This window comes from Vombatus ursinus, unplaced genomic scaffold (genome assembly GCF_900497805.2).
Source record: "Vombatus ursinus unplaced genomic scaffold, bare-nosed wombat genome assembly UNPS02012156.1, whole genome shotgun sequence".
NCBI classification, from domain to species: Eukaryota; Metazoa; Chordata; class Mammalia; order Diprotodontia; family Vombatidae; genus Vombatus; species Vombatus ursinus.
In genome coordinates this window covers 2,840,548-2,912,636 of record NW_020951934.1, presented here as the reverse complement: position 1 = coordinate 2,912,636, position 72,089 = coordinate 2,840,548, and positions in this window count along the sequence as shown.

The window sequence follows — 72,089 nt, the reverse complement described above, 5'->3', positions numbered from 1 at the left end:
TTTCTATCATGTATTTCCTTGATGACATCATTTACTTCTGTTATTTTTCATTATTTGTTATATGTTGCACCCCACTCATGCCTACAATATCCTCTATTACCCTCTGCGTGATACTCATTTTTAATTCTTTGGAAACTTGGGTTCCATGTACTGTAGCTGTATAATACAAGAAAGATATTGGTTTTAGCTCTAAGGTCAATAAAGAAGCTTTGAAATTCCCTGAAGTCAATCCAGCCTACTCTCCTCCTTCTATTTAGTTCTGTATCCAACTCATAGTCCATTTGTACTGTCTGTCATATACATATAAGTATGCACACATATACACACATTTGAACACATGATAAACTGATGTATAAGCTCTATAGGTTGCCATACAATTTCATGGTCTAATCTGGGCAATAGACATTTTTTATTCAATTGGTTTTTCCTCTATGGCTGACTGAGCCAAAGTCTTCTGAATGATCATGGATGTCTTCCAGGAGACCTGGGGCTTGATGCAACCAGTACAAAGTTATCTGCATACAGAATCCTCTGGAGGATCTCACTTTGAACTTTACTTTCTACTTTATCAAGTATTCTTCTCCTTGTTTGATGCCTTAAATGATGTTTATGATCACATTGTAACTAAACAAAGATATCACTTTTTTTAAGGACTCTTGAATGATTCAGACATATGGATAGGAGATACTATATTGGATGAGAGCCTTGTTCTGCTAAATCAAATATGTATTTTTAAAATAATCAACAAACAGTAAGTGCAGTTGGATGTGGTATTCCTTTCACCTTTCGACTGTATAATGGTAAAGATGTATTCTAATATGGAATGTTGCTTGCTTGCCTACTTCCTACTAACACTGTCATTGAGGATACCTTTGATCTATATGTAGATGATTTTCATAAACATTTTATATAGATGAGAAAATAGGCACATAGGTGATGAGGTATTGTTCTCCTTTTATTCACTTTTCTGGATAATAAGTCCTGAAATTTTTCCCCTCACACTCTTGATATCTTCCCCTCCTTCAGAAACCCCAACACATGACTGTGCTATTTTCAGCAGAGAATTTCTTGTACACTTGGCCTAATTAGGCTACTTTCTCCATCTTGTTATGTTTAGTGTCACTTCTATCTCCTTTATAGGTGTATCTAGTATTATGGTGTTATAGTCTAAGGGCAGTGGCTTACCTGTCCTTAATGGGGAAAACAGTTTGCTATAAAAATCTTTGCAGATCCTTTCCATTTTTTTCTTTTTTGTTGCTCGTCCATTTTCATGACTAAATGATTATTTAGTTGAACCTCTTGACAAGTTTTCTTTAAATCGATTTTATGCGCCACCACTCATAATCTGTCATCATCCTTCTTTGTAAGATTTTATAAACAAGTTCATATTCTATAACAATATTGCCTTTGGCTGCCATCTCTTTCCACTTGGCAAAGAAGTCAAGTGTTTGCTGAATAGGCTCATTTTACTTTAGGTTTTTTTTTTTGGTCTCTTTGTTATGGCAATTTACATTAATTAAACTTCCATATGAAATTATTATAATCAGTGTTAATGCCCTTTCTTAGGTCCATTACACATTTTTCACCATCAATAACTTGTTTCACATCAGGATTGCATTATTTTAATTGCATGCTGTATCTTTTTCCTTCTTCTAGTTTCATACTAATTTTGTTCTTTGTTCTTTTATCTAACAGTACAAAACAACTGATTCAGGAATGCTTGCCACATCAACAACAAATTGTTTTCTGTCAGTTAAAATTAATTTCATTTTTAATGTGATTTGGTATTTGCCATGACCAACACCTAATTCCTTTCCTGTGTATTGTACAAATTTGGCCTTTCTTTCATGTTTTATAATCCATCTCTCACCTATTCCCACCTATGTATTGAAGTTATCAAGTATTGTAGATTATGTTGAGTTAAGTTGGAGGGAGGGAGGTGGAGATCTTATTGATTTCTTCATAGAATTTCCACTAACCCTTCATCTTATGCAACAGATGTTGGTGTGTATGCTGCAATTATTTTCATGATGCTGTTTTTTGCAAATACTGCAACATAAAGTGACAAATGCCCTGTAAGATGATGTTTCTTGTTGCCTTTGGGTGCCTGGTAAAATCAGCTCTTCCAATTACTTTATTTGACTTTCCAAGGAATGCTTATGATCTATCCCTCCACTTAACTGCAACTCTCTTATTTCTAATTGTTTCATTTATTGTGAGAACATTTATCACTGAATCCTCCCTCCCCCCAGTAGAATGTTTGCTAGTTGATCATTGTACAATAATCTTACTTTAGAGTTCTGAGGTCCTCTCAAGTTATCTTAGGAGGACAACTGCTTTACCCCTTTATTTTTGCTGCTTTATATTCATTTCATGGCAATTTTCTGTCTGTTTGTGGAGGAAATGTGGAGAGCCTGGAAATTTCTGACTTACTCTGCCATCTTTCCAGAATGCCCTTCCAGAGTTCCAACTGCCAAATTAAAATATATGGGTGTTCTAAAATTCACATGTTTTACACTCATTGTTTTCTACTACTCTGCCACCATCACTACGGAAACAGAAGAGGATTGCTTAGGACTGAGGGCTGCTTTGTAGTTTTCTCTGTTTCATGGATTGCCATGGCCAAAGACATCATCAGCAAGTGGCCAGCCTACTGGTAATGAATCTCTCTGCTTTTAGCTAGGTAGATCTTCAGCAAACACACTTGGTCTGTTGCTGGGACCCTTCTCTAAGTCTTTCAAGCACTCTAGAAGCTTCTGGAGTTTATATTCCACTTGTATTTGCCTTGAGAACCCGGGATCACCTCTTTACCATGATGAGACATCATAGGAGGATTATGTAAAGTCATCATCGTGATGAGATGATAGATGATCTCTTTAAGGTTCACAAGGTATTCATTATTGGATTATCAAAATAACCCCATTACAATAACATTAACATTAACATCAACATATCAACAAATTTCATTAGCAATTAACATATTAATGTTATTGTTACAGAGATGAGAAACCTGAGAATCGTGGAGGTTAAATGATCAGCCTATGGTTAGGCAGCTAATAAGATAAGAGGTGGAGTTTGAATTCTTATTTTTTTGGAGTCTGTTTTGACTCCCAGTAAGTGCTTTTCCCACTACATTATGACAAGAGCTATTTTATATAGTAGAACATTTCAGGAACATTGGATTCAGAGTTACAAGGCCAGATGATCATCTCAAATCTCTTCATTTTACAGAGAAGAAAACTGAGGCCCAGAGAGGTCACAGGATCACATATATAGACTGAGAAGAGACTTTGAAGGCCATTTAGTCCAGTTCTCTTATTTTACAGATAGGGTAACTGGGGCCTAGAAAAGTAAAGTGACTTGAGGAAGCTGGTTGGTGCAATGTGTAGAGTGTTGGATTTAGACCCCCTTCAAATCACTGAGCTTTTCTTAACCTGTTTCTGCATCTGTCAAATGAGGATAATAATAGCACTTTTGCTGGATTGTTGTGGGAATCAAATGAGATAATATTTGTAAAGTGATTTGTAAATCTAAAAGTGTTATGTAAATGCAAGCCATTGTTGTTGTCATTGTCATTGTTTTCCAAGATTACACATGCATTAAGTGATGGAGTGGAAAGCTGAGCCTGGGGTCTTTGACTCCAGATCTCATGTTCTTTCCACTAAACCTGCTCATTAGCTATGGAATACTTTGGAGTTTACAAAGCATTTCACAGTAGAAGAGGGAGGTAGGTAGTGGAAGGATTACTGTCTCCATTTTTATAGATGGGGAAACTAAAGTTTAGAAAGAAAAATGACCTGATCATAGTCCTATAGCCAAAAAGTCATAGTGCAGGTCATTGGCTCCAAGTCTATTACCTCACACACTTGTTTTGTGAATGGCAGCTTAGGCATGGGCCACAGATGGCCCAAAAAGTAGCACAAACCTGGAACCAATAGCTTTGTATTGAAATAATTGTGGAGCTGAAACGAGAGAAAGACAAAAAGAACTCAGGGAAAGCTGAAGTGTGAAAAAAGAAGAAATGATAGAGACAAAGAAGAGAAGATAAAGGCAGATTAGTCAGTTTAGTGGAGGAGGGGGAAGAAGAGAAGAGGATTAAATTTGTTAATCTAGAAAGGAATTAACAGAGAAGGAGCTAACAGAGAAGAGAACAGCTTGGTGAAGTTGGTTTAAACTGGCAGCCCAGACAAGAGCTAGTACAAGAGAGTTCTGGGCATGGGAAACAATAGAGGACAGAGAAACCAGCTTGGGATGTTGCCTGCTAGGACTTGGCCTGATATGAGCCGGAAGGACCTGATTTTTGTAGGAAAATGCCAATGTAAATGTACTATCCTGCTCAAAAGGTTTCAGTGGTTCCCCATTACCTCATAGAGCCTGTAATTCAAACTTATCAGGCTTATATTTGAGGAAGTAGTGTATTGAGTTGGAAGAGATTGGATTTTGGAGTCAGAGAACCCAGATTTGAATACTTGCTCTGCCCCTTACTACCTGTGACCTTGAAAATATCCCTTAACCTCTCTAGGCCTCACTTTCCTCACCTGTAAAGTCACAAAATTGGACTGGATCACCTTTGAAATCTCTTTTATCTCTTAATCTACAGACTTATTAAGGCCCTCCATGATCTGTCACCAAACTAAGTTTTCAGTCTTTTCTCTCCTTACTCCCAATCCAGTCAAACTTGTCCCTATTCCAGGGTTTTCAGGCCAGGAAGCACAATGGGGCTCTGATGGGAAAGCATACCTGGGGAATGGGTGTGATTGAACTCCAGAAAATGGGCAGTCATTTGGGTTGACTTTTCTGGGTGGTTGGAGGGAGATAGGGTGCCACTTTTTGGGGAGGAAGAAAGTATACTCCTCTGAATATTGGTTCATGGGACAAAGCCCATGCTGCTCCCTGCTCATTTCAATTCTGTTGGTTGGCTCCTTGTAATTTCTGGAGCCTGTGAAGAGAAAATTGGGGGAATGCAGGTGAGAGGTACCTGTCCCAGGTCCTAGGCTCCTACCCATGATGCTGAGAGTTGAGAAAGTAAGTTGATGTCTGCTAAGATACCATAGAGCCTTCTTAATCAAGTCAGCCAGATAGAATGCTTTAGCTTGAGTGGAGATAGTATCAAGGTCAAGAACTGACAGAAGGGAATCAGGTTGCAAGGAAAAGAGAGCTAAGAAGAGGTGGTAAGTAGATGGTAGATGGTATATCACTTGATACTATTTTCAGCTTGTAAGCTCCTCTTCTCATTTCCTGGTTATATGCTCCTGTATAAACAAATTCCTATAGTCTGAGGCAGTAAACACTTTTAAAAGCAAAAACCACAACCAAAAACAAACTTAAGAAGGTTGTTTGCCATTTTCAGGGAGAAGGGAACTGGAGATAAGAAGAACGTTCAAGACTTCTCTTATAACTTTAGCTGAGTTTGGAGCAGAGGAGAGGTGATACTGGAAAACCAGTAAGGGGTGGTAGTGAACAAGTCTTGGGACTTGGATCTCAAAAAGGATGCTGAGGCAGTCTGTTCTGGCCCTCCTGATGCTGTACTTTCCTTTAGAGGCAGGATGTGTGCTGGAAAGTGTGCCATATTTGGCACCAGAAGCCTGGACATTGAATCCCAGATCTGGTAGTGACCAATGAAGGGAGTTTGATTTTTTTCTCTCTCATGCTTCGGTTCTTCCTCCATAAAACAGGTGCCCCCTACTTCAAAGGGTTGTTTTGAGGAAAGCACCTTGTGAACAAACAGGAAGACTATCTACTTGGGAGTTCCTCTTCATTACTATCATTCCACCCCTCCCTCCAGCTAAGAATGAAATCTTGTTCTTTGTTAGAGCATGAGGTCCTGTAGTAAAGTTCCTGTCTCCAAGGGTGATGGGTGTGTTCCTTTGAGGAAGGAGGCAGATGCAGCCATGATACAGCAACAATAAAGAGAGCTCATATTCACACAGCACTTCCCAATTTAAATCCATTATTACCTCTCTGGGTCTGTTTGTTCATCTGTTAAGCAAGGTGGTTTGATGAGAGCACCTCTGAGGTCCCTTTTAGCTTTAGATCAGATATTTTTAAATTTTTCTGCCTGTCGCAGAACCCTTCAGTAGGCTAGGGTAACCTAAGGACCCCTTCTCAGAAGTGTTTTTAAATACATAGGATTGTAAAGGAAATCGATCACATTAAATTACTGTTGTCAGCTTTTTTAAAAAGCAAATTTGTGTCTTGATCTATGATTCTGTGATCTCATTTGATCTGCACCACCATCCTGTGAGGTAGGTAGTAGAAGAATTATTTCCATTTTATAGGTGAGGAAACTGAGTCTCAGAGAAGTGACGTGACTTGGCAAAGGTGACATGGCTAATATGTAGCTGACCTTAAACCCCAGTCTTTTGACTCCATGTCTACTCTTCAGTAAGAAATACAAACTCTAGATCTGATCCTGAGCAAAAGTGCTATTCTTTCTTTGGGTGCTACATACACCTTATGTTTCTTTTTGCTTGTTTGACAAAACAGGCAGTTGCAGATACCCCTTCCAGCTGAGTGTATATTCTTAAGTCAGGTTTTTTTGGGATTGGATCACCAATGCCTTCTGGAAACTCTATGCTTCTCCCTTTCACATCTCACAGTCTCTCTCTCTCTCTCTCTCTCTCTCTCTCAAAACCCATCTGATTCTCATCCCCTCCATGTTTCAATCAGGCAATCAAACAATACTGCTGTGTCTTAAAGTTCTTCCTCCTCCTCCTCCTCCTCCTACCTCCTCTAGAAACCCAACCTCCCCCTCCCCCTCAATACACACACAGTTTTAGCTTCTCTAATAAATACGTCTGTGGTTTGTTTTGTTTCTAGCCCTCTGCCTGAATGCTAATTGATTCCTACTGAAAGGGATGATAGCCAACCCTCCCTTTCTCACTGAGCCATATTGCTCGATTATTACTGCTAAAGCATTTCACTCTACAGCTTGCCTTTTATTGCTCCCCATTCCCTACTATTGTTAAATTATAAAATACTTCATCAGTATGGAAAGAACATTCCTGGATTGACAGTAAAGGGACCTGAGTTCTAGCCTTGGCTGTATTTCTACCTGGATTTTGACTGTGGGCAGGCCACTTGACCGCTCAGGGCCTCAGTTTCCTCATTAGGAAAATGACCGAGTTGTTTATAAAATTTTCGGATGACACAAAACTGGGTTGGACAAATAATATTGGATGACAAGGTCAGGATTAAAAAAAAATCCACAGGCTATCATGATGGATTGAACCTAATAAGATGAAATTTGATAGGGACTAATGCAAAATTCTACAGTTAGGTTAAAAAAATTCAACTTAAGTCAAAGGTGGGGTGAGTATGGCTAAGCAGTATTTCCTGTGAAAAAGATCTGGGATGGTCTGCAAGCTCAATGTGATGCAACAGTGTGATCTGGAAGGCCAGAAAAGAGGCATTGAAAGAGGCAGAGGGCCCAGCACACAGGAGATAATAAGACTGCAATCCTGGTCAGATGGTATCTGGGAGGCTTTGTAGACCCGATTCTGGGTACTGCGTTTTAGAAAGGACATTAACAAACTAAAATGTCCCAATTAAAGTGACCAGAATGATTAGGAACCTCAGGACTATGCCATATGGGGCAGCTAGGTGGCACCGTGAAAAGAGCATGGGCCCTGGAGTCCCAGAGGACCTGAGTTCAAATCCAGCCTCAGACTCTCAGTGGCTGTGTGACCCTGGGCAAGTCACTTAATCCTAATTGCTCCCAAAACAAGAGTTTATGAATAACAGGCTGTCCTGAAAACTTTAGGGGTATGCTAGAACCAGCTCATACAGGCTAATAAGACTTGATTGCTAAATTTTATTTCTTTTTTCTTTTTGCTAGGCAATGGGGTTAAGTGACTTGCCCAGGGCCACACAGCTAGTAAGTATCAAGTATTTGAGGTCGGATTTGAACTCAGATCCTCCTGACTCTAAGGCTGGAACACTATCCACTGCGCCACCTAGCTACCCCTTGATTGCTAAATTTTCATTGTGAACATTTACAACTCGGAAATTGGTAAATGCTACAAATTAGGACTTCATTTATTGTTTTTGTTGATTGTTTAGTCTTAAGAAAGTGATGGAGAAAATTATAATAATTTAGATTAAACTTAAAAGTTTGACCTGCATTTTTGGAGGGCCTGTTGTTGAACATCTATCAGGACACCACTGGATATAACATTGTTTATAGATAATGAAGAGTGAGTTTTAAGTGAATAAATGTGTTTCTGTGGAGTTATGGAAAGGAAAAAAATCCACACAGTGCATTTAAAAATTAAAAAATAATGCTAATGAATAAGCAACCTAATCTCACTTAATTATTCCCTTACAATGGTATGGTAGAAAGAGCACTAGATTTGGAGTTAGAAAACCTGACTTCCTAATCCTTCCACTGCCACTTACTATCTTGTGCAGTCAAGGTAATGGCCTCTATGAGCCCCTCTAGCTTGGTATAAGATCGAGCCTGATGGTCTTGAGACTATCATGACAGTCTCCCCTTAAGGGAGCTTATAGAAAGCTTCTAGAACATTCTCATGGAAGAATACTGACAATAATTTTTTTTCAAGTTAGTACAACTGTGCTCCAAATAATATTTTGTCTACCACCAGCTTGTTTTTTGTCCCTGATAACAATGCCCCCCAACAAATAATATTTTACCCTGACGCCTGATATGTAATTCATCCAGTGCTGGGGGGGACACCCAAAATCAGTGTGTAAGAACCCGTCGTCTCTCAGAATGGCACTTTGGAGCACACCCTCCCCTCCAGCAGCAGCACACCTTCCTGCTGGAGCACACCCCTTCCCGATGAAAGGACCCATATCTCCATGTTCTCCAATGCAGCACTGCCCTAAGTAGTTATACTCTGGATGTTACTATATGTGCCTGTGTTGTAAGTCAGGTCCCCTTCTCCTCTCTCCCCTCACCCCTCTTTCCCATTCCTTTGCAGTGAAGCTTTGCGTGGAACCGACTGCCGTAGTTTTAATTATTCGCAGCACTGAGCTCATCAAGGTATTGTTTTTGCCGATGTCTCTGGCCAGCCACGGACCTTTTCTTAGACATAAACTGTATCTGGAGAAGGACTTTAACCTCTTGACAGCCTCACTACACTGGGGAGGAGAAGACTGTGAGTCCAGCTGTAGAACTAACAAGGGTTCAACAGGGGAAGCCTGTGTCCTCCCAGGAGGGGCCCCCTTGTGCCAGAGGAAGTCACAAAACAACTGGTACAGCGGGCAGGGTCTCAAAACCTATGATTTTATGAACTCATCGTTTTCTGTTCTATCATAACTTACTCATTTAAAATGTTTCTAACCATAGCTAATTTTCCCCCCTTAACTTATTCCTGATTACTTCTTTTTATCCAGCACTGACTTTGTTCATAGCTGGTCAATAAGTATTCTTTTCTTTCCCGCTAACCCCCGGAGGCAACTGGAGTTAGGTGACCTGCCCAGGGTCACACAGCAAGTAAGTGGCTGAGGCTGGATTTGAACTCAGGTCCTCCCGACTCCAGGGCCAGTGCTCTAACCACTGCGCCATCTAGCTACCCCCAACAAGTATTTATGAGTGAATCAGTGAACTACCATGTTAGCTTTGGTTGATGATGAGGACGATGATTGTGATAACAGAACTGACATTTAGACAGCGTTTGATGTTTACAGACAGTGGTTTAATGTTTAATGTGTCTTTCCTTTCAAAAACAGGGAAGATAAAAGAAGTTCGCAGCATCACAGAGTTGTTGTTGTTGTTTGTCCTTTGTTCTTGAAGACCGATGACATAATGAGGGTGATGTCTTGATTTGAATTGGATTTAAGGGAGAGCTGCGCAGTCATCAGCCCCTCTCCCCCCCAGTCATCGGAGTTAGTGCCGACTGGGTGGGACGTTCAAGGCCATCGCATCCAGCCCCCAGCTCTCATCTGACAAGACCTAGAGAACAGGAGGGATGCCCCTAGCTCACACGCTGGGATGTGAACCCCATCTCTCCAACTTCAGGTTCAGCACTTTGTCTGTCCCCTACAACGCACTTGTCCGAGTGAAGTAACAAAACTGATTCTCTAACTGTTCTGTGTTGTTCTGTGGCTGATGTCCGCAGATTGAGGGAGCAGCACGGTTCTGGGTACAGGCAAGATGAGTTTCCGTCTTGATTTGCAGATACCACATTCATCTTCCACTCCAGGGGTGGACCTGCTGTTATCTTGCCTTGGTTCCCATCTTCCAGCAACGTTCAGCCCCCAGGCTCCGAGAGGGTGATCCAGGGACATTTTCCCGGTGCCCCCTGCTGCTAGGCAGGGATAGGTTGACTATAGGCAGAGGGAGCCCTTCTCTGTGACCTGCTCCTCTCTCCCTCCCTCCCTCCCTCCCCCCAAACCTCAGGCTACACTTTGAATATGAAGCATTGAATTGAGTCACTGTAATGAATGAAGCCGTTGGATATCTCATTTACGGTTTGACATCCATGCTGGCACCTCGGCAGATGCCTCTTACCCCTGCCTGGGGAAGCCACTTATGAAGATAGCACATTGCCGATCTACAACCGTCCACCCGCAACCAATCTATTTAGCATTGGGCTTCCATTAGGGATAGGACAGGGGCGGGGGTAGGAGAGGGGGAGGGGAAGAGAGGAGATGAAATAAGTCATGATCAGCCTTTGCATATGTCTCTTTTTAACAGTCCATCCTATTAGATGCCCATATCTCAAAGGAAATTTGGGAAAGCTTTTATAGCCTGGGAATGTGCTGATGGTCTCTTGAAACTCTACAGCAGTGTGTGATGTTCCCAAATGAAATAAAGCTAAATGTATGTATGTTAATTGGGCCTTGCAGGTATCCACAGATGTTTACCAGCCCAGAGACCACCAAATCATCTTCCTGGGCACAAAGATGATATGGGGCTCTAGGCACACAGGCATTATTTGACCCAATAAGCAAAATGAAATGTCTTTTTTACGCAATATTTCTTTGGGAGCAAGGAATGTATATTAATGATAAAAGCTAACATTTGTAAAGTGCTTGAAGATTTGCAAATACTTTACATATGTAGCATCATGTCATCTGAACCTCACAGTAACCATGTGAGGTAAATGGATGTGATTATCCCCATTTTACAGATGAGAAAATAGAGATTTAGAGAGGTTAAATGACTTACCCAGGGTCACACAACTAGGAAGTGTCTAGGGCAGGATTTGAACTTAGGCCTTTCTGACTCTAAGTCAAGTACATCATCCTCTACACAAAGATGAACCTGGTACTCTTCCCTATTTCTTTGGCAAGCACCACCATCTTCCAGGCACCCAAGTTCACCACTTCAGTTCCATCCTTAGCTCCTTACCTCCTCACCCTCATTTATCCCACATATCTAACCAATTGTCAAATTTTGTTTCAATCTCTACCATATCCCTTGAATCTGTCCCTCTCTCTTCTTTTACACAGACTCCATTGTGCCGGTCGCACCGTGCACTCTCCTCCTATAAGGAGCAGGCTGCCGGGGTCATACTACTTACCAGTCTTTGGTGCCCACCCGGATAAACACAGAGACGAGCCGATCAGGAGATGCAAACACTCGAGCTTTATTCAGAGGCCATCACAGCAAGGCCAAGCAGGAAAGCAAGAGCAAGAGAGCAGGAGCAAGAGAGAGCGAGCTCCGATCTCTACTGTTCCTTAAGTACCTACTTAGCCCCTCCTCCTCAGCCCGCCTACTAGTCATTGATTGTAGGATCAGATACTGGAAGGGGATGTCTGGGTTTAGCGCTGCACCAAGGGAGAGGACGTGACGCAGGAGGCTAGGACTGGATACAGGAAGGAGACGTCTGGGGTTAGTGCATAGACAAAGGGAGAGTAAGTGACACAGGAAGTCAGGCCCAGATACCGGGAGGAGGCATCTGGGGTCAGTGCTACACAAAGGGAAAGTACGTGACCCAGGAAGTCAGGAAGGAGATGTCTGGGGTTAACTTTGCACCTAGGGAGAGCACTAGACAAAGGGAACTTGTTCTCTGCCGTCCACTCCCACGTGGCACAGCCCCCTGCCTCAGGAGCACATGCTCCGGCTACTTCCTTGTATCCTGTTCCTTCCACAGCTTATCACAGCTCCACATAGCACTGCCCACTGCCTCAGGAGCGTGAGCTCCGGTTACTTCTCCGTATCCAGCCCATCCCAGTTCACCACAACTCTGCCTAGCACAGCTCCTGCCTCGGGAGCATGAGCTCCGGTTACTTCCTACTATCTTGTTCCTACCCCATCTTGCCACAACTTTCATGTGGCAGTAGTCAACATCAGACAATCCCTCACACTCCATCATCTCTTACTTGTACTATTGCCTGACTCAAGTCATTCCCCACCTCAATCCTTCCTCCCAGAGCTGCCACACTGATTTTCCTGAAGCACAGGTCTGACCATGTTAGTCTGCTGCTCAATAAACTTCAGTGGTTCCCTATCACCTCTAGAATCAAACACAACCTAGCCCCAATTTGCCTTTAGAGCCTTATTGCACATTATTCACCTTCCTATATGTTGCAGTCTAGGTAAACTGACCTTAGTGTTCTTCTTACATGATTTTCCATTTCCTTTCTCCAAGCATTAGCAGCAGCTGTCCTCCATGCTGGAATGCATTTCTTCCTCCCCTCTGTCTCTCAGAATCTTTAGTTTCCTTCTAGGCTCAGCTCAAGTGACACCTTCTACATGAAGCCTTTCATGATCTCCTGTTGGTGTTTTTTTTTCCCCAAATCATCATGTGTCTGTTTTGTACACACCCATTTATGCATTTGTCTCCCCTGGCTAGACTGTGTGCTTCTCAAGAATAGGGATTCACTTTGGTCCTTGTCTCCAGCAATGTACTATACTCGGTCCTTAGCACCTAGTACAATGTGGTACACAGCAGAAGGAATCCGTGTGCCCTCTAAAATTTTGTACCCTGGAGTCAAAGTTCCAGTTGTTCTGTCCTAGTTTCAGCTCTGTTCTGAATTAAATCTTGGAACTCTTCTCAATGTACCCTGCCTCCTGGACTTCAAACTTTCTTTCCTGTGGGTGGCTGCCCCAATGGCCTCTGGGTAAATCTGTTCTTTGCCTGGGAAGAAGGAACTGCAGAGTCTGAGTCCTTGGATTTTATCTAGTGGCACGGCGGCGCAGAGATTTTTCCCTGGACTGTTTGGAGGAGTCTGTTCCATCCTGCCCCCATGTCTTTCTGCTTCACTTTCCCCCAACTATGGGGCTCTGGCAGTTTGGGAGGAGGTCACAGAACAGTGTTGCATCCCTTGGAGGTAAGCTGGCAGAGATGAACAGTAGAGGTTCGACTGCTCCAGGCTGCAATTGTGGCAGCTCCTTTGATCTTCTACTGACCAGTAAATTATTTATTGGGTCAGTCATAAAAAAACCCAAAGACTATAAAGTATATTTATAGTATCACAAAAATCTCTCCTCCCTGCTGTCTTCAGACATCTACTGTGGACCTCCTTGTCTATAAAATAGTCAGTGCACTGTAACATCACTGTGAGCTCTCTCTCTCTCTCTCTCTCTCTTTCTCTCTCCCTCCTTTCTTTTCCCTTCCTTCTTTCCTTCCTCTCTTCCTCCTTTGCTTCTCTTCCCTTCCTTTTTTCCTGTTGTTCCACATTTCTTCTGAGCTTAATTACATTTTGGCACCTTCCCTTCTTCCCCCAGGATCATAGAAGGTACTTTTGAGATCACCTAGTCAAACCTCCTCATTTTATGGCCAAGGAAACTGAGTCTCCTAGGAGTTAAGTGACCTCTCCTAGGTCCTACAAGTCATAGGGAATAAAGGTAAGCCCCCAACCTGGGTCTTATGATTTCAAATCCAGGACTCTTTTGACCAGGACCCCAGAATTGCAGTCTGATCCGAAGTGGGGTTGAGACAGCTGTAGGTGTCAGTGCACCCCAGGTCTCTGGGCCTCTGCAGCCTTCTTATGCAGGAATTCCAGATGGAGCCTTCACTCTTACTTAGAGAAACCTGTTGTTTTCCAGGCCCTGGGCTGGAGTCCCATCAGCAGATTCTTCTGGTGTGATCTGTCTGCCTCAGAGGCACATCTGTCAAACCTCCCCTCCCCCTGAAAATGAACTGCTCAGAATCAATGCCCAGCTTCAGTCTACACTTTGGGTTGTCATTCAGCGAGTTCATTTCAGAAAGCAGTGAATGCGTGTGTGTGTGTGTGTGGGGGGTGTATGTTTGTATGTGTGTGTGTGGCAGTGGGGTGGGGGGTGTATGGTGGGGCGAGGGTGCACATGGACTGGCTCGTGCAAGTTGTCAAGCTCTTCCTCTTATTTTATTTTTCTTTTGGCTTTTAGCTAGCACCTTCCTCAATTAGAGTGGCAGGGCTGAGCAGACAAGGAAATTAGTGGATCTTTCCCCCAACATCAATAAAACAAATTTCTCTCCGGGATACCTATTTGTTATTTGGATATCAGACTGACTGTAATCTGTTTCCATTTTCATTCTACATGTCCCCGGCAGAAGCTTGAGGCTCAGCCGTGGATATCCTGCTGTTTCCATTTGGATGTACGAGACGATAGATTAGATTCCTATTTGCTATGTGACCTCCCCCCACAATATCCATTAGCAATGTCAGGAAGAACCAGGAGAATGTGCCCTCCCCCGTTTATATTGGGTGGGGTAGGATGGGAGTGGGGGCCATTTACAGATGTCACCAACTATCACAGAGCCACCAAAATGGCTCTGTCTCTCTTTCTCTCTCTCTGTCTCTCTGTCTCTCTCTCTCTCTCTCCTTGGTAATAAATCATAGCAAAGGTTATTTCTACCAGGAGAGATATGGTTATCAGGACTACACCCTGCTGTTGCAAGGCAGGTGGTGGAGGGGTGTGAAGGAAGACTCCAGTTGAAAGATGGGGACATGGGCTGTTTGTCTTTGCTCCATAGTTTGTTCAAACAGCTAAAGTATCCCTGGCTCTAGAAGACCAAGGAGGGTGATATCACTCAGGCTGGCCAAGTTCTTTCAGCTATGGGGTTCCTTTGTCCCGTCAACCTTGTAAATAAGGAAAAAAAATACCAGCCCATAGATCTTAACTTCTTTCAGTTCCCTTAACCATGCTATCTGATTTGGCTATCAGGCTTTTAAAGTTTTTCCAGTGTAGGGCATGTGTAGACACAGGTATGTCTTCCTATGTCTAGCTACCCTGAATTCTTTGCTGAGCTAAATAAATTACTACCTTCCTCCCAAGACTTTGTTGTTCTGTTCTGTTGATTTATGTTTTATTTGCCTGCTAGATTGTAAGATCCTTGAAAGCAGTCTTAAGTTACTCTGCACCCTCCCCCCGCTCCATCATACCTAGCACACTACTGGGCACAGATGCCCAATATATACAGGATAAATTGATTGATCTCTTGGAACTAACCTGAGTGGTACTGACCTGAGAGTAAGAAAAGCTGAATTTGAGTCTTAATTCCATTACTTACCAGATACATAACCCTGGGCTAGTCATCTCATCTCTCTGATCAGCCTCACTTGCCTCATCTGTGAGATGGGAATAATAGCATTTATAGTACCTAACTCCCAGGGTTATTGTGAAGATCGGATGAAATAATGTTCTTGAAGATACTTTGTAGCTATAAGGAGGGAGTTCTTAGTCTTTAGAGGTGAAGTGACCTTGGGTCACTTAGCCTGTTTGACTCAGTTTTCTCAACTGTAAAATGGGAATAATAATAGCACCTACCTCCCTGGGTTGTTGTGAGGATTGAATAAGATAATAATTATAAAGTGCTTGGTGCAGTGCCTAACATGTCGTAGGTACTATATAAATGCTAGCTATTATTATTATTATTATTATTGCTTCTGTTACTGCTGCTGCTGCTTCTACTACTACTACTACTACCAGCTACCTTTTCAGTATCATGAACCCTTTCTGCAATCTGATAAAGTCCTTTACAGAATATTTTAATGATATTGAAATATAGTTATGAACATGTTTTAAAAAACAGATCCCCAGTTAAGAACCCCTGACAACATATGAATGTGAGCTACCACGACCACCATCATAACATTGTTCTGTTGACATACATCAATTGTTACTTTCTCTCCCACTTTGTCAGGCTGAATAAAGAGTGATGATGGGATCATTGCAAACCTCTGAGCCATCCTTAAAAGTTGAGTTAGCTTCATTGGGTCCAGGTCCTCTCTTACAAGGATTCCACTTTCCCTTTTCCACTTTACTTGCCCTGTTCCTGTCCTCTCAGCAACAACAAGACCTGCTGTTGAGCATCCCTCTTGGCTATTTCCTCCTTTCCCCTTTCTTTCCTCATGCTTCCTCCTCCTCTGCACCTTCACTGCTGCATTTCATGTTCATAAACTGGACAGGGAGGTGGTTGTTGGGCATGTTTTCAAAGAGAATGCGTCCTCTCCTGTGACATTGGCACTTCACAATTGACAACACCTGTCTGTGCTGTCTTTCGCTCTGATACATGGCTCTAAAGTTGGGGCCTAAGTGACTTGTCAGCTTCTCTTGTCAGGGTTTGCCAGCTTGGGCTTCTCATCCTAGTCACTCCACACCTGGAGCCATAATCCACTCCCTTTCATATCACAATTGTCTCCATGGCATTGAGTATTGCTCATGGCTCTGGACCCTGCCCCAATCCTTACACAGGGAGACAGCCACAAAGGACCTCTTAAATCAAAAGAAAAAAGTCCAAGCTGGACCTCTTCCTCAATCCCATCTCTATCCCCCTCCCTCTCCCGCCCATCTCCAGATATAAATTGGAGAAGGGCAGGGCTGCCTTCCAAAGGGAGGGTGCCATTGTTCTGGGGACTTGAAGCATAATTATTTCTTGTTTAGACAGCACCCAGGGAGAGCCTATCCCCTACGCACATAAAAAAGAGGGGAACAGCGAATTCAACAAAAGCTCAGACTAAGATCCCTGAAGGTGGAGAAGCAACCAGAGGTCGCCAGGAGACATCATTATTACTGTGCCTTAGAAACGCCACTGACATATAGCTTTGGCTCCAGGAGGCAGAGGAGGAAAGAAAGAGATTAAACAGTGCTTGGAGACCCCAGAGATCTGTTATTCAGAATCTAACAGCTTGGCATATGACACAGAAATATCATCCACTTCCATGTGGGTAAATATTGCTAGAATTCCAAGATACTTTATAGACCAAGCCATGCCCCTACCTCTCCCCAGTGCCTAATTGAGGGTCTTGTGTTGAAGGGATACCTAGCAAGTACTTGACAAAATAATCCCTGATGTCTCCAAGTAGAACTGCACTTAAAAGGTTCATTCATTCATTCATTTAATATTTAATCATTCATTAAACACTCCATCCTTCTGTGCTTTCCCACATTGGAATCAGTTGGTCAATAAGCATTTATTATATGCCTACTATGTGCCAGGTACTGTGCTAAGTGACGGGGATACAAAAAGAGGCAAAAGATGGTTCTTGCCCTCAGAGAGCTTGCAATCTAATTGGGGAGACAACAAGCAAACAGCTATGCACAGACAAGCTAAATACAGGATAAATAGGAAATAATTAATAGAGGCAAGGCACTAGAATTGAGTGAGGTTAGGAAAGGCTTCCTGTAGAAGATGGAATTTTAGTTGGGACTTGAAGAAAGCCAGAGAAGCTAAGAGATAGAGATGAGGAAGGGGACCATTTGAGGCATGAGAGACAACCACAGAAAAATGGCTAGGAATGAGAGATGGAGTGTCTTGTTCATGGAACAGCAAGGAGGCCAAGTGTCGTTGTAAGAAAGAGAATGTGATGGGGGAACATGGTGGAGCAAAGGGTGAAGGGTGGGATAAGATGTAAGAAGACTCAAAAAGTTGGAGTGGGGGAGCTAGGTTATACAGGGCTTTGAACAAAACAGGATTTTATGTTTAATCTTGTAGGTAATAGGAAGATGCTGGAGTTTAATTGAATAGAGAGGTGACATGGTTGGACATGTATTTATTAAGCACCATCCAGATACATGGCATTTGCTAGGTGTTAGAGACACAGAACTTGTTCTCAGGAAGCTTACAATCAATGGGGCAGGAAGAGAGGGCTTAATAAATAATGATGATAAGGGAGAGTGAAATTCTTCCATTCTGTGAAGATGATGAGACATCCTCTGATTTTTGTTTTCTAGAGAAAGAGATGCCATGGCTCTTATCCTCAATTGCCTCTGTCTTTGTGACAATACTGAACAGGGAGAAAGCTATCTGAATGCATAGGAATCCCCTTTGATGACCCAAATTCCCTCTCCATTCATCTGTCCATCGATCAACAAGCATTTATTAAGCTCTTACCATGTATCAAGCATTGTACTAAGCACTGGGGATAAAATGAAAGATAAAAACATTCTCTTCCCTCAATGAGCTTATGTTCTACTAGGGTAGATGACATGTACATAAATACAAGATGCATACCTTAAGCCTTACCCTTGTCTTCTCTACCAATATCCTCATATCCAATTGCCTCATTCATTCCAACTTTAACTATTGTCAGGTTTGCCTTGGCTGGAGAAAAAAAAAGTGGTAGGTTTTGCCTCAGTGGTCCAGATCATAATACTATTGCTGGAATATGTCAGGCTTTAAGGGCATTTCCTATTGCTTTAAGGGCAGGAATGTTGGCATGTTATGCCTGGGAGTCCTCTACAGCTAGGTTGTCATTTTGGAGTGTGTGCTACAGGGTCAGTACCAGGAGGATAGAAAAGTCCTTGGTGGTAGTGCATGAGTTTGAGGGGTCACAAAGTAGGAGCAGTGATAATAGTGAAAAAGACCAGTTATCAGGTGAGCAAATTAAGGAAATTCACAATTCAAGAAAAGGGGCAGAGTTAAAAGGAATGTTGGCAGATCAAGTGAGTGCACCCAGAAATAGGAGTCAGTGGGATCTAAGGGAGCAGCTAGAATGGAAAGTCTGAGGCCAAAGTAGATCAGAATCTACTCCAAACCATAGTTCACAAGCCTTCACAATGTGTTTACATTTACTAATCAGCCAAAGAGCACAGTTCAAAGCCTGGGCATTTAGAGAAAGAGCTTAGTAGTAAAAGTAATAACAGAACATTTCCCTCACAAACCTTGAGTTTACTTTTCCACAAATACAAAGTGAGAAGAATAGATATGTGGAAACATCATTCATGGAAATACAAATATGGAAGATGCAAGTGATGATGGCACTGCATGGAGGAGAACACACAAGGGGATCATGTGTGATCAGGGCACACGAGTGAAGGGGGAATGCATGCTTTCTCTGCTACAAAGCTCCTGGAATCTCCCGGAAATGTCATTGGGCTCCTTTCTGTTGGATCTTCTCTCAACCAAATATTATATATCTGCTCCTCCCTACTCTGTATCAAGACCAACTCCAGATAGTCTTCAGCAAACCAACTATCTTCTGCTGCAATAATCCATCTTGCTGTCCACTGGAGATGCTATGGTTAACAAGCCTCTCCTTTTCAAAGGAGGGCTATAGCTTTTTTAGCCTTCTGCTGGTCCTCAGTTACATTCTTCAATGGAGGTACTCTCTATTGTTATTATATTCACTCTCCATTAGGGAGGTTGTGGTTAGTAAGCCTCTTCCTGGTAGAAGAGGGCTACAGATCTCCTCAGTCAACTCTCTCAGCCAATAGCTATGAAGATCTTTCTCTTTGCCATGCTGTTCACAAAGGGCAACATATGCCTAGGCAAATATTATATCTTCTCTATTTTGAACTCCCCTCTGCTCTATTCTGTCCACTGACTCTCAATTCAAGTTGTATCAGCAACCCATTGTAGTTCATAGTTGTTCTTTTTTCTTTTATTCCTCTTGGCTGGGGAAAATATTACCAGCACTCTACTTCTTCAAAAAGAAAAGGAGATGAGTGAAAGCTGGTGAAGAAATGGCTTTTAACCTCCCCTATCTTCTCCATTCTATGCAAATGAAAAAGACTGGGCTTGATGGAGAAAACTCAAAAGGCTGGTACAATTTTTTCTATTTCTTACCAGCCACAAGTCACAGTCTTGTTTCTCTTCTTTTGATTCCCTTGACTTCTTGTCCTTATGCCAATCTTGCCCTGCCAAGCCTCAGCCTTAGACGGCTTCCTCCAGTGGCTGAATGCCTCTTAAGAGAATAAGTAGAGACAGTCAATATTGGGCATTATCCAGGGTTGAGAACTGGCAAAGCATGAATGACAGTAGGACAAGGGAGGAAGGGAAACAAGGATGGAAGACAATGTGCAGTTGAATTGACTACCTATGGAGTTAAGGTTTTTAAGGGATGAAAATGAGTGGCAATAGATTGGCAGAATAGGCATGAAAGACATGACTGGGGGTTGCAGTGAGGATGGGGAATAGGCTTATGAAGTGCTAGGTAGAAGGAGGGATGGAAGGATAAGAAATTATTACTAGAGAGAAGTATTTCAGAGTTCAATATTATAGCAATAGCACAGTTATGGTCAAGAGAGAGAGCTAAGCTTTGACAATCCCTATGATACCAGGCAACAGGATCATATATAGAGAGCTGAAAGGGACCTTATAGGCCATCTGGTCCAACCCCCTCACTTTGCAGATGGGGAAATTGAGATCCAGTATGCTTTGTGACTTGTCTGAATTCATATAAGTAGCAACATTTGAGGCAGGATTTGAACCCAGGCCTTTTGACTCCATAGACAGTGCTTTTTCTTTTTTACCTCACCCCTCAGCCCCCCACCTCCAACCCTGATGTGGAATGAAGCTGTAGTGTTGAGGGGGTTTATGAACTGAGAAACCAGTTTGTTTGAGGGGACATCAGTGTTGTACTGAAGAACCCAAGGATGAAGGTAAGGGTTAGGTTGAAGAGAATATCTCTGAACCAAGTATCAAAGTCCTTGAGAAAGCAGGGAGAATGGCCTGGAGGTTGGTGGATTCCATGCATGAAATCAGACTGAATGCTCCAGATCTGGGGTTCTTAACCTTTTTAATATCATGGGGTACCTTGCTTGGGGCTCCTGCTGTTTGCATAAAATAAAATACACAGGATTACAAAGGAAGCCAATTATATTGAACTACAGTTATCAAAATATCTTAAAAAGCAAGTTCGTGGTTCTTAGGTTAAGGAGACCTGATCTACACATATGAAATGAATCTCAAGAAAGGAGATGTTTTTGAGTGACAGAGGCAGAGGGAGAGTCCAAAAGGATGATTCTTTCTCCTTCCTGGTTTAATGTGAGAAAAGGACCTGCTAGAACTGGAGATGGTGACCTAGGATGCAGCATTTTTAGAATTCTGTGAGTGTGAAAAGATGGAAAAAGTATGTGTGTATATGTGTGCGTGTGTGTGTGTGTAGGGAAAGTGGGGGAAAAGATCAGGATTAAGGGAAATTTGTTAATGATGGAATGAGGGTTCCAGAAGGTTCTCCCCTGGCCTGTGAAGGTCATCTAGATGCTCTGACGCTCACCAATTAGTTAAGTTGGACATTCAACACTCTGGTCAGGAGTAGACATGGAACCTCTCCCTAACCCCTTCAAGCGAAATTAACTTCTCAGTTAACTGGTGACTCAATCCTTAGAAAATAAAAACAAAACAATGCTCCCCCCCAAAAAAAATTTACTTCAAGGCAAATTCCTCTGAAAGAGGAAAAAAGGAAAGGAGCGGGGGACACCTGGCTGACATACTTCTGGGGCCTAACCAGCTCTGGAAAGTGAGTCTTGCTTGAATATTAGTATCATAAAGTTGAAACCCAAGTATTAAATGATAGCTTCGCAAACTGACTTTGAAAAGAGAAGGGATGCAGAGCCAGGCGTGAGATAACAGTAAACAGAAGCATTTGGTGATTCACCACTGAGAAATGGGGCCCTCCAGGGTCTGGTTTCTGGTGAGAAAGCTTTTAAATAAATACACTCAAGGCAGTGTTTCCTGCCCCCCCCCCCCCCCCATGGAGCAATCCCTGGGTACTGCCTCTTGGTTAGGGAGGAGAGCACAGAGGAACAGAAAGCCTGATGTAAGAACGGATAGACAGTCTCTTACATGCCCCCAGGGTGACTTGCCAGCTCCCCTCTGTGGCCAGTGCAGAGCTGGAAGGTCAAATATTTGAGGAGATTTCAATCCCCAGATCAGTGCCCCCTGCATGCAGCCAGGCCATTCCAAAGTTTCTAAGGTTCTTTTTCCCACACCTTGGCCCCTCCTTGATCCAAACAGGTTATCTGAGACAGGGACTCTCAGGGATCAATGGGAAAAGCTCAGTTTGAAGAATCCTCAAGGATATAGTCCTGGGGGTGACTTAACCCTTTCTCCATCATTGCTACATGCCTACCCCAGTTTCCCCAAAGAAATCAGTCTAAAGCCACAAAGACGATTCAAATGCTATGGCAACTCTGTGGTACCAATTACATTATGACTCAGGAGAGTTATGGACACAGGAACTTTCAATTATCTGTTCTGATAGAAGGGAGCAATGGTGCATATGATCACCAAAAATATATTTGAGGGGCTTTGTGATAAATTTTGAAAACTCCATCAGAGTAAAGAAATGTCTCCTGCTCTGGAAATGCGTAAAATTTCAAACCAAATCCTGAAACTCTGCTGCAGGGGCCTGACTTAGGAAAAGATAGATAGTAATCTAATTTCCCCATCCTTACTCAAATCCACCCTGTTCCCTATTCCATGCTGGGGATGGGTAGCAGCATCTCTCAGACAGATGTGAAGCACCAGCTTAAGAAGAGCTATTTCTTCCCATACCTTCTGGAGATCCCCTGTATCTCCCACTCCAAGCTTATACTCAAACCTTCTCTATGGGGGTAGGGGGAGAATAATTAAATATTTTTCTTTAAAGACACTTTTCTCTTAGTTTAACCTGAGAGTAGGGGTATAAACCTTAGACTTCCTTCCCTTTAAACTATATGCAGAATGAAGAGTAAACATATTTATAACGTTGGACTTAAATAAATAGAACATGTTGACTAAAGTATCTTGCTTTAATCAACAAGAAAATGCAAGCGAGGTTTTCCAGTGGTTCATCTACATTGCTGAATGATTATTTGAAATCCTCCTGGAAAGCAGAACCCTCCATGGTGTCTGGGGGAACTTGTGGGAACAGCATCAAGCATAGTAACTTGCACATAGTAGGTGTTCAATAAATGCTTTCTAGGTGATGGTGATGATGATGATGATATCATGTCCATTCGTACTTCCCCTAATGCTTTGTAGTTGGAGAAGAAAGACAGCCTGCTGTGGAGAAGGCAGCTATGAGTCTGGGAACAGGAATATCACTGCATGGTAGCTGCAGATGTCAAATCTCTCCCCCAAGTTTGGTATGTCAGGCAGTAATAACTGTCTTTAGGAGCCCTAGCCAGGAAGCTTTTGCAGGCAGGGATAATGCTATGCAGAGAGGAAGTTTCTTTGTAAACTTTAGCATGAAATTGGTTATACATAGTTGTTTGTAATAATATATTTTTGCACTATGATCTAATTTGGGCAGCAAGGTGGCTTAGTGGATAGAGTGCCAGGCTTGGCGTCAGGAAGACTTGAATTCAGATCTGACCTCAGATCTTACTAGCTGTGTAACCAACCCTGGGCAAGTCACTTATCCCTGTTTGCCTCAGTTTCCTTATCTCTAAAATGAGCTGGAGAAGGAAATAGCAAATCACTCCAGTGTCTTTGCCAAGAAAACCCCAAATGGGGTCACAGAGAGTTGGACATGACTGAATAACAAAAGCAATGATCTAATTGATGTGATGAATGGAAGGGAATAAGCTTCTACATAGCTCTTACTATGTGCCAGGCACTGTACTAAGCGCTTTGTACGAGTATCATCTCATTTGATCTTCATAACAACCCTGAGAAGTAGGTGTTATTATTATCTCCACTTTACAGTTAAGGAAACTGAGGCAAATAGAGGTTAAATGACTTGTCTAAGGTCACACAGCTGCTAAATGTCTGCATCTAGAGTCAAACTCAAGTTTTCCAGATACCAGTCCACAGGGATGTGGTTGAAGCACCATGCCAGAAAGATAACATCATCTTTTATTCAATTCAGTTTTATCAGTTTTAATTCAATAAACATTTATTATGTGCCTACTATGCATAAAGTTTGGAACTTGGTATACAAAGGCATAAAATGAAATAGCTCTTCTCCTCAATGAACTTATACTCTAATGGGGGGGTATATGGTAATACAGAGTAAATTTAAGAGGAAGAGAGTGCTAATAATTAAAGGTGATGGTGCTCAGTAAAGGCTTTAAGTGGAGGTCTGAACTATGCTTTGAAGGGATTCTAAGAGGTGGAAGTAAGTATGGTGTCAAGGACCACTTGTGCAAAGGCAGGAGGTGGAACGGTGTGTACAGGAAACAGCTAGCAGGCTAATTTGACTGGAATGGTGTGTCAAAGAGAGTAATATGAAGACTGGAATAGCAAGTTGAGGAAAAATATGGAAAGATACTATGGAAAGATATAAATGCCAAGCTGAGGGGCATGCATTTTTTCCTAGAGGCAGGGAGGCATTGACGATTTTTGGGTAGAGAGGCAATGCGGTCAGATCCGTGTTGTAGGGAGTATCAGACTGACAACTTTGTGAGGTTTGGACTGAAGAAGGGAGAGACCAATTAGGAGGCTACTGCAATAGAACTGGTGAATAAGGATGAAGACCTGAACTAGGAAGAGGCTGCATGAGTGTAGAGTAGGGAGATAGATGAGGCAGTTATCATGGAGGTAGGGTTGACAAGACTAGATAATTGATTAGATGAAGGATATGAGGAAGAGAAAAGAGAATGATTCTGAGATTGTGAACCTAGTTGACTGAAAAGACAGAGGTGCTTTTGAAAGAAATAGAGATGTCTGGAGGAGAGATGAGTTTTTATTTTTGGAAAATATTAAAAAATCATCTGATTTAGAACAATGGTACCTAGTGTAACCTGGCTAGTGTTCTAATTTAGGTCATCCAGAAGGTAAACAAGAAAAGAGGGGTCTATAGAGTATAAACTGTATATTGATGGTTAATGAATGCCTAGAAAATGGAGTGGTGATGAGAAAAAGCCAGCATGACTTCATCAAGAACAGGTCATTCCAGAGTACCTTATTGTCCTTTTTTTTCATGAGGTTTCTAGATTGAAATATAGAAAGTGGTGTATTATCGATAAAATGCTGATCTTGGATTCAGGAAGACCTGAGTTCAAATTTCACTTCTGATAATTATGAACTGTGTGACCTTGGATTATGTCAACTTAACTTCTATGTGCCTTCAGAGACTCCTGGAGCAGCTATTAAGCTTGAGACCTAAAGATAGTTGTGATCTGATTTGTGAGAGGGAATTCCCATGCTGGGAGCTTTCCATGATGATAATATTACTGATCCTTCCTGGACTCGATTGATAGATCAGGGTGATGCTGTGTGCATAATTTACTTAGACAAATCATTTGATGTAGTTCATTGGAAAAGAATTGGTTCTGGATTCAGAGGACTCAGGTTCAAATCCTGCCTATGATATTTACTACCTGTGTGACCTTGGGAAACACACTTCACCTCCCTGGATCTCAGTTTCCTCATATGTTAAGTTGAGGGGTTGGGGCTAGATGTCATCTGAGTTTCCTTCCAGTCTGGATCTAGGCTTCTAAATTTCTCAAATAATTCACATGGAAAAGATGAAAGAATATGGGTTCAACAATGGTCCAATTAGTTAGATTAAAAGCTTAATGGCCAGATACAAAGAGTAGTCTTTAATGGATTGATGTCAATGAGGAAGATATGTCTAGAGGAGCACACCAAGGGAGGTATTTGCCTTTCACCTTTTGCAGTAAAACATTCTTATCAATGACTTCCATAAAAGCATGCCATGCTTATCATCTTTTGAGACAGCACAAAGATAGGAAGGATGAAGAACACGTTGAATGGCAAAGCCAGGGTCTAGAAAGATCTGGACAGGCTAGAACATTGGGCCAAATTTGTTGAGATGCAATTTGATAAAAATAAATGTAAATGTTTACATTTAGGTCCAAAAAATCAATGCAAGGTAGGGGATGACTAGATAGCAGTTTATCTTAAAAAAGTCTGGGAAATGACCCAGCTCATCTTAAAATGCAATATGGTCAATGTTCCAATGACCTGATCAGTCAGTCAATGGCAGGACATTGACAGGACAAAAGATGATGTGAATTTAGGCTTTATTAAGAAAGGTTCCTGATTGGGGAGGGGAGAGTTCTATCGTACTCTGTCCTGCTTAGACCACATCTGGAATACTGAGTAAGGTTCTCAAGAGCAGCACCTTAGGAAGGAGATTGGAAAACTGGAAAATATCCAGAGGTGAACAATGAGGGTAATCAAAGACCTTGAGACTATGTCATATGAAGAGCTCTTGAAGGAAATGGGCATGTTTAGACTAGAGAAGAGAAGACTCTGGGTGGATATGAAAATTCTCTTCAATTATTTGAAAGATTCCCAAGAGCGAGAAGGAGTACAGAAGGCAGGACTAAGAGCACAAAGACCACTGCATGGAAGGTGCTGAAAAGTAGATTTTGGCTCAATGTAAGGGATAATTTTTTAATAGTTAGAGCCATCTAAATATGGAATTGGCTGTCTTGGAAGGTAGTGAGAGCTTCTTCACCAGAGGTCTTTTTGAGAATGTTACAGAAGAAATTCTCATTCAGGTATGGTCTCTAAAGTCCCTTTCAACTCTGAGATTTTGATTCTATGTCCTGGGAAAAAAGATTTCATTCTGAGGTTGGGACATACCAAAGGAATTACATAGTTGAGTGACTCTTTATTCCAGGATGGTGGCTGTGAGGGCCACACTTCTAACCCAAATACGCTTGGTTGGTGGGCTTCAGGGGACATGGACATGTGTTTGGGAAGGGGAAGCAAGCTAGTTTAGATGAGGAAGTTTAAGAGACTGATAGATAATCAATTCTTCTAAAACCCTCATGACCCTTGGTGGAACGTCCCTAATTCATGGGGATCCATGATCTAGACCCTACATCTAGAGCTTGAAAGGCTATCAGGGACCATCTAACCTACCTTCTCCCTTATCCTACAGGTGAAGAAAACCAAAGCCAAGACAAGGCATGCTACCTGTCCAAGATCACACAGGTAGCAAGGGCTCTTTCCACTGGATCAATTTAATGAACTTTTGTTGAGTGTCTACTGTGGTGCTAGGGACTCCGTGATAAAAAGGAAGTAGGTCCCTTCTTTCTGGGCTCAGATGGTGCTGCTCAAAACACTTGGGAATATTCCATCATGCTTCCTGCCACATAGTGCACAGAAGACTTTGACTCATTTTTGACACCCATCCCATTCAAAAGAAAGTTTTATTGAAAGACCAAGGACAAAGAAAGGTAACCCTTAAATGAAAACCCATTAATCAATCCCAAATCAGTCCCATGTTCTATTGTAAATCCCCACAGTTCCTTACAGTTTCATCCCTCTGTCTGAGGACTTTTGCCAGTCTTGTCTTTCCTTATTACTTCTTTGCTGGTGCAGTTCACTCTCCTCTCTCTCTCTTTCTCTCTCTCTCCCCACATCTGTCTCTCCCCACTTTTCTTCTTTTCTTTTTCTCTCTTTCCCCCTCCTTCCATCTCTCTCCCTCTACTTCTCCCTCTTTACATCTTTCCCTCCCTCTCTCTCTCCCCCTGCAATTTCTCTGTCTCTGTCCTCTCCCTTCCTCTTTTACCCTCCCTCCCTCTCTAATGCTTTCTCACTCACTGTTCTTACTTACTGTTCCCTCGGCATTGCCTTCTTTAGCTTTGCAGCATAGCTAGCTGTTTTTGTCCCCTACATAATTTCTCAGATAAGATGAGCAAAAGATATTTAGAGTTTATACAGTGATAACTTTAAAGTTGGAAGGGACCTTGGAGATCAATCACCTAATCCAGCCCTCTCATTTTACAAATGAGGAAATTCAGAGGAATTTCAGAGAAATTCCCCCCCCCCCACCAGAGAGGGGAAGTGATTTTTTCCAAGGTCATGCAGGCACAACCCTGCAAAGAGCATTGCCTCTGTTATCTCTGCCCCATCCCACTTCTCTCTTCCACCTATCTACCTCTCCTGTTCCCTCAAAGGCTCATGGGACCTACTTCAAGACCAGCCTGGGAACTATGAAGGTTTCAGCCCTTGGTCCTAGACTAAATACATAATCTAGAGTTCTAGACAGTCACTTGTTACATAGATTACGGAATTGTAGCTGTAGAGATGGAAGGGAGCTCACAGGCTACCTAGTTCAATACCCTCATTTTATAGATGAAAAAACTGAGGCCCAGAGAGTTGTGTCTCATTTAAGGTTCCAAAGCCGGTAATTAGCAGAGCTAAAATTCAAAGCCAGGTCCTCTAACCCCAATTTGAAAAAAGGATGAAGTCTCAAGAGCCGTCTCCTTGTCTGGCAGAAATTCTCTGCCCCCCATTTTCAGTGCCTTAGAACTCCTCAATGATGGATTTCTCATCTCCTTATCTCGGTCAGTAACTAGTTCCATTTCAGATTTTCTTTTGTGGTTCCTAAAGCATCTATGTTCTTAGACCATCACCATTCTCCTAAGTCAGTACTATATGTGCATTTGTGAGTATGCCTGTGTTTTGGAGGAGGAGGTCAAGGGAAGTAGGGGAATGGAAATGAGAGGAAGATCCAAACACCAACACATCTACCTAAAATTTCTAGCTACACTTGGGTACCTCTTGGGCTCTGGAATAAGAACACAGAGTATCGGGTGTCCAGAGTTCAGGGAGGATTCTAGCATTGGCCTTTGAGAAGTACATGAAGGAATTAGAGTCCAGTTTGACCTCAGAATTGAACAGGTCAGTTCAAGAGTGAGGGGTAGGTTTCTATAAACGAATGGAGAATAAAGTAAGCAGAACCAGGAGAACAATTTATACAATAGCAACAACATCATAAAAACAAACACTTTTGAAAGACAAGAACTTAGATCAATGCAAAGACCATTCATGATTCCAGAGGACTCACAGAGAAACATGTTGTCTACCTACTGAGAGAGAGGTGATGGACCCAAGATGCAGAATAAGACGTACATTTTTGGACATGACTAACGTAGGGAATTTGTTTTGGTTGACTATGCGTATGGTTTGGTTTTGTTTTGTTTAATTGGGAGTGGGAGAATGAGGGAGAAAAAAAGAAATGCTTGTTAATGGAAAATAATTAAATTAAATTTTTTTAAAAAAACAGTTAAAAACTATAGGATTGGGCCACAGGTGCAGTTCCAATCAGATGATCTGTAAGCCCCTGGACCACTGAAAGGTAGGTCTACAGGGTCCCATCACATTCTATCACAAATGCATGCCAAGGCTAGGCCTTCTTCCCATGCCAAGCCCCAGCTGCTTCGGGGACCCTGGGATTAGTTCCCACCCGTCCAGAGCAATGTCGCCTATTTAGCTGGCTGAGATTCCTATCACTTTTCTTGTTGTGTATATTGAAACATACATCATCTGTTCATTAAAGCATGATGTCAAATTATACTGACTCCAAGCAAACAAGGTTAGCCTGGCTGTGGACGTTAGGATGAATCGATATTACTTTGGGCTGCAGAGGGGATTGTGGCAGTAATTCATACCAAGGCCTGGGTTTTATTAGGTAAGGACTGGAGTGGTATTTGGGGTATATGCGTGTATAGGTGTGTAACTGCAAGGTTGTGTGGGATGGACTTGAGCCAATGAATTAAGTCATTAATTCGTTCAATCTATAAATATTAAATAAGTGCCTACTATATGTGAAGCATTGTTCTAGGCACTAGATATAAAAAAAGTTATAAGACCTAGTTCCTTTCCTCAAGGAGCTTACAATCTGTAGGGAAAATAAGATTTATTCACAAATAACTATAACAGAAGCCAGTGTGCAATAAGTGACTTGAGAGTTATAAACCAAGCATTATGGAGCTCATGGAAAGGAAAGGATTTTTGGATCTAGGGACTGGGGATGAGGAGGGGGTAGATCAGTCAGAAGAATAGTTGCTATCAGGAAGTTCCACTAGCATTGCCATCATTTTTTCTTCACTTCTGGGTTTCTCCAGACCTGAATTTAGACTGCAGTGGATGGGAATGTATATGAAATCTCTGTGTGTGTTTATATGTGTGTGTGGTGTTGTACTTTTATAGACACTAGCAATATGACACTTGGCAAATCACTTAATCTTTCTCAGACACAGTTTCCTTATCTGTAAAATGGGGATAATAATCAAACCTTCCTCTCACAGGGTTGTTGTGAGGAACAAATGAATTAACATGTATAAAGCACTTTGCAAACCTTAAAGTGCTGTGTGATGATGATGGTGAGGGTAGCTAACATTTACATAGTGTTTACTATGTGCTTTACGAATAAATCGTTTGATCCTCATAACAACCCTGAGAGATAGATGCTATCATTATCCCCATTTTACAGATGAGGAAATTGAGGCAAACAGAGGTTAAATGACTTGGCCAGGGTCATTTGTTGTCCTTGGTCCTCGAAGAGGATCAACATGACATCATTATGTTAGAGTCAAGTTACAGTGTGTCTGACTGTGGCTGATCAGATCAACACAAGCTTGGAATGCTCTAGCATAGGTTGGGCATGAATAGTCCATGTGAACATTAGGGGTGGATTCTCCAAATTCGTGCATCTTGCATTTCTTTTGAGCTACTTCAATTCTGCTTTACTTGTAGAGCACAATAACTTCTCTGATGAGGGCAGGAATGCTGGGTGGTCCTGTGCCAGTGTCTCCATGTCACGCAATCACTTCTGAAATTCTTCAGAGAGACCCTGAGAGTGTCCTCGCATGGCTTTTTCTGACTACCCTGTGAGCACTTGCCTTGTTCTCCATAAAATAGTCTTTTAGGCAAGAAATGCCAAGAGCAGAGCAGAAGTCTGTGTGCAACATTCATAGATCTGACCAAAGCTTTTGATATTGTCAGTCACGAGGGCTTATGAAAATTTATGTCAAAATTTGGTTGTCTGGAGAAGTTCATCCGTATGGTACGTCAATTTCATGATGGCACACTTGCCCAGATTCTGGTTAATGGACAATGCTCTTGTGCTTTCCCAGTCACCAATGGAGCAAGACCGTGTACTTGCTCTTATGCTTTATAGCATGATGCTTTCAGCCATGTTGTCAAAGGCCTTCAATGAGGACGAAAATGGTATCAAGGTCAGCTGCTACACTGATGGTAAATTCTTCAACTTGAAAAGGCTGCAAGCCAAGACCAAAATGGAGGGAGTGTTGGTGCATGAATTTTTTTGTTAGCAGATGATTGTGCAATCAATGCAGCCTCTGAAGCTGAGATGCAACAAAGTACGGATCGATTCTCTGCTGCTTGTGTTAATTTTGCCCTGGGTCACATAACTAGTGAATGGCTGAGACTAGATTTGAACTCAAGTCTTCTTGACTTCAGGCCCAATATTCAGTCCATTGTGTCACCTAGCAACTCTTAATTACAGGGACTTCTGCACAGCTTCCTCCACACCTTCTGCCATCTGTCCGTGGGAAAGGCTGCCTCACCCAGAGGCAGCAGGGTGGCCTTGGTGCCCAACAGGAAGGTGATGGAGCATTCTGAAGCCTGATGGGGGCAGTAGGGCTTTGGAATAAGCCTGGTGGGGGGGGAAACATGTCTTTGTCAGTCCCATCTGTAGTCCTCTCCTCTTGGGCCTGAAATGCTGCTCTGTAATTGATTTTTGAAGGTGATGGGATGAGACACCCGACAGCCTCTTTATTTCCTTTTCAACAGTTTTGTTTTTTTCCTTTGGCTGCTCTGGGCCTCCCATACCACTCAGCAGATTTTTGACTTCCCCTCCCTCTTACCCTCCTAGCCTCCTGTCACTGGCTGGGTCCCCACTTTCTCCTGCTTTCTCATTCCCACCCACCCACCCCAAGGGCAGTGACTTGCAAACTGGGAGGCGGGGAAGGGAGCTGCAAAATCCTGTCATGGTGGGTTTGACTTTGAGTCAAATAGCCCTACCTCCTCAAGTGCCCTAGCCCTATATGGCATTTACAAATATTAAAGCAAGGTAGATTCACTTATGTTTGGAGAATTCTTTGACCACTCTTGAGAGAACTGATGATACTCTAAAGTGACCCAAGACTGGGGCTAGCAAATCATAGTTCTAGGGCAAAGCTGACTGATGAATTGGTATCATGGAAATAACACTTAATTGGGAACAATCTATTCAGGGTTTAGTTCTGCCACTAACAACCCATTTGCTCTTAAGCAAATCACTTATACTCTTTCAAATCCTGCCTCAGACACTTAGCAGCTGTGTGCAAATCATTTACTGTCTCTTAAGCTTCAATGTCCTCCCCTGTAAAATGGTGATAATAAGGGTACATACCTTTCAAGGTGAGTAGCATCTCAGCATCAGAGGCTGCATTGATTGCACAAGCATCTGTTAACAAAAAAAAAAGTCATGCACCAACACTCCCTCCATTTTGGTCTTGGCTTGTAGCCAAGGTTTCAATGTTATGAGGATCAAATGAGATAACATATATAAAGTACTTGACAAATTGTAAAGCAATTTATAATTGTTAGCTAGATGTAGTAGTAGTAGTAGTGGTAGTGGTGGTGGGGGTGGTGGTAGTGTAAAAGTGGTAGTGGTAGTGCTGGTAGTGATGGTAGTAGTGGTGGTAGTGGTAATAATAGTAGTAGTAGTGGTGGTGGTGGTAGTAGTGGTGGTAGTAGCAGGAGTGGTGGTGGTAGTAGTGGTAGTGGTGATAGTGATAGTAGTGGTATTAGTGGTGGTGGTAGTAGTGGTAGTAGTAGTGGTAGTGGTAGTAGTAGTGGTAGTGGTAGTAATAGTAGTAGTAGTGGTAATGGTGGTAGTAGTAGTAGTAAAATGAAGGAGTTAAACTAAATATGCTCTTGAGTTCTGTGAGTTCCTGTGAGTTGTAACATTTCATTTTCCACCTTCTAAATATTATGAACGTCCTTGAGGTGCCCATCAAGTCTGAATGTCTCACTGTCTCCTAAAATCCAGAAATCAGACCTTTTCCAAACTTTAGGCCTTCTCTCCTCCCCATCTGGCAGGGTCACGCCATCTAGACTTTTGCCTCCACTTTAGCCTGTTCCTTTGTAAATCAGGCCATGATCCCTTCACTATTGTTTTTAATGGGTCCCTGGAAAGGAGATACTGTGACTGTTTCCTTGAATACATCCATGAATCAGACCTCTCACCTGAAAGGCATTTCTCTTTTACCAATGATTACAGATTTTCAACCTCATTTTCCACCAGAAATTTGTGGGGTGAAATGGACCCAAATCTGTATTTGAAACTATAGATATAGTGTGTGAGTGTGTGTATGTGTGCACATGCATGTGAATGAGTGTGTAACACAGACAGTGGAGAAATGGTGGTGGTAGGGCCCCGGAATGAGTGCTAATTAATTAACTAATTATTCAAGCAGGATGTGGGTGGGGAGAAGGGATAAATAGGTACCACACAATGATAGCTGTCAGGATATTTCATTTTACAGGTTGTTTACAATTAAGTCAAGGGTGGAAACACCATTGAGCTTAAGGTCACCAAGCCAAACATGAGTGGAAAGAGTGAAGTCAAAGTTATATAAATTAGCATCAGTGTCAGGGTTCAACAAATACTGACATAGGCATATCTAAGAATATACAGAAGGGGTCAGAAGATAACATCAAAGAGGCAGTTTTGGTTAATCTTGGGATGCAGTCCTCACTACTCGGCCCTTTCTGTGCTGAAGCCTTCTGGGGCAGCTTACAACAGCCAAAGTCCAAAGCATTCCACAGTGATACAAATAGTGGAGTGAGCCGTAAACACTCACATAGAGGAAAAGCCACCCAGGTCACTAGCATCCCCAGAGCACAAAGAAAGCTCTCCTGGCTCTTTTGCTCTCCCTCACGTTAAAGACACACTGCTTAATTGTAATAGTATAAAGGGCCGGCCTAGTTTCATCCAGGAGGTTCAGGTTTTAGGGAGAAGAGGGGACATCCTCAAAATGAAAGGCTGGTGCTCTCATTAGGGCTACTGGCAACAGCTGCTGCCTCCCTGACCCACAGATCAATGAATTGCCTTGCCTTATTGAATTAGGTAATACTGGGTTCTTCTGGGGCAGTGATGATTGGATTGACTACTTAACAGAAGTGCCCGGAAATTACTATACGATGAGCACTTCTGGGCATAGATTGAGAGGAACCATATTCAAGAGTGTCCACTAATAAGAATAGACACCAGGCTGGTCTGACTGTTCTCTTGTCTGGGGAAATAGTTCTGAGGCAATCTCTCCCATCTCCAACAGTGATGGACCATCTCCAACGAAGAGTTGTTATGTTCTCAAAAACCCATCTTTTTTTTATCAACAGTTTTCTAACACAATTATAAATGGACACCCCAATCCTTTCTACCTTTTGTCAAAGAAACAACTTGGCTCACTCTAAGCCCAGCAGCTTCCCTCCCATGTAAGTTAGTGTATGCTCAGACACAGCTATGTAAAGCTGCGTGGTTTTATGTGAATTTGGTGCAGGGGGTAGATTGATTTATGATTTTTGAGGTGAAGGGAACCTTGTCTTAGGCTGGGGTCAGATTGTGAAGGGCTTTAAATGATAAAGGGAGCCGCATTTTAACCTAGAGGCAAAGGGATAAACTTGACAACTAATGAGATTTGGAGAAACTGAGAGGGAAGAGGCTTCTAGGTTGAGAACCTGGGTGACTCGGAGAATAGCATGGCAATTGACAGGGCACTGAGGAGGAGGAGTGAATTTAGGGGAAAAGTAATGGACTCTGTTTTGGATATGTTGAGCTTAAGATGTCAATGAGCCATTGAAATAAAGTCAGAACAAATCCAAAAGTTAGCTTGGGACGGCAGGGAATAGTTCTGGGACAAAGGTACCATTATTATCACTGATCGTGAAAGAGCTGTCCTTGCCCAATCTAGAAGCAACTAGGATGGGCTGTGATTGTCCTGAGACATTATAGGGAGAGATTTGTGATTTCATGGAGAGAGAACTCCCTCCACCAATGTATCTCAGCACTGTTTCTATACCTTATAGTCTTAGAAGGTTCTCTACCGCTAAGGTTTCAAACACTCTGCCTGGCTATGGGGCCCACAACAGTCAGTCCCCAACTGGATCAAAATGTATTTGGGAAATATTTAACACTAAGTAAAAACAAAATAGAACATAGATAATGTTAACATGTGGCTTTCTAAGTCAATTATATACAATTTAGCTCTCATTTCTATTTGTGTTTGACAAGTACCAAGAAGCTCAGTGATTTACCCAGGGTCATGCAGCTGGTATACATCAGAGGTGGGTTTTTAAGCCAGCTTTTCCTGGCTCCAAAGCCCTTCTCTATCTACTCTAGCACACTGCCTTTTAGTATTATTTCGGATATTTGGGGACTAATAGATTTCCTTTATTTGTACTTCTAATTACCTTACCCTGGAGCATTTTTTCCTGAATTTACATATTCTCTTTTCCCTTGTAAACAAAAGTCGGGGGAAATGCTCATTATCTGAAGGGTATAGAGATGGGAATTAGAAAGATAAAGAGAGAAGTGGGTTGTTAGAACTAGGCATCCAAGTATGGCAGAAATAGAGGAAGAGGAAATCAGGGCTCAGGCATAGGTGAGTTCTGAACTCAGGGAACCAATCATTGTAGGAGGTCAGAAAGGTCTTGGGAACAGGATACCATGAGCTGGCCTTCAGCCTCTAGTGAGGTTTAGTAAATAGTGCTCGGGTCAAAGCTTGAGACTGAAGGCCAGGCTCCTGGGACCAGCTCCAAGGAGAAGAACTGGTATGCCTAGAAGCTGACCATGGGTCAGTGAGGGGTAGGATGTACAGTTGAATGTTTTTCAAGCTGTTTCTTCTCAGCCCCCATAAAGAAGAGTCTATAAATATGGAAAAACTGAGGAACTGTGGTCAACTGGCCAGTGTGTTTTTCATCCCTCCTCTTCTCCATTGATGGATGCACGAGTATTGCGTTTCCTAGGCTTACCTTCCTTCCTCGATACAGGTTATTGATTCCTGTAAGACTCTTAAGAGAAATTAAACAACACCAACTTCTATCCTTTTTAAAAACCAGAGCTGGATTCCCTCTCCAAGCTTACGAGGCCACTGGGACACTCTGACTTTATAGCCTCTTATAATGGTTTTGTCAATTGGTTAGCTGAAGAAAATTCTCCCCAAGCTGCTCTTGCTCTCTTTTTTTCAGAAGGAACCATTATGCAATACTTAAAATAGTCATGGAAAGCAACCCATCCCCCTTCTACCTTAGCTGATACAGGAACAAAACTAGGCAGAAGGACTGAAGGACTAGAAGGACTAAAGACAGCGAACTAAAAAAGAAAGAGAATGTACTCTTCTCCTCTCCTTTTCCTCCCTTCTGGGCTAGACTTTTCTAAACTAGAAAAAGAAGGGACATGAACATGCCCTGCCTTGGCCAAGGCAAATGGTAGTACTTCCTGAACATGGTCAGAGAGGGAACCTGAACAGAAGTTCAACAAGGAGTCAGGAAGACCTGAGTTAGAATTCTGCCACAGACACTTACCAGCTATACATCAGTCACTTAACTTCTGTCTATTTCCGTTTCCTCATTTACAAAATGGTTTTAATATAATAGCATCTACCCTGTAAGGTTATTGTAAGGATCAAATTAAATGAAATAACATATATAAAGCAATTCATAAAATTTAAAGAATTATATGATGATGACTGATGATGATGCTATTTCTGCTTTTTGCTCGTTATCTCCCATCAATCAATCAATCAACAAGTATTCATGAAGTGTCTGCTATATGCCAGGCCCCAGATCTAGAATGCCTTGCTGTCTTTTCAGCATGAATTAGTTCTGAGGCCTTGGCTCTTGCTCCTTCTTGGCTAGTTACTAGCTGTGAGACTTTAGGCAGGTCATTTCAATTCTCCAGGCCTCAGTTTCTTCATCTGTAAAATAAAGGAGTTGAATTAGATCATCTCTAAAATCTCTCCTAGCTCAAGCATCCTATGGCTCTATGTTATAGTGCCCCACCAATTTCTGTATATCATTTCATAAAGTGACAGAATTTTTGTTCTCAAAGGGATTTTAGAGATCATCTAGTATAACCCTTTCATTTTACAGATTAAGAAACTGAGGACCAAAGCGAGGAAGTGTCCTTCCAAGGGTCACACAACTAGTTACTAGCAATCAGGACTAAGTCAAGTCTTCTGGTACAAAACTTACTTTCTTTAATAAGCCTTTCTAGGCTAATCTTGCCTTACTCTGTGCCCTTTCCTTGGCAACCACCAACATCTATAAAGCCTACATTTCATAACGATTAATTACATAGTAATGTAAGTTACAAAACTTTCTACATAAACAACTAGCTCATTTGATCCTCACCCTAGCCCCATGAAGTACATAGTGAGAGGATCATCAGATCCATTTTGTAGATGAGGAAAATTAAGGTGTAGAGAGATTAAATGACTTACCCAAAAGGTCACACTGAGAACAAATGAGATTAAGGACTTGATTATGTCTACTAGTCTACTCTCTTTCCTTGGGGTTGTCACAGAGCATTAATTTTATGTTGAATACAATTGTTCTGTAGTTGTTTGTATGCAGCTATTTTGTGTCCCCCATTTTAAGTTCCTTATAGGAGGGAAGAAAACCTTCTTCCTTCTACACCTCTATATACTTTAAAGTTAAGCACTTTAAAGTGAGGTCCTCATAATGACTCTATAAAACAGGTGATTCAAGTACTGTAATGCCCATTTTATAGATGAGCAATCTAAGGAACAGAGAGCTTAGTTAAGTGACTTGTCCAGAATCCTGCAGCTAAACATTTTTTTTTCTTTTTAAAAAAAGTATTATTAAAAGGTCTATGTGTGCCCATGAAAGTTGCACACTTTCTTATGGGATGACGAAACATATAGATAGGTGACTTGAAGGGAGGTATGGATTGGTAGCTCTGGGATCTTGCCCACCTTCTCTGAGGGAGACTGATTTCTGATCTGAGAAGAGCAGGAGAAGGAGTCATGAGGTTAGCCACTGTTCTCTCTGAGAGAAGATGTGTCAGACTATAATTACATCTATCTGCCCTCTTCAATATTGGTCGTATAGAGGCATGACTGGTTTAGAACAAAAAGCCACCAGCTTCTCTTGTCTCTATTTCTTAAAGAGTGGGGAGGATAGCTCTTAGCTTGCCCTCAAGACTCCTTTCCACCAAATACTAGTTACACAAAAGACCATCATAAATAGTGAATAGCGAGTGGTCCCATTTATCCAAGCAAATATCAGACAGAAATGGGAGAAGTTATATACATTAGACTAGAACAGAAAATACACAACAGTGAATTCACTCTTTTGATGGGAGTGAGTTCATTTCAGCTCATTCCTACTGAGAGAGGCCTCAATTTCACCAGAGGGGAAATTGCTTGAAGTCTCTAAAGAATCAAGCTCAAAATCAGGGGTATGTTGAAACTGGTTTCCTTTACATGTCTGTAGCCGGGACCAGAGAGATATTAGAAACAGGTCTAGCCTCCTTCCAAGAAGGAATCTGTCTCCCTTCAAAACTTTCAGCATTCTTTCCACCTATTAGGAGAGTCTCATGTGAAATGCTGTAGGCTTGACTGGAAATCTGGGTTACGTTATGAACTCAATAGACATCAACAAATACAAATATGTAAATATATAAATAGCAGAAAAAGAGAATTATATATGAAACTTTGAACCTCTATTATATTTGATTTTATTTTTAGGTATGTATTAAATTTAACATGACAATACTAAATCTGCCTTTCTTGTCTGTGTCTCCAAATTTCTTCCTGATTTCTTCTATTTTAAAACGTTTCACTAGCATTCTCTTCTTCTTATATTTTGCATCATTTTTACCCCCTTCAAATCTGCTACCCTAAAAAAAGGTCTCTAGCAACAAATAAGCATAGTTAAAACAAATTTACACATTGGCCTTGTCTGAAAATGTATGTCTTATTCTACATCTGTAGTCTGTCACACGTTTGCCAAAAGATGGGAAACTTACCAGTCATCTGGAGTTATGACTAGCCAAAGCTCTAAAGTGAAAGCGGTTTTCCTTAATTTTATAGTAGTAATTGCAAAAATATTCTGGTTTTCTTCACTTCATTTTGCATCAGCTTATACAAGTCTTTGCAAGTTTCTCTGAATTGGTTGCTTTTGTCTTCTGTTATGACACAATATCATTCCATTACATTTCTATCATAATTTTAGTTATTCTCTAACTGATGTTCCTACTTTGCTCCTAGTTCTTGGCTAACACAAAAATGTTGCTACATTGTTGTACATATGGTACCTTTTAATTTATCTTGATTTATTTGATGTATATGGCTAATAGTAGTATTGCTGGACCAAAGAAAGTGCAAAAATATGTGCAATTTAGTGATGTTTTGGGGCATAGCTCTAAATTACTTAGCAGAATGGTTAGACCAATTCACAGCTTCACCAACAGTGCTCTAATATTCCTGTCTTCCCACAAACCCTTCAAACAATTGCCATTTTCCTTTTTTGTCATCTCTGCCAACCTGATGTGTGTGAGATAAAACCTCAGAGTTGTTTTAAGGTGTTTCTCTTATTGGTAGTAATTTGTAAAATTTTATATGATTTTTGGTAGATTGCATTTGTTCTTTTGAAAACGACCTTTTCATACTCTTTGCGAATTTATGTATTAGGGAACTGCTCTTGTTCTCATGTATTTGTATCAATTATCCACATACCTTGACTATCCGACCTCTATCAGAGAAATTTGCTGCAAAGATTTTTTTCTAGTTCATTGCTTCCCTTTAATTCTAACTTCATTGATTTTGTGTAAAATCTTTTCATACAATAAAAGCCATCCATTATTTTTTTTTCTACTGATCATCTCTATCCCTTATTCGGTCAAGAACTCTTCCCTAATCTATAGTCCTGAACACTATCAACTGTCTCTCCTCCTCTAATTTGTTCATGATGTGACTTTTTTATACTTAGGCCATATATCCATTTAGAGCTTATTGTGCCATAAGTTGTGAGATGCTGGACAGTGGCTAGTCAATGTTGAAACTAGGACTGGAGCCCATATCTTTTCATTTCAAGGCCAATACCATTTTAAAAATGCTCCATGCTGTATGTACACTAGGTACTTAACGCTTGTGCTCTCAAGAAGCATGGGGGTGGTTCACATTGAGGTATCAGTGATTTTGGAAACCTCCATCCAGGTGAAGTTCAGATGCAGATATTACTCTTCCCGTGGGCCCACCAGCTTCCTCAAGGTGCTGTATTATCTGGACAAATCTCTGATGAAGCACCTGATGGTGCTGTATTATCTGGACAAATCTCTGATGAAGAGTATTATCAGATCTATTGAGGCAGGAAACATGGTGGCCTGCTCACTTATCAAGTCCTAGAGGCCTGAATTCTGGTGGGAGGAGAATAACAATGACCAGAGTGCAAGTGGCATGAGGAGTATACAAAAAATAGCAAGGAGGTGGTATGGTGGTCTGTCTCAGACAAGCAAAGTAAGGGGAAAAGCTCACTTCTCAGAGGATCGTACCCATGATCCTCTCTGCTGCGGGAGTGGTGGATGCTTGCAATGAGGCTACAGAAGAGAGTTTACTTCCTACTCCTTTTATTCAACTTCCAAAAGTACTTTATACATCTGTGCAAGTCTACAGGACATTAAATAGAAAGGAATAAATAGCAGGATGGTGACTTGTTCCAGGACTGTTTCTTTCTGAACACCATTGAATAAAATGGGAACTATTTTTTTCAACAACAACAATAATTTCCATTTATGTACTATAATAAAGATGTCCATTTCTTGCACTAAAGTCCTAATCTGATATCTCTCTGTGGTGTGTGTGTGTGGGTGGGTGTGTGTATGTGTATGTGTGTGTATGGTAGTGGTGGTGATAGTGGTGGTGGGGTAAGGGAGAAGCCCTGATTTCTCAGATGCTATCCCAGTGGAACACAAGCTATGGTAGTTCCTAGCTGGAGAGGTTTCAGGGCTGGCCCAGTGACAGATTGTATATTTGTCATCCGAGAACCATCTTAGTTAAGCCCAGAAAGGCTCATCACTTAGGTGGCTGCAAGGAGATGAATTTTCGGCCACAGTAACTTTTGAAGATTGTCTACCAAATTGCAGATGAATTTCAATCTGCGTCATCAGTGAAGGGAGTACTCACATTGATGAAAGCAGGGAGCCTTGAAAATGAAGCAATAAAAGTGCATTTGGGGGTACAGAGTGCTTTGCATTCATTATTCTATTTGACAAGGACCCAGCCCTTCTAGCCTCCAGGCCAGTGTTCTCTTCCTTTGCCATATCAGCTGTCTCCCTTGTCAGCCTTCTCTTCCCCAGGCTAAATAATAATAATTATCTGACTATAGATTTAATAATAATGATAATATTAGCAGCTGACATTTATGTGGCACTTTTGGGTTTGTGAAGCAATTTCCATTCATGGGTTCATTTGATCTTCACAACAATCCTGTGAAACAGGTGCTATTCTTAATGCCCATTTGACAAATAAGGAAATTGAGGCCCAGAGTCACACAACGAGTAAGGAGCAGAGGTTGGTATTTGAGTTTAAATTAATCTTCTGACTCTGAATCCATTATTTTTCCTATTCCGGTATGCTTCCTCTATTGCATGTGACTACCCAAAAGATAGAGGCTGCTAGGTGGCTCAGTGGATAGAGTGTTGTGCCTGGAACCAGGAAGACTTGAGTTCAAATCTGATGAGGGACACTTAATAGCTCTTTGACCCTGAGAAAATCGCTTAACCTTTGTTTGCCTTAATCCACTGGAGAAGGAAATGGCAAACTACTCCAGTGGCCTTGCCAAGAAAACCCCATGTACAGTATAGTACACGGCGTCACAAAGAGTTGGACACAACTTGACGACAACAACAAGCCCAAAAGATACATGAATGAGAAAGATCTGAAAATAAAATTGAAATTTTTAGAAAGTGTAGAGAACACAATGACAGTCACTGGGAAACAGAGACAAGCAGGTTGGCTTTGAAAGTCACATGTGTGGCTACTATGGAAATATGTTATGCATGATTTCACATGTATAATTGATAACACATTGCTCGCCTTCTCAATGAGTTGGGGAAGGGCTGGAGGGAGAGAAAATCTGGAACTCAATTTTTTTTTTAAAGTTAAGGAAATAAATAATGAATTAAAAAGAAAATCACATATTGAAAAGAAAAACTAGAGTTTATGGTACAGATTTGCAGCTACATGTAAAAATATGAGGAAAAATGAAAATAATCTGTTTATATCCTTTAACCTATCATTGTGGCCTGGGAGTCATCTCTGTAGCTTTTAAATAAATAATTCTTTATGTGTTTTAGGTGTCAAGTTTTTTTTTTCCTATCATATTTACTATAAATGCTTTTTTACGGTTAAAAATAGAATTTATCATCAGTGTGAGGTTTCCTGGTATGGGAACTCCCTCTATTCATACAGGTTGCAATTTATCTATGACTTAGTAGGAAAAGCATGTAGTCACACAGCTACTATAGGGTGCTGAGCCTGGTGTCAGGACGACCAGAGTTCAGATCTGACTGAAGACATTTACTAGCTTTGTGACCTTGGGCAAATCACTTAGATTCTGTTTACCTCAGTTTTCTCAATTCTAAAGTGTGGATAATAATACCACCTACCTTTCAGGTTTGTTGAGAAGATCAAATGAGATCATATTTGTAAAACCCCCGGCGTATAGTAGGTGCTAGACATACGCTAGCTATAATGAGGACTATGATGATATGATGATATTGAGGCAGAACTCGGTATTTCTGACTAACTATTATGTCACTTTACCTCTACCCATTTGATAATAATTAATGACGACAGCTCACATTCATGTAGCGTTTTAAGAGCAGCCCTAAGCATACCAGCATAGGCCTGTACAATAACCTTAGGAGGCAGGTAGGATAGATATCACTATTCGTGTCTCCCACCCCGCCTTTAACCCTGTGCTAGCGGGTAGGGTTCAGAGTTCAGGAATTACTCCAGAGAGCAACCTTCGACCTTACTTTCCCAGGGCAGCTGAGGGAGGGAGCAACGCTGTCCTTGATTCCCTGGGCACTTTATTTCATGAAAATGTGTCTGGCCTACTCTGCGGACGGTGTCCTGCTCTGGTGTCACTGTGATACTTTTCATGGTGGATCCTTTTAGATCTTGAGTTGGAAGGGTCTTCAGCAGTCATCTAGTCCAACTCTGTTATTTTACAAATGAGGAAACTGAGGCCCAATGAGGTTAAATGACTTATAACCCAAGCAGTAAGAATCAGAGGAATTGAACCTAGATCCTCTGACTCCTGAGACTATATGTTCTTTCCACTGAATCATGAGTGCTGACATCAAGGGGCAGTGCCCAAGAGACCCATGTCAGATCTCTGGGGTTCAATTTTCGGAATACTTTATAAATGTATGGTCACACTTTTTTTTTTCTAATGGGGAGAGGATGGAATAGGGAGGAGAAAGGCCCTCCCTTCCCAGGAGGTGCCTCCGAGCCTTTTCTGCTCCTGGGCCTTCAGGTAATAGAGGCAAGAGGGTAGCTAAGACCAGTTAGCTCAGTTAAGTCCTGGATCAAGCACCTATCTCTCTAGAGTACCCAGGAAAGCTTAGGTGGCGTGAGCTTCCTCTCTGCTCTGCCCTGAGTGATCAGTTGACAAAATACATCTGGGTAAGGAGGAGGCCTCTATGATCAGCTGTCATCTCCCCTAAACACTCCTGATGTATTTTCTCTCTTCATTACCCACGAGGTGTCAAAGCTATTCCTACATGAATACAATCTGACATTTGCTTCCCAGACATGGGAACCAATCTCAGAGCCATGCCTAGCAGTGTTGGGGGAGCAACAGAGCCTGGTCTTAGCTCCAGAAAGAAGAGGATGAGAAAAAGAAGGCAGTGAGGGAGGAGGAATAGGACAAGAATGAATAGGGAGGACTGAAGGAGTAGAATAAGAAGAGGAAAAGGAGGGAGAAGAAGAAAAAGAGGAGAAGGAGACATGGAAAAAGGCTAACACAGAGAGAAAGGGAAAGCAGTGGCTGGTTGCTGCCCAGTCCCTTTCTCTACAACTAGCTCTAAGTTTTTTCTATAAAGTTGGGTTAAGCTAACTTTGGGTGGTGGTCAACTGGTGACTTCCATACATTTCATTTCCCCCCAGACATACAAGTACCACACAACTATATTTACGTACATATAGATGTTGACTGGGTCTCTCTTCTTCTTTTGTGGTATTCCCACGCTGGACTTGATCTTTTCTAGCACTTGAATGGAGTCTTTTGCAATTCTTGCTTTAGATTTTTATAGAACCTTATACTTCCTGAGATGGGAAAGGACCTGAAGAGATCACCTTGTATGCCTTCTCCAGCGGAGTACCTAATCTAGTATCTGCTCTGTCTCTGCAGTTTCTTAGAGGTTTCTAGGACAGTCATTTTGCCCCAGTCACCTCTTGTAGGATCTGACAGCCCTAATATCCAGGTTCATTGTGGCCTACAGGAAGCAACCTAAACTCCTTAGTCTGGTATTTAAGAACCTGTCAAAGCTGACCACTGCCTACCTTTGTGATCTCTCACTTTCCCCCAAATGAATCCTCTACTCCAGGCAAACCAATTGATGCACTTTCTTCTTTACAATATTTATTCTTACCTCTTCTCTCTGATTCATTCTATTCCTCACCAGAAATAAAAATTGGCATTTATTGTTTTATACAGCATAATCTCCAAGAGTTGAAAGGGGCTATCTTGGTTAGTTCACACTTTCCTAGTCTTTTCCATAGTCAGCTGGTCATCAAACCCTTTCAATTCTTCCTTTGTCATTTCTCTCTCCTCCTTTCCACTTCTACCACCACCATCCTAATTTGGACCTGCCTAATTCCATGCCTGGACATCTGCCACAGTCTCCTCTCTCTGTTTCTGTCTCTTTATGTCTCTCTCTGTCTATCTCTCTCTCCTTCTCTCTCTCTCTGTCTCTCTCTCCCTCCTCTCTGTCTGTGTGTCTGTCTTTCTCTGTATCTCCCTCCCTCCCTCTCTGTGTATGTGTCTCTCTCTCCCTCCTCCCTCTGTCTCTCTGTCTCTGTCTCTCCTTCCCTCTTTCTGACTCTCTCTGTCTCTGTCTCTCTGTCTCTCCTTTCCTCTCCCTCTCTCTGTCTCTCTCTGTCTCTGTCTCTGTCTCTGTCTCTCTCTCTCTCTTTCTCCTCTCCCTACCCCCTCCTGCACACCCCAGACAGGCTATCCTTCCTTGAGTGTCCTTGGTCTCATTTGAGCCATACAACAACCCTTTGAAACAAGCAGATGAGGAAACTGAGATTTAAGCATGTGCTTGAGATCACAGAGCTAGTAAGTGGTGGAGCCCAAACTAGAAGCCAGGTTTTCTGGTTCATAGTCGATCTGGTCTTCTTTCCATTATATCATGGTGTCAGCTTGTCTCACTCTTACCATGTCTCAAAGCCCTGTTATCTTGATAGTGGAATGAGCTGCCCTGGAGCAAGGGAATGAGTCCATTGAGAATCATTGGAGGCCTTGAAATAAGGCTGCACTGGTAGAGATTTCACATAAAGGATTCTTGGGCAGGTATGAGTTGGCCTAGCCCTAGATGACTTTGGAGGCCCTACCAAGTCTAGGGTATGATGATTTCACCTCCTCTATGAAGCCTTTGAGAACCTTCCCAATCTGGAATAATTCTTCTCTCCTCTGAACTTCTGGAGGAATGATTTTTTCTTGTTAAATTTAGTCAGTCAGGTAGCAAGGTGAATAAAATGACTGATTAACCTAGAGTCAGGAAGACCAGAGTTCAAATCCAGCCTTAGACACTTATTAATTTTCTGATTAGGAGCAAATCACTTAAAGTCTCTCAGCCTTGGTTTCCTCATCTGCAAAGTGGAGATAATAATAGTACCTACCTCCCAGGGTTATTGTGAAGATAAAACAAGTTAACATATGAAAAATGTTTTGTAAACCTTAAAATGTTATATAAATATTAGCTGTTGGCTACTGCTGCACCTCCTCCTTGAAGGCAGTTATGGTCTCTTATATTTGCCTGTATTTCCAATTTCTGGTGCAGAATTTTCCTCAATAATTTTTTAAAATTGGTACTGTGGATGATTTATTCTATCGGTCTGGACCTACCTGTGATTTCATCCATGTAGGGAACTCTTAGGGGAAAGCCCCTCAGAGCAGTTGCCGATCTCCTGTTTATAGTCTTATAGAATTGTCTGCGGGTTGTTGAAATGTGTCTTACCCAGGCAGACACAGTCAGCATATGGAGAGAGAGAATTGGAACCCAGGTCTTCCTGGCCCTGAAGTCAATTCTTTACTAGGCCATCTTACCTGAGAATAATAATATGGAAAATGTGATTAAAATGTCCTAGCCATTGATTCAGAGGTCCCAATGATAGACATGTCTCCTCAGAAGGAGAAAGGTAGAAAGAAATGTTCCATTTATACCAACATGTTCATAGCAGTCCTCTCTCAGAGCAAAGAAGGAGGGAAAAAAAGTGGTAACCTATGGATTGGGGAGTAGCAAAACAAATTGTGGTACTTGGCTGTAATGGAATAGTGCTGTGTCCTAAGAAATAATGAATATGAAGAATTGAGAAAAGCATGAAAAGACCTATCAATTGAAGCAGAGTGAAGTAAGCAGGGCCAGGAAAACAACCCACAAAATGACTGGACAGTATAAATGCAAAGTACAAAAATAACTAAGCTGGATGAAAAAATGCACCCTGCTCTTTTGTGTGTGTATGGGGAGCCTACAGGTATGGTATGCTGAATATACTGTCAGACTTGGTTAGTATACTATGTTGGATAGTTTTGGCAAACTGCTTTTCTTTTCCTCCTGTTATTGGTTTTAAAAATTACTATAGGGGATATTGAGGAATATATTTGGAAATTAAGGTGATTGAAAAACAAAGGGCAACCCCTAAAGAAGAAAATTTTAAAAAAGAAAAGAAAATGCATCTTTCTCCCTTTTTATAGGGGTTGGGAGGCTTTGAGTATGAATGAGGGAGAATTCATAAATTCTTAAACTTGGTTGACATTTTGGTTAATTTTCACTCAACTACTTTCTCTCTCTATCACTCTTTGTTATAAAGAGTTCACTGTATGGGGGAGGAGAGAAGAATATATTCAGGAATGAATATGATAGAATTAAAGAAGTATCCATTTTAAAAAATGATGTTTGGAAAATTCTTACTGGTGTTTAACCTATACCTCTCTCATTGCAAGATGGGGAAAGGAACAAGCATTTATTAAGTGCCTATATGTGCTAGGCACCATACTAAGCACTTTACAATATTATTTCACTTGGTCCTCACAACAGTCCTGGGAGGTGGGTCCTATTATTATCCCTGTTTACCAGTGGAGGAAACTGAGGCAGAATTGAGGCCCAGGGTTTGCTTGAGGTTGTATTTGAACTCAGGTCTTCCTGACTCTGGGCTCAGCATTCTATCTATCCACTGTACTACCTCACTGCTGATATGTGACTTTGAGTCTCCTTTCCCCATTTTTCTCCTTGAGAATACAGTATTTCCAGCATTTGACTTCAGAAATCTTAAACTTGGAAGAGACCTCTTCATATGCTATAGTCCTCAATAGTATCCTTGACAGATGGTCATACCACCTTCTTCAATGCTTTCAGGGACCAGGAGCTCACCTCCTAACATTCCAGTTAGGATCCCACTTTAGTTTGTTAGGGAAGTCTTTGTTCACTGGATATTTAAGAAAGTCAACATTCATTTATTCTGAGTTCAGTAGACAGTAATAATGTGTAAGGCACTGTGGTAGGCGCTGAGGATTCAAGGCTGACAAAGGCGCAATGCCTGTACTCAAGGTGCTGATAGTCTAATCAGGAGTGGGGAACCTGTGACCTTAAGGCCAAAGGGCTGCACTTAAGGACCTAGAGGGCCTCAAGGCTGCAGGTTCCCCACCAAGAGCTATGAGATTGACTGAGTTCCACAGAAAAGATGGCTTCCTTTTAAGATGGCAACAGGAATGAGGTTGAACTTCCAAGTCTGTGGGCTTAGTGCTGGGCCCCAGCCCCAGGAGTGTGAAGGCCCACAGAGAGGCGCTGAGGGACCAGAGGCTGGTTGAGTTACAGCAGACCATCTCGTAAGTCATTATCCCAGCAGAGTAATCCACGCCCCCCAACCCCCACCTCAGCAGCCTCTCCATTTGATCTGCTTGGGGGTGGAGGAGATAATCAAATGGTTTTGGCTAATATTGTATGCATGCATAATTAGGCAGCAGAAATTACCATCTGGGCTCAGAGCACTTGTTTTAATACCCAAGCTCTGGGTAAGGAGTTGGTAGGAGAGAAAGAAGGCCTCGTGCCACCCCTCTCTTGGATCAGCTTCCTAGATATCTGATCAGGAGCCTGTAATCAGAGCCCCCAGGCCCTAGCATGAGGGAGGCCCCAATCCCTGGGAAGGCCAATGGTGCACTGAGTAGTGACAGTGAGCAGGTGGCAGAGGGAATCTTGACTTTTGCCAGTTTTTCTGTTTCCTCCTCCCACACAGTGGGCATGGCATTGCTGGGTAGGTGGGTTGCCCTAGGTGCAGGGGGTCAGGGCTGAATGAGCAGCCGTCTAGAGAAGAAGCCAACAGCAGGCACAAGGTTTCTCAAAGTGATGACAGGGGCTGGAGAGATGCCATCTGCCCCACCCCTCAAGTAGAGCTCTGCTGTCTCTTGGCTGTCAGTGCTTCCCTGCGGGTGACAGTGACACAGTCATATGCTTGGCCAGGTCTGACTGACATTTGCCCAGAGCCATGCTATCTCTGCCATTGGATTTTCCCCTTCCTAGTACTCAGGGTTCTGGCAGAGTTGGTGCAGAGAAGGCTAGGAATGCTTTGGAACCAAGCCTGTGGGCATTTAATTAGCTGTTAAATTTTTACGTGGGGAGGGTCCCAACATTGGGACGACTATTCCAGCCCTATGGAGCACCTGGTACAGTCTCTTATGTTCAAATCAATCCATCCTCTTTCTTTGTAAAACAATGCCATCATCTCCAAGGTCTTTTCCAGTCAGGGAAATTCTATGATTCTGTGAATTAGCTGAGCTTGCTATAGGCTCAGCTCCAGTGACCTTTTCCCAGTCCCTTTTCATAGAAGACAACAGAGTTGGGTCCCTAAGGACTATCCATACTGGAACGCCTTCCCATTATGTTACATCGGGTCTGTGGAGGAATCCTGCTTTCTCAGAGGAGCTTGAGCCCCTAGACACTGCTCAGGGACCATGCTCCATTTGCTTTAAGAGAGGTGGTCTTATCATTAATTCCCAATTTTTCCATCCTTCCCCTTCCCACCCAATCCAAAGTTCACTGCTTCAGTATCCAGTGCTGTCCAGCCTACCCTTCCTAAGATTCTAAGCTAGTACCCTCTGAGCTGGTTTCTTAGAACCCCTCAAAGGTACTCTCTTATCTCCTTGTCAATGGTATTAACCAGGGTCCAGTCAGCCTAGCTTGCCTCAGCCCCAGGCCACCCACATCAGGGAGGAGTGGGAGATGACTTCTTGAACATGGAGCTCTTTCCTAAAGATTTCCTCTGAACTAAGCATCCAATTAGCGAAGAGGAGGAGGGCTCTGAGACCGACCCAAACCCCCAGTCAAGGCAAATTCCCTGATGACTGACGAATATGAAACAGGATGGAAGTGAGCTTGCATTTTGTTTTTCAAAAAAATTCTCCTTTCTCTTGTGCAGTCTGTCAGAACTCCAAAGCAAAAAAGAGCCCCTCAGGAGAACAAAGGGAGCTTTGAAAATCTCCCTCCACCCACCCCCTTTCAAATGCTTATCTGAAAGGACATCTTTTCCCCCTTAGTTGCTGCAATCATAAAAGCACAGGTGATAAACTGCCTCTTCGTAATCATCAATTGTGAGGTGAGGTTTTTATTTTTTTTTAAGCAGGAATTGCAGCAGCAGCAAGAGAGAAGATCCAGTCTAGACTCAGCCTTCTTGCCAGGAAGGGAAAAGCGGGAAGGCAGAGAAGGATGAGGAGAGATAGAAAAGAGAGTGCAAGCAAGTGAGCAAACGAGAGAGAATGAACTTTGTTTAGTGACAACTTTTATCTCTGGATCTTGTGCATGTGGAAATGTCAAGTCAACTCCTGATAGCATCTTTTTTGACAGCTGCAGCTGCTGGGCTCTGGATGAGAGGGTATTGGTTTTAAGTCTGCTGAACCCCAGGGGACAGAGGAGGGGAAAAGATGGGAGGAGGTACATCTGAGACATCTTGACTCCCTGAAAGTCAGAGAGGAGTTCTTGGTACGCTTGCTTGGGTCCCTGGTGAGAGGAATGTCCACGCGGATAGGGTGGGGCTGGAGGTACCATCAGGATGCAATGGCTAGAAGGGACCCTGAGAGGTCGTCTCACCCGATCATTCACCTGCCTTCACATGGGAGGACTCCCAAAATATCCGAGAAGATAATCTTTCCTGATTTTCAAAGCTCTCCAGAAGAAGAGATTCCAGAATACTGTCTGGGATAAAATTGAAGCAGCTACAGTGGACAGAGAACTAGACTAAAAATTGTGATAGACCGGGGTTCAAATTCTGCCCCACATTAGCTGCATGACCCCGGACTCAGCTACGGAACCAAATTTTCCTCATCTACAAAATGAGGAGAATAACTGCATCTACTTTACAGAGTTTTTGTAAGAATCAAATGAGATAATATACACGAAATGTACTTTGAAAACCTTAAAAATAGATATTATAGATATTAGCTATAATCATTATTATTATTGAGGGGGTAGGAAGGTGGGGTGGAGAGAGAGAGACTGCTGTCTTGTTCAGAGTATGGACCTAGGTCCCTGGTGCTTTAAATCACCAAATCATGTTCACTACCTCTGTCTGCCTCAGTTTCCTCATGAGTAAAATGGAAATAATGATAGCACCTACCTTTCAGAGTTGTTGTGAGGATCAAAATGAGATAATATTTGTAAGGCAGATACTTCATCACTTTCCACCTGGCTGCTCACTTGGACTTCTCCATTGTTGTCATAAATTCATTTCTGCAAGATCAAATCAGCTTTGAAACTCACAAGTCCACAGCACCCCCTGCCCCTGGGGTTGTTCCTATCCACTAGTTGGAGAAGGCAGACATTGGAGAGCTCCTCAAAGATCCTCCAGGGAGGAGGCCCAGGCAGAGGCATCCTCATTTCCCAACTCGATGCAGAACTTCATTATGCCCATGTGCCAGGTACCATCCCTCCCCTCTGCCCCATTTCAGCTTCTTTTTATGTGTTTTCTTCCCTTCCTGGATTGTAAGCTCCTTGAAAGCAGGAACTGTCTTTTTGCCTTTCTTTGTATTCCCAGCACTTAGCAGAGTGTCTGGCACACAGCAGGCACTTAATTATGTACATGTTTCGACTGACTCACCTTTGAAAATTGGGACATTGTTCAAATCTCTCATTACCTGTGGTTTTCCAAAGATCACCGACGCAGCTCAGGAATCTCATCACCCAGTTCTTTCAGTACCTGGGGATACAGTTGACTGGATACCTTGAAATCCTTGATCCAGACTCAAAAAGCCTTTAATGTCCAAGATCATAGGATATAATGGTTGAAGAGAATTTAGAGATACAGGTGGGGAAATTGAGGCCCAGAGAGGGGAAGCATCTTTCCCAAAGTCATGCAGATTTGAGATGAGCTGGGATACGAACCTCTGTCTTTAAACTCCTCATTTCCTATCATCCTCTTCTGCAGCCCTCACTTTTTAACCTCAAAGGCTTGAGCCTGACCTGCCTTTCTCCTTCTTATTCTAAATCACCTGCTAGGAGGGACTCTCAGTCGTCTTCTTTCCCCTGCACCTGGTTCAAGATGAGGGAATTCCCAGTTCTGCCTACTCTAGGCTCAGGTGCATGCAAGACACGCATTCCTTTACAGGATTGTGTTAATTGCTTCACAATGCACCTGTGCTCTGAAAGCCCTTCCTCCTCACTACTGTTAACTAATTGCATTGTAGCAGACTCTTAAGACCCACATTTACATAGAAATAACAGTAACACCAGCCTCACTAGTTTCCAGGACCTGTACTGTGTGCATGATGCCAGGCGTGTAGGAAGTATTTAATACTTGTTCTTTGATTGATAGACTGGTTTTTAAAGTTTCCTAAGCCTTTCCCTTAGGAAAACACAACATTTTCTTACACTCTCAGGCATCCTCATTAGATGTCAGGAATTTAGAATTCTGCACTCACAGTAACATTAGGGCTGAAAGAGACCTTAGAAGTCACCCAGTCCACACCTACATTTGACAGGTGAGGAAAGTGAGGCACAGAGAAGGGAAACAATGCACCCAAGGTCACACAGTAAAAGTCAGGATAAATAATAACAATAATATATTTATGTAGGTACAAAATGCTTTGCATGTACCAGGTAGAGGGACTTTATTTATGTGAGGTAGTGGTGTCAAACTCAAATAAAAATGAGGCCATTAAACCATGTAGAAGGATTGGCTGTGCATTGACTTAGAAAACCACATATTAACATTATCTATATTCTATTGTATTTTTGTTTTTTAAATATTTCCCAATTACATTTTAATCTGATTCTGGCCATACTTGGGAGTGTTGTCCATGGAGGCACATTTGACATCTCTGATGCATTAGATGGACTATTGGACTTGGGTCCAATGAAATGTCTGTTCTTGCTATTGTTATCTTCTTCTTCTCATCTTTTTTAATGGAGGATAGGAATGACCTTAGGAAAAGTTCCTAGCCTGCTATTGGTCATTTATATTTAATATCTTGCAGACTATTGCACTGGCGTATAAAATAACTGCTTTTGGTAGTTGAATGAAAGTGGTTTGTTGATTAGGAGATAAGCTTGTCTTTTCTGAGGGCTCACTGGAAGCATCCTTGGTATACAACTCCAGTGGCAGGCAGGGCAATTGGAATGGTTGATACCTCATCCTGTTCCCATATGATTTTGAGCATTACTGGTCATTATCATTATTATCGTTATCATCATCATTATTATTATTGTGTTTGTGTGAGCATGTAACCTCTATAGCAGGAAGCCCTAAAGGGCCATCACTATGGATGTTTATCTTGCTTTATAACCAGTTCTTACATACATATATCACCATAGGCAGAGAAAGACACTTAATTAATATGTATGGCAATGATGGTGACCATCTGTTAAATGGGGATAATAATACCTGCCCTACCAACCTCACAGGGATGTGTGTTTGAGTCTGAAAAACCTGAATTTTTATGTTCCAAATGGTCTCCCTCTTTCCCTCCTCACCTCACACTAGAGAGGGCCACCATTTGACAGACACATATGTATATATACACATATATGTGTGTGTGTAATATATATATGTATACCTATATATATATATATGTAATATCATACTATGCATACTTCTGTTTCTCTTTCTCTGGAGGTAGATAGTACCTTCCTTCATAGGTCTTTTTTAGCTGATTTGAGTATTTATAATTTTCAAAAAAACCCTTAGTCATTCGCAGTTGTTCTTTGAATAATATTGTTGTTACTATATACAATGTTCTATTGGATCTGCTCATTTCACTCTTCATTGTTTCTTGTAAGGCTTTCCATGGTTTTCTAAAACCAACCTGCACATCATTTCTTACAGCACAGTAGCACTGCATCACAATCATATTCCACAACTTGTTTAGCCATTCCTTAGTTGATGGGCATCCCTTCAATTTCCAGGATTTTTTTTTGCCACCACAAAAAAGCTACTATAAATATTTTAGAACATATAGGTTCTTTTCCTTTTTTTACTGATCACCTTGGGAAACAGACCTATTAGTGGTATTGCTAGGTCAAAAAGTATGCACAGTTTTATAACTCTTTGGGCACAGAGGACCTGAATTCAAATCCTGCCTTGGATAACTACTAGCTGTGTGACTCTGGGAGAGTTATATCTCACAGCCTTGTCTCCCCAATTTAAAAATGGGGATAATTATCGCATCTACCTCACAGGGTTGTTGTGAGGCTCAAATGAGTTAATGAATGTAAGGTGCTTTACAAACCTTAAAGTGCTATGTAATTATGAACTACTCTTATTTTTTCCTCTCATCTGCTCTCTGAACTCCCAGGGCAGTGTTCTCTCTCCATCACAGCAGCTGCCTCTATTGTATGATGAATGACTGATATTGCCTGGATTCTTCATCATTATTCCCTCCTCCCATCTATTTGTAACACTCTCTACTTTCCAACTCGCCTGTCATATTCATTATCTCATTTGTTCCTCAAAACAACCCTGTGAGGTTGGTAGGGCAGGTATTATTATCCCCATTTAACAGATGGTCACCATCATTGCCATACATATTAATTAAGTGTCTTTCTCTGCCTGTGGTGATATATGTATGTAAGAACTGGTTATAAAGCAAGATAAACATCCATAGTGATGGCCCTTTAGGGCTTCCTGCTATAGAGGTTACATGCTCACACAAACACAATAATAATAATGATAATGATAATGATAATAATGATAATGACCAGTAATGCTCAAAATCATATGGGAACAGGATGAGGTATCAACCATTCCAATTGCCCTGCCTGCCACTGGAGTTGTATACCAAGGATGCTTCCAGTGAGCCCTCAGAAAAGACGAGCTTATCTCCTAATCAACAAACCACTTTCATTCAACTACCAAAAGCAGTTATTTTATATGCCAGCACAATAGTCTGTAAGATATTAAATATAAATGACCAATAGCAGGATAGGGACTTTTCCTAAGGTCATTCCTACCCTCCATTGAAAAAGATGAGAAGAAGAAGACAATGATAGCAAGAACAGACATTTCATTAGTAGTAATAATAACTCACATTTACACGGCATACAAAGGCTTGCGATCCTGTGCCACGCTTGAATGAACAATGAATCTGCATAAAGTTTCTGTGAGTTCCCCTTTTCTCTTACCATGCTCAGGCTGCTTTTCTTTTGGACTAGACCAATGGTCCCACAGCTGGTAAGGAAGGCTGAGAAGGGAAACAATAAAGTAGCCTTCCAACAGTGGAAACAACCCTGGACTTGGGGTGACAAGACCTGGGTTTGAATCATGGCTCTGTAGAAGTCCCTCAATTTCCCAGACCTCAGTTTCCTCACTCTGTATCTCTCTACTCCAGATAAGCCCTGTACCACCAACTGCATGACAGACAGTGCTTCCTGATGGCTTGTCAGCACCTCAAATCTCAATAAACAAGACTTACTATGGTTTCCACTAAGTTTTTTTTCCATATATATATATACATACATATTTCCCTTCATCTATGAGAGTATCATGCACAATTCCAGTCACTCAGGGTCAAAGCCTTGGAGCCATCCTTGACCCTTCCCTCTCCCTCATCCACCATATCAAATAAGTTATTGAGTTCTACCAATCCTACACCCATAACACCTTTGCATCCATCCCTTTTCTCCACTTAACACGTTCAACATCCTATTCTCAGCTCTCATTACTGCTCATCTGGACTATTATAATTAATATCCCATAATTACCCTCCTTGACTTCAGTATTTTCCTTGTCCAGTTCCACATACCTTATAAGGTAACATTTCTAAGGCTTAGGTCATGTCATTCCCTATTAAAAACCTTTAGTGGTTCCTATTAATATCTAGTGTAAAATACAAACTCCTAGGCCTGGTATTCAAGGCCGCTTCCACTCTGATCCTAGTCTACCTTTCCAGACTTATTTTATATTACTCTCATTCCTGTACCCCATGTTCCAGTTCAAATGGCCTACTCACTAGTTCCCGCACTTAACATTCCATCTCCTGCCTCAGTGGACTCTGAGAAGCCTCTCTATACCTGGAATTACCCATGACTTTCAGAACTTTTTAACTTCTTTCAAGATTTCACTAAGGTATCCAATCTTCTATGAAATCCTCCTTGATCCCTTCCCTGTTGCAAATGCTTTCTTCTCCCTTGATTTACCCCCTATTTTGTTTATCTACATTATATACATAGCGAGGGTTCCCTCACTAATGGGTTCCAGGAAGGCAGGGACCGTGTCTTTCTTATCTTTGCATCCTTAGTGCCTAGCACAGTGCTTTGCACATGATAGATGCTTAATAAATGCTTGTTGAATCTAATTGGGTTTGTGAAATGATTTCTAAGGTCCCTTCCAGCTCTAAACTCTATGATCCTATAAATAATAATAAGGCCAGAAGTAAGATAAAGAGCTTTACAAATTGGTCTCTCTCCAGCCTTCAGAGTTACAGCAATTAAAGTCAATATTCTGTGCTTTGGGGTGGGTTATTACCTAGAATAGGACACTGAGGAAAGTTAAGTAACTTTCTGGTGCCTACTTAGGTATAGAGACCAGGCACTGTAGGGAGTAGAGAGAGGGTAGGGGGAAAACCTCCACAAACAATGTTTATCTACAGTTTTGAGATTTAGAATATGTATAATTTTTGCCTTTTCATTCCCTGTCAATAAAGTATCCATGGGTATGGGGTCAGGGAGAAGTGAGCGCAATGTGGAATTGTCTGTATGGTATACCAGGTGCAGATTCCTTAGAACTGGGAAAGGATCTTATCCCATTTGGCCCCAAAGGGGGAGAATTCAGATCAACAAGTTATAGGGAGGTAGATTTGGGCTCAGTATAAGGAAAAACTTTACAAGAATTGCAGTTGTTCAACAAAGGTATGGACTGTTCTCATAGGTAATGAGTTCCTTGTCATTGAAGGTATGTAAGTGGAGAAAGGGGAGAGCTTTCTGGAAATGCTGCAGTTGGGACACATTTTTTCAGAGGATGGATCAGGTGAGCTTTTAGGTTCACTCGATCTCTAATAGTCTAAGATTCTATGAATTGTGGGTAATCCGAGGCTGGAGAGGTAGGGAAACCCTGACCTCAATTGTGTTGCCTTTCTGCAGCATTTCAGGACTAGGGGATAAACCGGCAGCATACAATACTTTGGCTTCTTTTCCCCCAGTCACCTGTTCCGCTGTGGAACTCAGCCAGCCCCCCTGCGCCCTCTGGAGGCCTTTTAAAATATCTCCAACCCCTCTTTGCTCCCTTTCCAGTTTCAGGAAGGAGCATCTTCCTCTCAGTGACATCCCTTCAGCCAAAGTACGGAAGTACTCCCTGTTATATTTGAGCACCGGCATCCTTCAGACTCCAAGCCATGCAGGGTATAGGGATGCATGCCTGTTTTCTAGCTAGTGGGGATGCTGAAACTGAGGGAATTCAGTCTGGGAGCTCTGCGATACAGTGGGCGTATGTGGAATGAGTGAACTCACTAAGTTTGGCATTCATATGATGAGACCCAGAGTATATTAGGGATGGGGGAGAGATTTGACTAAGCTGGCGAATCAGCCCAGGTCAGAAACAGTAGGTCAAAGCTCTCCTACTGATCATTAGTGAGATCTGTCCTTGAGTACAATTCCAGCCTGGGGGAGATAGGGAGACCCAGTCTTTAAAACAACAGCAAGCCAAAAACCCCAGACCATGACCCAGAAAGACAAATGCTCGCAAGAGTGGTCGTTTAGTGAGGAGAAGAGAGGAAGAATAAAGCTTTGGAAACCAGACACAGTGAAAGTCCCAGACAAATTATCGCATCATTCTGGACCCTGGGCTCTGGATGTTATACAGGGGTTGATAAGAGCTCCCCAGCACACACTGATTTTTCCCTGCCCTACTCTGACTTCTGCTCCATTGTATTTCCCCACCTCACTTCTCTCTTTCTCTCTCTCTCTCTCTCTCTCTCTCTCCCTCTCTCTCTTTTTCTGGAAATTTCAGTCATTGCAGTGAATAGTCAGACAGAAAGATCATCCCAGGGGTTCCATAAACCTTCATACCCTTCCCTGAAGACTAGGGGGTAAGCTAGTGGGGAGGGTATGGGCCTATGTTAGGGAGAAGGGAGAGAGACAGAAGTACCCACTGAGCATGGCCATTGAACTGCATCTGTTTGTGTTGGGGGAGGGAGAGAATGCATTGGAGGAAGGTAGGGAGATGGGCAGAAAAAGATCCATGGATGGAGAAGACTGGACAGCCCCTAAATTTCACCAAAACATCCCAGTGGGTTTACTCACCTCTAGATGTTTCTCTGGCTTTGAGATTAACTATCATTCTTTTACCCAAATGGCTCAAGCTGCTGTTTCAAAAGTAACAGCCACTTATTTGCATGGTATTTGCATCTCATTTGAATAAAACTCATTTAATGTCCCCAAATCACTGAGAGGTCTCCTGAGCCTCTGTTTTTTCTCTCCTCAATGCCTCTCTTCTCTCCCAACTTTCATCCTTATCCTATCTCTCCTCCCTCTGAGCTGGTCTAGTTGGACAATAAGCCCCTTGCAAATGAACTTCTAACTGGGCTGTACTTCCCTGAGCTGGGTCTGTACTACATGTGGTCCCAGGAGCCCTCTATTTGGCTCCTGGTAGAGGACCCATCCATCAGGAGAAATGGAACCCCAGGAGTGGGCAGGAGGCAGTTTCAGTGTCTAAGCAACATAAGATCTCGCCCTACACTGAATCTCAGGCTCCCAAGGTCCTCTGTTTGAAAGAATCCTTCCTAAGTCTCTCTGGCTGTGAGGGACAGGGTGGAGCCTGCCTACAGCTAAACAGAGCTAGCAGGAACAAGAGAGAAGGAGCTGTGTACATTAGCTGCCAAGCCAGTTTATGACACCCCTAGGAGGAAAAGGAAAACAATTAAAGAATTGATAGTTTTGCTTTATTTTGCAACCTGCAGGCATCCAGGGAGATCTGCTGGGGGGGAAGAATTGTGTAGGCACTCCAGAGAGACACTCTCTTCCTGGGAACTCTAATGTTGGAAACTGGGATGGAGATGAGCCTGGGAGGAAGGGAAGAAAACAAATCCCTTTGTTGTGCTATCTGGAACAGCTCTACGCCTGGCCTCTGTCCAACCCTTGCCTAACTAGATTAGATTCCGAGCAGGAATACAGGTGAAGCTGGATGCTGGAGCTGGTGGCTGCTCCCGTTACTGCCCCTGCATCCACTCTCTTCCCCTGCCCAAGACTTGGAGCTCTGACCCTGTGCAGTCATCCAATCCAAACCTGACTCTCTCCTCTGACCTTATAGACTCACAGAATCACAAAGCTGAAGGGGATCTTAGAGGTCATCTAGTTGAAACCCCCCTTTTACAGATGAGGACGCAGACCCCTCCAGAGCTGAAGTAATTTCCCCAAGGTCATGCAGTTGTTCTGGCAACTAGATGGCACAGTGGACAGATTGCCCCACCTGAAGTCAAGAACACTCATCTTCCTGAACTCAACTCTAGACAGGTCACTCAACCCTGTTAGCTTCAGTTGCCTCATCTGTAAAATGAGCTGAAGAAGGAAATGGCAGACCATTCCAGTATCTTTGTCAAGAAAACCCCAAATGGGGTCAAGAAGAGTCAGACAATATCTGTGGACCTCCCACCTCCATGAAGGGGTGAGTTAGGGGTGACCTCTCATATTTCTTCATTTGAGTTATGCTTGATCTTTATAATTTTATTAACTTCACTTTTATTATTTATAACTTTATTACCATTACCACCACCACCACCACCACCACAACAACATGCAGCTATTGAATTGGGAGAGAACTTTGTGGCTGTCAATATAGTTCTCTCCCAAGAGGCAGCTGGTTGCACAGTGGTTAGAGCACTGAGCCTGAAGTCAAGAAGACCCGAGTTCAAATGAGATAATGTTTGTGGAAGTGTTTAGCACAGTGCCTGGAACACAGTAGGTGGTAAATAAATCATTGTTCCCTTTTACCACACCACTCTGCTTATTCATAGTGTCTTAAACACATGACATTCATTGTTTATGTACTAAGGAAACAAAGAGAGAGATGAGGTTTATGGTCACAAGCAACTATGCTTTGCAATTGATTATGTAACAGTATATATTATAATCTATCAAGGACTTGTGATTTTTGTCAGCATCATTTAGAAGATAAACTCTAGGGACTTGCCTTAGGTTCAGGGAAGTTAAGTTAACTTATTTGCCTATGGTCAACATAGATAATAAGAGCCAGGGTCCAGATTTGAACTGAGGCATTCCAAATCCAGGAATCTACCCATTATTCTTCGCTGCCTGACTACAGCGCTATGAAAATTTAAACTATTCATATGCCTTTTCTATAGAGAAACAATAACAATCTTAACAACCTCCCTCACACTCCTTAGCAGAGTGCCTTACACATAATTGTTATTCAGTAAATACTAGTTGGTTGAGTAATTGGTTGATTTGATTGATTGAGGCCAGCTTCTTTCCTGGTGTTATTCATCTAGCCAAGGAAATATTGCAATAGCCTCCTAATTGGTGTCCTTACCTCCAATCCATCCTCCACACAGTTGCCAAAGTGATTCTCCTAAAGCGTAGGTATTATCATGTTGGTCACCTAGTCAGTTAACTACAGTGATTCTCTTTTGCCTTTGGAATCAGAGGCAGTAGAGAAAAGGCTTCTGATTGGCATTTAAGCCCTTCCCAACCTGGGCCCATCTTACCTCTCCTGCCTAATTATTACACATTGCTCTCCTTTCCAAGCTCTGCTATCTAGCCAAGCTGGCCTTCTTTGCTCACCTGTGACTCTCCAGCTCCATGCCTTTTTGTTGGCTGTCCCTCCGTGCTTGCAATGTGCTTCCTCCTCTCCTCTACCTATTTCAAGGCTTTCCTTCAAGGCTCAGTTCCAATGCTACCTTTTATGAGAAACTTTCCTGATCCCTCTGGTTACTGTTGCTCTTCTCCATCCAAATCGTCTTGTAACCATTTTGTATATATTCTGTATACATGTGCTCACGTATATACACATATGCATAGTGTATGTATGTATACGCATATAGATACATGGGTATATATGTGAATATAGATACATGGGTATATATATATATAATATATATGTACACACACACATACACACACACACACACAGATATGTACATGTGAGTGTTTCTTTCAATGGAATATAAGCCCCCTGAGCACAGGGACCATTTCACTTTTGTCCAGTGTCTAGCACAGTTCTCAGCTCATTGTAGGTGCCAGTTGATTGGCTAATTGATACTTCATGTCTGTGCCTACTGAGAGAGACACTTCTTTCCCACATGGCTGATTTTTCTATGCCCTGTCTTTGGTGGTGGGGGACCCGATTGTGGGAGCCTGAGCTTTGATGAACGGAGAGGAAGTCGGATTCAATCTTGGGGCTGAGAACGGAGATGGGAGAGAAGTGGAAGCTTCTATCAGTGCCCTGTGTTTCCCTGGCACTGGGTGTGAGCAAGCCCCCTCCTCACCTGCCGAGCAAGCCTGCATGGCTGTCAGGTACTGCTCATTATATGAGTATAATGGGAGCCGAGTGACACCGAATATCTGTTCTCTCTCCGCTATTACACTTGTCTCTCTCTCTCTTCCTCTCACAGGTGAACTAAGGGGTCTGATTGCCTGTGTGTCGGATCTCTCCATAACAACCAGGCAAACGAGACAATCCTGCTGCTCAGATCTGCTTGGCACCTGCCTCCCAGGGAACCTTGGAAACGGGGCTCCACCTTTCCCTAGCAGCATCTTGGAGGTGGCTTCCAGTGTAGGGAGGCTCACTGCCTGTCTTTGGGATCCCTTTTTTCCTCTCCTGAAGAGAGACGGTTTCTATTGAATATAGCACAATTCATCACGAAGAGTCCCAGACTTGGAGTCAGAAAGACCTGGGTTTGAATTATGATTTAGGCACATACTAGCTAAATGACTCTGGGAAAGTCACATAAACCTCTCTGAGAATCCATTTCCTCATCTATAAAATGGGAGTAATAATAAAAGAATTATTGTGAGGTTGAAAAACCGTTTTTCTCTTCTTCCCTTTTTCTAGAAGGGTGATTGTGTATCTAAAGAGAGAGGTTCTAGGCAGAAGACTGACTGAAAAGGAGAGAAGTCAAAGGATTAAATATAACTTCAGTTAGGGGCTCAAATGCCACCTCTTTCATGTAGAACTTTATGAAACCCCCAGTTGTTAATGAATACTTTCTCCTGAGAGAAAAAAAATCATTTCACTTTCTTTGTTCTTCTTAATCATGTTCTTCTTAAAAAAAAAAAGTCCTGATATCTTTTGTTTTTACATCACATATTGTTCCCAATGTGTCTTTCACCCTGCCCCCTTTCATGAGAGTTACACTTTATAACAAAGATTTAAAAAAGAAGGAAAAAAAGCTAAACAAAATTAACCAACATATAGTAAAAGTCTACAACGATTGTGCAGTGTCAAACACCCATATCACCACACCTCTGCAAAAGAGGGGAATGCCTTCTCATAGTCCTTTGGGACCACCCTTAGTTATTATAATCTCATAGCATTTAATCAATCAATAGACATTTATTACTAAGCACCTACTGTGTGGCAGGCACTGTGCTAAACACCAGGGATAGAAAGAAAGGAAAACAAAACAGAACAAAACAAACAATCTCTGCTCTCAAGGAGCTCACAATCTAATGGGGTAGACAACAGACAGATAAAATTGTTTTGTTATTATTGCTCTTTTCATTTATATTGTTGTAGTCATTGTATATATTGTTTTCTTGATTCTGCTTTATTTCACTTTGCATCAGTTTGTAAGGGAGGGACACTATGGGACAGAGGTAAGGAGGGAGTGCATTCCAGGCAAGGACAGAGTATATTCTGGGCATGGGGGACTGCCAATGCAAAGGGATGGGAGAGGCCAGAGTGTGGAAGGGGAAATAATACCCAGTAATGCTGGAGAGATAGGTTGCAATCCAATGTTGTAGTATTTGACATTATTGGCTATACTTTTCATTTTTATTTTCTCTCCTCTTTGGATTTTTGTGACCCAACCCTCCTGATTCTTTTCCTACCTGTGTGATTACTCCTACTAAAAGCTAGAGAGGTATTTAGATTATGTCCTAGAAGCAATAAGAGGAAGCCACTGGAAGTGACTGAGTAGGGGACTTGCCTAGTCAAATTTTTGCTGAAGGAAAATTACTCTGGTAGCAGTTTGCAGGGTGGTTAGAGTACTGAGAGACTCGAGTCAGGGAGACTAAGTAGGAAGCTGTTGTAATAATCTAGGTGAGCGGAGATGAAAGCTTTGGGTAGCTTCGTGAGTAGAGAGCAGTGGCTGGATGTGATCGATTGTTTAGGAGTAAAGCTGGGAAGGTTTGGCAGTGGATATATGGAAATCATGGCATATGTGAGGTGAGGGAGAGTGAGGATGGAAATTGGAAGCAAATCCCAAGATGGCAGGTCCAGAATGATCTCAGAGAGAGCAAAGGCACTCATTCAACAAACATTTATTAAGCACTTACTATGGGAAGAGAATTGTGCCAGGCACAGAGGAAGAAATATACTTGAACTATAGAACACATAATCTACCTTGAGATAACCCCAGTGTAGCCATTAGCAGCTAGCCCAGGATTCTGAGATTTTCTTTGATCTAGCCTCCATCTGGCCTGGCTACCACATGGCCCTATTGAGAAGACCTGGTGAGAGGCTCCTCAAGGCCTGACTCCTATTTACCTGCTAGTTCTTCTTAACATTTGATACTCCTCTCACCACCACCTTCAACAGCCAATGCTTCCAACGGCCATGACTTATATGTTTGTAAGACTTTAAACAGGTTGATTGCCTCATGGCTCAGATTTCCACCCTGAGAAAATTTACTTGATTACAGGACAGTAGGCATTTTTTGTATACCATCAATCCAACTATTAAATTCAGGAGTCACACTCACATATGGTTCCCATCAATCATAAGGTAAGGGTCATCTCTTTGCAGGACCTGTTCAATTTGGGCCCTGAAGGCAGAACTAGGATCAATGGGGTGAAAGTTGCAAAGAAGCAAATTTGATGTCGAAGAGAAAAAAAAAAAACAAATACAAAAGTCAAACAAGCCTTCTGAACAATTAGAATTATCCCAAAGTGGAATCTTTTTGGGGCCACTAGATGGCGCCATAGTGCACAGAGTGCTGGGCCTGGAGCTAGGAAGACTCATTTTCCTGAGTTCAAATATGGCTTCAGATACTAGCTGTGTGACCCTGGGCAAGTCACTTATCCCTTTTTGCCTCTGTTTTCTCATCTGTAAAATGAGCTGAACAAGGAAATGGCAAACCGTCCCAGCATCTTTGCCAACAAAATCTCAAATGGGGTCACAAAGAGTTGGACATGACTGAAAAATGACTCAAAAATGTGAAAAAACAGGCATAATTTAATTATTATTTCTCACTGTTCAAGTTTCTGGAAATCCTTTAAATTCTTATGGTACTATTTGATGGTGGTGGTGGGAAACATTTTATCAAAAATAGGTAGCAAGTTAGCGCAGATAGAGTGCGTGGTCTGGAGTTAAAAAGACCCATTTTCCTGAGTTCAAATCTGGCCTCAGATACTTACTAGCTGTGTGACCCTGGGCAAGTCACTTAACCCTGTTTGCCTCAGTTTTCTCAATTGTAAAATGATCTAGAGAAGAAAATGCCAAACCACTCTAGAATCTCTGCCAAGAAAACCCCAGATGGGGTCATGAAGAATTGGACACAACTGAAAAATGACTTAACAACAACAAAGTAAAATAAGCTGCCTTGGTAGGCAGGGGGTTCTCTTTTATAAGAAGTCAAAGAGAGCCTGGATGACCATTTGTCACAAATGTTATAATGGAAGATTTCTTCTGAGTACGCTTTGGACTTGATGGCTGCTGGCTGCTAGGAACCGGACGCTCCCTTCTAACTAGAAATTCTGTGTTCCGATGACTTTGGAGCAGGGGTTTTTAACCTAGGATCTATGAACATGGTTTGAAAAAAAGTATTTTGATAAGTTTATTTTCAATAGAATTGGTTTCCTTCGTAATCCCAGGTGTTCTATTTTGTGCACTTAAAAACAATTTGAAAAAGAGTCCATAGAGTTTACCAGATTGCCAAAGAAGTCTGTGATACAAAAAGGTAAGAACCATTGGCTTCAAGGTATATTTCAAACCCGTGCTGCTCACTCCCATTTTACAGATGCACAAGCTGAGGAAGCTAAAGAGGGGAGACAACAAACCTGAAATCACATAGAGCCAGTTCTAGAATGAAAGATAACTAATTCCCAGTACAATGTTCTTTCCAAAAGAACTAATGGAGTCTGAATACAGATGCAAATATACTGTGTTCACTTTATTTTTTGGTGGCTTTTTTTTTCTTTTGGTCTGTTTCTTCTTTCACAATATGACTAATATGGAAATGTGTTTTATGTGATTGCACATATATGAGCTATATCAAATTGCTTTCCATCTTAGGGAGTGAGGGAGGGAGAAAATTTGAACTCAAAATTTTAAAAATAATAAATGTTAAAGATTGTATGTGTAATTGGAAAAAATAAAATACTTTTTAAAAAGAAAAAAATAACACAATTTTCTTTCCAAGGTAGCACACCAGTATTTCTGCATAAGGGTCAAGGGGACATGGTAATGGAACCATCAGAGTCAAATGGGATTATTAGGGAGAGGCTTCATGGCGGAGGTGAGGGGTGAGAATCTACTCTGGTAGGAACAGGGTGAAGGCAGACATGGCCAATCAGTGCCTAGGGCTGGCTGGCTTCAGGTTGAGCCTGGACTCTGGATGCTGACAGGCCAGGGGGAGGCTGAGCGCCCCGCTCCCTCACTTAGCTCCTCCCCTTGACTCCCAGCAGGGAACTCAAAGAATGGTTGAACCAAAGAGATGACATTACTCATGCTATTCCCCTGCCTGGCACCTCCTTCCCAAGCATGGGCAGGGGTGAAGTGGGAGAACTGAACTGGGGAGGGGAAAATGAAATCATGGGTGTGAAAGTGCTTTGTTGAGGACTGTGTACATGCACGTATGATCATAGTCATTATTCTTGCAATTTCTTCCTTCCTTCCACTTTCTTTGCCATTGGCTCTTATCCTCTACGTCTTGGGTGATGAGGCAGCTGTCCTAGCCTCAGAAGGTTACCAGATAGGAAAAGATTAGGAAGCAGGGTGGGGAGTAAAGAACTAAGAGAAGACGTCTCCCTTTGTTCTCCCCCTTGTCTTTAATTCTTTCTGCACATTTCACCAAAAATAGAAAACTTTTTTGGGGGGGGCAGTGTGTGTGTGAGGGATATTATGTTTGTAGACCAGGCCACTCTTTGGATACTTTCTGGTGCCAAGATGAGAAAAGAGAGGACTTTTGTGCCTGGGTGCCTCACGAGGTTTTCAGCTAATAGAATCTGCCCTTTTCTCCTCTTATGGCCTCTGGGTGGTGGAGGAGATAGATAGAAACGAGGAAGAGCAAGAGGAAGAAGAGGAGGCAATTTCATGGCTATTCTGTGGGGCCTGTGGTTGCTCCCCACCCCGTGTGCAGCACCATAAATCATCAAGTTGTATTGCTCAGCGATTGCCATGGAAACATGTTCAGGTTACCAGGGATGCAAGATTCAAACGAGAGTAAAAGATCAAATACTTCTGGCCACTAGAGGCATTCAGGGGGTAGGGAAGGAAGAGATTGCTTCTTCCCCCAGCCCCTTCCTCTCTAACCTTCCTTCTCCCCTTTGTCCTTTATCACCCCTCCACCAGAAACTAAGGTTTCCCGCCACACCCAGCCACCTTTCAAAAATAGTCAGCACCCCTGTAAGTCATTTCTCCAAAGAGAGCCCTTTTGAGACTCCGTTAACATGTATTCTTTAACATGGCTTAGGATCTGGCTCTGTCTTCAGCAAAAATAATTTCCTTTCACTGCCCTTCTTGAATCTGATCAGCGGGGCATCCTGATGGCTCTTCCTGAGAAGAAGGCACATGTAAAAGGTATAAAATTATGGTAATTCTGAAATTAAAAGGAAAGTCAATGGGACCTGCCAAAGACAGGTGTCCATCTTAGGAAATGAACAGAACCAATCAGCCAGTTGGGTTTGTGTCCCTGGACACATTGGACCGTAGACTAGGAGTTGAAAGGTACCTCAGAGGCTCTAGAATTCAGCCCCCTGTGTTCTGCAGATGAAAGATTTGAGCCCCAGAGATGATAAGTGACTTGGATGAGGTCACAGAGATAAAAGGAGCAAATGTTTAGTCTTTTCAATTGTGACCCCATTTGGGGTTTTCTTGGCAAAGATACCAGAGTGGTTTTCTGATTCAACATAGGGGAATCTTCCCATGTTGTTGCTCAGTCTTGTCCAACTCTTCGTGACCCCATTTGGGGTTTTCTTGGCAAAGATACTGGAGCAGTTTGCCATTTCCTTCTCCGGCTCATTTTACAGATGAGGAAACTGAGGCAAACAGGGTGAAGTGACTTGCCCAGGGTCACACAGCTAGTAAGTGTCTGAGGCCAGATTTGAACTCAGGTCTTCCTGACTCCAGGCTCAGCACTCTATCCACTGCACCGCCTAGCTGACTGCATATCTGCTTCCTAATTGTAGCTACTTTTCTGGAACTCAGCTTCTCTCTCAGCAGCTCTGAAATTTGTATAAATAAATATTCCTAATAACCAAGTAGTATTTGTTTAAAATAAACTAATTCTCTCCCAGGTAGCTGGGTAAACAGCTAGTTAAGCAGAGTTTAGAGGTATAATTTAAAGGCCTTTTGGCAAACCAGTGTGCCATGGTTGGAGAAGGGTGTAAATCTCAACCAGTGTGCCAGCCACCTGACTCATGGCTCAAGCTCACAGTCTTATCAAATGAAGAGTTGGATAGAACCAAAGTGTCTTTGGAAAACAGATTTAGAATTGGACTGGGACTTAGAAATTTAAAGGATAATGATGATGATGATGATGATGATAGTATTAGCCTTTATAGAGAGATTTAAGGTTTGGTTTAGGAGTATTGTCATTTTATCCTGGGTGATAGGTGTGATTGATATCTCCATCTTACAGATGAGGAAACCGAGGCAGACAGAATTAAATGATTCATCCACGGTCACACAGCTAGTGTCTGAAACCAGATTTAATTTCAGGTCTTCCTGACTGAAGGTCTGGCATTCTGTCCACTGAGTCACCTGGATACCTAGGATCCTAGAATCCTATCTCCAGACCTGGCAGAGACCGTAGAAGATACCTAATTGAACAGCTTCATTTCATAGAGAAGGAAACTAAAGCCAAGCAGTAAATACAAGAAGTAGGATTTGAACCCAAGGCCTCTGACTCTGTACCCATCTCTCTTTCCACTATGGTAGATTGCTTCCCTAACCGTTTAGTCTAATCCTCTCATTTTTACAAATGGGAAAACTGAGGCCCAGAGAGGAGAATAGATTTTCCTAAGACCACAAAGCAAGTTAGTGGCAGGACCTAGATTGAAAGGAATGAAAACCAGGTCTCTTGATTCCTGGTTTGGCACTTTTTTCATGCTGACTTAAAGGCTAAATTGATTAATACACGGCTATAATAATCATCAAATATGGAAGAATCTAGGCTTTCTTCAGGCGAGTACTCCCAGTGTGGGAACTCTTTCTACCCAAAATATTAAGAAACAAAAACTGTCTATGACTTAGGAGGTGAGTCCTAGGGCCATACAGCTTAAGGGACTTGCCCAGACTTACACAAGCTTTATAGGCAAGAGTTGAACTGAAGTCTGCCTTACCTAGCTAGGCCTACCACTCAGTCCACTGCGCCATGATACCTCCTTAGAGGAATAATAACCTAGAGTGATGTGGTACCTTCTGGCTTATAAACTATTTTAATATATTTTCTTTCACTTATGCCTTTTGCCAATCCTGTCCTGTAGGTAGGGCTACCCCATTTTACAGGTGAAGAAACCGAGGGTCACAGAAATACAGTGACTTGCCCAAGGTCACACAGAGAGGAAAAGGGCCAAGGGGGACTCAAACCTGAGAGTTTGTCCAGGCCTTTTCCCACTATCCCCACTGTATCCCGCTATACGCTCTCCAATCCTTACTATTAGATTCCCCACAAAGGAACTTCGCGATCTCCTAGATGTTGTAGTCTGCCTCCAGCTGACATTTGTTCTTCATATTCTGCAGTGAGGGAGTTTTGTTATCAACATGCCTCTTCTTCCAGGTAGCCAGCAGCAGTGCTTACTGGAGGCCAGGAGGCTATTGGGCCCATTCCTGGCTTAGGGTGTAGAAGGGAAAGAGAGGTAAAGGCTTGCTCCTAGTGAAGACTGGGCCCCTTTCTCCCCAGCCAGCCCAGGACTTAGCTGTGGCCAGGAGGGCTGAGCAGCTCCTAGCCCAGACTGTCCTTTCTTGTCTATCTGATCCAGCCAGCTGATCAATATGGATTCCTTCAGCAGTCTGATTAGCTGTCCCTTTCATCCAGCCAGATATTCCTTATCTGGTGCCATTGTTGGGCCCAAGTACATCCATGCTTTGCAACATGACCTTCCCGGTGGGAGGGGTGAGGGGAGCTACAATGGGGCACCAGGATGGCAATCAGACAGTTGTGATGATAGTTCCCATTTATATAATGCTTTAAGGCTTGCAAAATATTTTACAAACATTGTTATTGTTGTTTTGATCCTCACCTCTCTTCTGGAAAGAAGATGTTATTTTTACCCCCATTTTACATATGAAGCTACTGAGGCTCAGAGAGACTGATTGACTTGCCCAGGGTCATTCAGTTAGTAGGTGTCAGAGGCAGGACTCCAACTCTGGTCTTCCCTAGAGGCAGCATTTATTGTTGTTGTGCAGTCATTTCAGTTGTGTCCGACGCTTCATGACCCCATTTGGGGTTTTCTTGGCAAAGATACTGGAGTGGTTTGCCATTTCCTTCTCCAGCTCATTTTACAGATGAGGAAACTGAGGCAAACAAGGTTGAGTGACTTACATAGAGTCACACAACTAGTAAGTGTCTGAGTTGGGATTTGAACTCAGGTCTTTCTGACTCTAGGCCCAGCACTCTATTCCCTGTGCTACCCAGCTGCTCCTAGAGGCAACATGGCACAATGGATAGATTAATGGCTGTGAAATTGAAGGACTTGAGTTCAAATATTACCTCTGCTACCAGTGTTACCCTGGGCAAATTCCTTAACCTTCCTAGGCCCCCTATTTCTCATCTGTAAAATAAAGGGCTTGGACTAGATGACTTAAGGTCTCTTCCAGCCATGGCCTCTTTGGGGTACCTCTCCAATGTGCCTCGTAGCCCCTCTTCCTCCTCCGTATTACAAGATCACAAGTCATTCATGAAGTTTTTGTTGCTATTGAAAGGTCAGCAGGGCAAGCAATAAGATGAATAAATGCATTTAAAGAGCACAGAGTCCAAGGCAGTAATGGAGGCCAGCTGGAATTGTTTACCTTGGGTACTTGCATATTTTAACATCCTCCAATCTCCCCAGTGTCTCTCTCCTCTTCCTTCTCTCCTGATGCTGCTTTAATGAGAGTTATATTATCCTGCGATGGTGTGTAAGTCTGTTTACAATCGGAGTGTCTTTGGTGTGTGTGAGAGATGCTCCAACCCCAGATTAGTTAAATTGGAAATAAATTGGTTGTTAAATAAAAACCCTCTCCGGAATGTGACAGTGATGAATGAGGGATTCTGCTAGGACAAGGAGAGGTGGTGCCCACATTGAAATGACAGGCCTGAGCTGCACCCAGGAGGTACTGGAGTGGGGTTGGGGTCCTCTCCTGCCCAAGCATAAGGAAGGGGTCCCAGTGCCATGGTGGAGGCAGAGGGAGAAGCAAAGGAATGAGTAGGTTTAGGACCACTGGGCAAGAATTACAGAGAAACGGCCCAGTGGGAGACAATGTAGTACAGTGGGAAAAGCATCATTGCTGGAGTCAGAGGACCTGGGATCTAAATAACTGAAAAGTATCTCTCAGCTCTAAATTCATGATGCTAGTACATATCAAACTCCAGTTTGGAATCAGAAGTCCTGAATGTGAGTACCTCCCTGCTCTCCTACTTTCTAGCTATAACCATTGTGACTATGAACTTCACCTATATGGACCTCAGTTTCCTCATCTGCAAAATGGGGATATTACTATTTGTATTATTTGCCTCACAGGATTTTCCTGAAACTGGAAAGTGCTAAATGAATGTAAACTATCAACCAATTCATCAATGAGCATTTGTTGTCTGCTGTGTTCTAGGCACTCTTTCTAGGTGTTACAAATACCTAAACGAGACAGTCCCTGCCCTTAAGGAGCTACGTCTTTCTAGGGGAAGGGTGGAACAAACTGTAGAGAAGGAAATACAGGATATTTTAAAAATATATATAGTAATTTAGAGGGGTCCAAACAACTGGAAGACTAAGGAGATGGAACTTGATTGGGGTTCCAAGAGAAAGAGATGAGGAGCGAGAACATTCCAGGCAAGGACACAGCTTGTACAGGGGCACAAAGGAGGCATGTTCCATATGAGAAAGATCAGGTAGGTCAGCTGGGTCAGAATGTAGAATGTGTGAAGGGATATAACATATAATCACCCTGAGGAAGCTGGGGTTCAACTGTCAAGGGCTTGAAATAAATGTCCAACAACTGAGACTCGATTTTACCTTAGAAGCAATGGATCGCTAGAGTTTTTTGAGCAAAAGAGTCCCATGGTCAGACTTGTGCTTTGGGTATGTCAGTTTGGCAGCTGGGTTAAGGATGGGCTGGAGAAGATAGAGATTGGATACAGGGAAGAACAATTATGAGTCTATTGCAACAATCTAGGAGTGTACTGGAGCCAGCTCTTTGCCTGATTGTTAAATCAGCAAACACTCCAAAATAAGAGCTTGATGCATTATTTTGCTAATGGTCTAGACTCAAGAAAATGATGGATAACATATTAATAATGCAAATTAAACCTCAAAGTTTTTTGTGAGTACATTTTTTTTTCAGAGAGCTAGTTGTTAAACATTTACAAACAAGATGATAAAGGCTTGACCACAGGTAGTAATGATATGAGTGGATAAAAGGGGTCAAAGATGAGAGCTATTTTGGAGGTAGAATTGGCAAAGATTGACAATTGATTGGATACAGGGAGTGAATATGAAAAGCCAAAGATGAGTCTTATTTGGTATCACCAGTCTTTGGGGCAGAGATATTCATGAATCTGGGTTTCTAGAAGAATGGTAGTGCCATTGACACAAGCTCAACTGAAATAGGAATTTGGTTTGGGAAGAATGAAAATGAGTTCTTTTTGGATATGTTGAGTTTGAGTTGCTTCTGGAACAGCCCAGTGTAAATATTCAGCAGGCAGCTGGAGGAGAGTAAGACCTCAAGAAAGAGAAGAGGGATAGATATCACCACCACCACCACCACCACCACCACCACCACCACCACTACCACCACCACCATCACCATCATCATCATCACCATCATCATCATCATCATCATCACCATCATCATCATCACCATCATCATCATCATCATCATCATCATCATTTTATCATCCTTTGATTCGCTCAGACTGGTAATCTTGGAATTACCCTTGACTCTTCACTCTCCCTCACTGTCTAAATCTACTAACAACTGGGGTGGACTTGTATCTGGAATGGCCTAG